Source organism: Lygodium microphyllum, chromosome 30, assembly GCF_053477565.2.
Source record: "Lygodium microphyllum isolate KBCC chromosome 30, Lygodium_microphyllum_v1.1.10, whole genome shotgun sequence".
Classification (NCBI taxonomy): Eukaryota; Viridiplantae; Streptophyta; class Polypodiopsida; order Schizaeales; family Lygodiaceae; genus Lygodium; species Lygodium microphyllum.
In genome coordinates, this window is record NC_141164.1 from 33,024,836 (window position 1) to 33,096,924 (window position 72,089).

Consider the following 72,089-nt stretch of genomic DNA (forward strand, 5'->3'; position numbering starts at 1 on the left):
TAGTATTTAACACTAGGAACATGCAAAGAATACAAAGTTCTAGATTTCAGCCCTTTGGCCAGAACAAGGGATCCCTTGCAAATCTTCCACACGTGATCACCAAAGATCACTCTATAGCCACAATAATAAAGTTGTCCTATATTGATAAGACTTTTTTTCAAGTTTGAAACATGCCATGCATATTAAAAAGCAATAGAAGAACCATTTAATGATGGCAGGTGTATATCCCCAATGCTAACAATATTGATGTATAGTTGTTTCCAAGCTGAACGCTTCCTCTCTTTCTAGTATCATAAGTAGAAAACCACTCCTTATGTGGATTAACATGAAACGATGCTCAAGAATCCATAAGCCAATTTTTAGATATATCATCATCCATAGCAACCATGAATGTATCACCAAAGAAGGTTATAAACAACACATCACCATCATGGCTACCACATGCATTAATCTCCTCAATATTTGCCTTGCTTTTCTCTTTGCTACCATCCTCATTTAATTTCTTGCCTTTTTGCTTGTTCTTCCATTTGAAGTTGTCCTTTTCTATGTGTCTCTTTTTTATAGGGAAGCAGCATTCTACATCCTTTTTGCTACATGACTTGTCTCTGCCACAAGAGTTCCTCCTGGCCTTTGACCTTCCTCTCACCATAAGTGCACTAGAGCTCTTTGATCCTACGTTGTTCTTTTTGTTCACCTCCTTATGAGAAAACTGCTCTCAAATTAGTACTCATAAGACCCACTTACGAGTGTAGAGTTACTAATGGTAGTCCTGAAAGTATCCCATCTCTCAAGCAAGGAGACTAACAAAAATAGGCCTTCATTGAATCATGAGATATAATCTTTTGAGATGTCAATTGGATGAAAATAGCGTTTTAACTCATTGAGATGATTAGATATTGAAGCCCCTTCCTCCATTTTTGAGATCAATAAGTTTTTAAACTAATAAACCTTTGAGGCTATACTTTCTTTTTCATACAAGTTACCAGCTTTTTCTATACACCATATGCACATGTTGTATCTTTTATATTAAAATACACAAACTTTGAGAGTATCAACATAATAGTCACTCCATTTATATCTACATCCAATTTCTCCCATATATCTACATCCATATCTTCAAACTCAATCCCACTCCATTTAATTAGCTTTAGCTACTTCTTTTGGACCAATATATTGTATATTCACCTTTTCAAATATGAAAGGTTTGCTCCATCAAGATTTTAATATTGAAGAATAAATTCTCTAGACATGATAAAGAAGCCTTACTGACAAAAGTATGTATGCACACCAAAAACAACAAGATGTATCTAATTGTGAGCTCAAAATAGACCAACAGATTGCAAATGATGTCTTGCAAAGCCAGGCAACAGGTATCCAGATATGAAACCAACATGAAACTGATGCAAAAACTATAGTCTAGCACTCCTAAAGACATGAAATTTTTACAAGTTTTCCAAGTATTCTGGCTATCTTCTAAGCATAAAACAATTCACAAATCAAGTTTAACCCACATAATCCCTATAAATTATCATAAATCAACATCATAAATCCTTCCAGTCAAAAAATCCATCAAAATTTATGTGCAATTTCAAGCTGAGAGTAATGAGCCTTCGAGTGTGAGCTATTGTCCAAAACATAGTAGTTCTACTCTATGTAAAAGAAAAAAGTAAAAATTGTACAAACTCTACTCTATGATTACTCAGATTTGTAGCTCTTGTCATGCTTGTTGTTTTGAGTTATAAAACACCTCAATTCGATATTACTTAGAAAAGTTATGGCCAAAATATTAAAGTGTTGTCAAGCTGCCATAGCTATCCACAACTTCTGTAGCATGCATTCTATCCACTCAAAATGGATAGAATGGCTTCCAAAGCAAATGCTTGAGAGATATTCTCGCTTTCTTCTTTGCTGCACATACATTTGAGAAAAAGAAAATGATGATTTATACTCTCTTGGAAAGCTTCAATATTGCTCAATCTCTTCGAGCATCCAAAACTGCTTTCTGAGCATCCAAAGGCACTCTATTTTGTATCAAACACAACCATTAATGGCTGCCTAAATGCAACCAAATTGTTCTATTGCAACCCAAATCAAACCTCAATAGCTCAAGCACCTATTTGACTCAAATCTAGATCCCAATGACAAGAACAATACCTCTCAATGTGGGGGCAACAACAAGCATCAATGGTGAAGAAGAATCTCAAATCCTCAACCTTTGAGACAAAGCTTCACTCCTCACACTCTTTGGCCCACCAAGCATGAGCTCCCACGAATGCCGAACATCAAACGCCACTCTAATACTAGTTGAAACAGAAGCAATGGTGGGATGCAAAGTAGAAGCTATGGAGGATAATAGGGTTGAGAGAGAGAAGAACACAATAAAGTTATATGGGTACAAAATGAATGCTACCTTATCTTCATCTATATATGACTATACAATGTATACCTATACAAGGAGTGCCCATCTAGCTATAGGCCATTGGCCTTTACCCCCAACATCTTCAAGTAAAGGATGTTGGAAAATAGTAAAGTGGAGGCTTTAAGTAGTCGAGAAGGTGTTGATGATCAAAACAACAAAGAGAATATTTCCTTAAAGAATCTAGTTGGAGAAAGAGAAAGAAAGAGCAAAGATAGAGATAAAATGCATTATAAACAAAACTTTTCTTAAGAAATTACATCGACAAGACTTTGCTCATGTTTATTCATGATCGGATGGTTTGTATATAGAGGCTTAAACTTTTTGTTGAGCTCATGTAGAAACTCTCTCTAATATCATGAAATGTGAGGGGATCTTAGCTCCAAAGTCAAAAAGGTGATGCTTAATATGGTCAAGGCAATTCAATGGTCTTCATGAGATTATCACATGAATTCAAAGGTAAGATTCTCCACTTATGATATAATGATACTCTAGTGAGAATAGTAATATCATCCTTTCATGTAAGACATGGTTGCAACCTAAGGAGACTTGTATAAGTTGCCAAAATGGACAAATAATCATGTAATAAGCCATGATCAATATGGACCTTGATAAGGCCTAGAATTAACTGGAAGAGCAAACAAGTTGTAGAAGGATAGTCTAAAGTTGCGAATGAAGATTAGAAAAGGTCTTAGAAAAGGTCAATCAAAGGGTTTTTTTTTTTGGCAAAATCATGCAAACTTTTTAAGGGGTTCATTAAATTATTTTACCTCTCATCCTCCATAAGGTGCATTTGTAAGTTTGCATATCTATTATTGTGGATGTAACTATAAATTTGTAAAAACAAAGTGAGAGTTGGCTCACTCTCACACAAATTATAATGTCATTTGAGGTTAAATTAGAAGACCCGTAAAATATATAGAGGTTCTGGGCAACTCTATCAATTTTAGTTGGATCGTATCTACAATGACACAAGTGGAATGTAAAAAGAAGGATAGGTCATGAGAGAAATAGGGCAAAGGTGCTGAAGCCTTTTAAAAATGCTAATGTATATATTGTGCGAAAGTAAAAAGAGAGCTCACTCTTGTTTGTGCATGCTTTGAGTCTCCATCTTCTCCATTTTTTTGTCTACGAGCTTCTTTTCTCATAGCTTAAGAGTGAAGGAGAGAGAGTGTGTGTGACTAAGAGTTTGACAGTGAGTGAATGACTAGCAAGGGTGGAGCTCTATCTTCACTCCTTGCTTCCATCTCTTCTTTCCCTCTTGCTTCCATAGCTTGAGAGGGTAAGAGGTTGGGTGTGAGTATGTGAGAGAGTGAGAACCAATGGGAGAGAAGCTCTTCTCCATTTCTTCTTTTCCTCCTATATCTTATTAGAGGAAGACGAGGAAGTAGCTTGAAGGTTATCACTTGGATCATATGTGAATCACCAACACTCCACTCTTGCTTTTAGACTACAATGTGCGAGATTGGTAAGTATGAGGATCTACCATGAATTCATGGACTTCTTTGCTTTCTTGCTTTATTAGGGAGTGAAAGGAGAAAGCATAGATGGTTTAGAGCTAAAGTATGAACCAACTAATGCATAGATGGTTTAGAGCTTAAGTATGAGCCAACTAACGCATAGATGGTTTACAGCTTAAGTATGTGCCAACTACATGAGAATAGTTTGAGCCATAGGTAGATTTGAACACGTGAAAGAATAATAACATGTCAATGTGCCATTGTCAAGTGTAAGCAAGACATTTTTAATCTCATTCTTGGGACCAAATGGAATCGAATCTACCCAAGGTACTTGTGTTCTTACCATGTGATAGAATAGGAGATTTTTTAATGCTTGAGAGAAAAGGAAGGTGAGGAGCTAATCTCCCACTTGCATGCTTTGCTTACTCTGAAAAACAAACACATCTCAATAGGAGCCCAAATCGGAAGGGAACCGGTTTGGAGAAGGAAGATAGAGAAGATAAGAGTAGGTTAGATTAGGTAAGTAATGTGACCACTTTTTAGATATATGTCTAACAGAACTTTGCCAATCCTAAGATATAATCCATTCATTGTTAAGAAACGTTATGAAAAAACCTAAAAATTTAATTCAATCTTTTGTAAGTTCATGTGTTGCATTCTGATTCAATAGGTAGCTTACATGGGGTTGAGTGCACTTCATGATCCATTCATGTGAGAGCATCACGAAAACAAACATAGGAGATTCAAGAGTGGATAAGGTGATTGTGAGTGTGCTTTGTTGGACTTCAAGATGACCACAACTACTAGAAAAAGGTGTGTGTGAGTACTCTTTGTTGGAGTTCAAGATGACCACAATTGTTACAAGGAGTGACTATCGAATAGCCTGACTACTTGAACAAGAGTGGAAGTGACCAAGATTGCTTGACTAGGATTAAAGATGACCACAATTGCAACCACATTGAGATTAAGACACATACGGTCACTCAAACCCAAATTCACTTGTTCGATTTCACTCTAATATAAAAATGTAAGTTGCTTTTTAAGTGCTTGAGCTCACATTTTGGAGCTTTCTTTTTTTACCTTAACCATTGCATTTAGATATAATGTCAAATGACCTATATATTATAAAAGAAATATGGTTATGAACAATGCTTGATGACCTCTAAGGATCACTTTTCTCCTTTTGTTGGTATTTACATTGTTTGAAACTATATATGTTTATAATAGTAGATGATAAAGTTCAATCTTGTTATATTTTTCTTTCTTAAAGAAACAAATGGTTTTATTTAAAGACAAATGCATTTGCCAAAACCATTTGATGGCAAAATATATTTTCAACGCTGACACTTTTCTATCCATCTTAAAGTTCCTCTATGACTACCATGTTGCAACTTGTGGTGACAGTCCTCGTGCTTATTAATCATTGCTTCCAAATATAGCTATTGGTTGACATCTCTTCGGATCCGTCACAGTGAGAAGCAAATTATTTTGTGAATGAAAAATATACTCGAGTAGCCTAAAGGCAAATATTGTGCCACTATACCTAGTCATATGTAATTAGTATACAACCTAGCTCCTAATACTATCATGGAATTTGAGAAGTTCCTCAAGTTCCCACAAAAAGAGGAATAACACTCGCATACATCATATAAGTAGTTAAAGCAAGCATGTGATTTGAAATTTATGTTGTTTTGCAAAATAACACAAATATATTTGGCTCATAATATTACCTCACAAATACATATTCTTTCTACAAGTAAAGGATAAGTCAATTTATAAGCTATCGTAGAAAAATAAGTTAAAAGCTTGTTGATGCCAACTGTCAAGTGCTCTTGAAACCATACTAGATAGTTGCCTATCATATGGCTCTTTGATTTAAGTGACTATAAAAGAACATAGTTTAGCTGCTACCGAGTAAAAACAATTTCACATTAAGATAACATACAAATATTTACATTCATCTATAATGCTAATGAAATAGTAAACATAGGCAAAAGACTTTGATTCATCTTAAAAGCTTTAAAAAGTACAAAAATACATTTTTTAAAACACCATTTAACGCATATTATGAAGATAATGGTTGCTAAGTCAAATAAAACACTCAACTATGCTCTAGCCTCAAAACTCATACATTACAATATCATGTCACAAAGCAAATAAATTAATTGATTGTTTCCTTATCTAGATATTCTAACGAACATGAGCTTTGCTCTTAATAGCTCCCCCCACCAAAAAAAAAGCATGCACATTAAAACCACTAATCTAAACTCCTTTCATTCTATGACACTAGTAGCCCCTTTCCTTTATACCATTGTTTGGGTATTGCAAACTTTCTTAAACATCTACGTAGTCGATGCATATATCTACCAACTGCATTAAATGCTCTTATCCTTTAGTGGTGTGTCTACAATTATGCTTCAAATGTTTATGATATCCATGTCAAGCCTTAATTTTACTACTTTTTTTGTACAAACAATTCACATCTTTGATATACATATACACAAAGGAAAGATATGGACAAAAGAAAACCTTTTATAGTTTATCCAATAGATCGTTTTTGTACTATTAAGTATGCACAATACTCTAAATTCAACTACCATATTCTTTTTTAAGTAGATTTTAGTTAAACCCAACCAATGGGACTACAAAGCATTTCTAGTAGAGCCTTTGCTAATGGTGCCATCTTAATGGCCTTAAAGATTTAGTTTGTTCTTTCCCATTAATATATTTCTTCTAGAATAGGTTAACACAAAATCCAAGGCCAATCAAGGTTTCAATTACACTAAGATGCAAGTGGCATTGGTTAAAATATTACTTGAGGCACTCACATGCCCCTCTCTCTCTCTCTCAATTGAGATTGCAAATAAACAAAAACATGCAAGTGTACAAGAACTTGGAGATAACTATGAAAATAGCCTAGAAAAAATAATACATGGAAACACCATCATAATTTCCAATAGCAAGGGCTCCCTCTCACCACACAGATCAAAGTAAGAAAATAACAATATATGCAACCTAGCTAAGTTTTAAAGTAGTCACAAGTCCTTTTGTATCCAATTAGAAATACCACAAAGTGGTCTGCTAATGGTTGAAACTCTTAAGTTTCATAGTAAAAGTCCTATATCTAGTTAGAAATTAAAAATACCACAAAGGCACCAAGCTTTGGGGCCAATCCATGCTCTCTCTATGAGTAGGAGCATTCTAGCTCTCCCTATCAAGTGCTTTATTGCTAAATTTGTGGTTGCTTAAGTGCCCCCAAATATAACAAAGATATAGAAATGTGCTGAATTTTAGATTTAATAATCAAAACTCCTTAATATTTTAATTTATTTCAAGTTAATATTGCCCAATATCTACTATGTTTATCCATCTATGTAATATGACAACCAAAAATGGAATCATTGACCACCTACACTAAATAAAGTCTAATGCATTATAGCATGCACTTTGAGAATTTGAATTGATATAATGACTAACCTACACCGCAAAAAATAGGTCCAAAGATATGACGATATACAATTGCTACGAAGCTCAATATTTTACCACAATGTAAGCTAATTGACGTCTTCAAAGATGAATGCTTTCAAAAGTTGCCCTTTCACAATTTGAGGTAATGTGCTCAAATGAGTCATCAACATCAATGCATCCATTTTAACTATTAAGTAAACCATGAACTTAAAATCTTTTCATGCATCTGCAAACACTATCTCATGACCTAGAAATCCCTTTGAATGATACATGCATGAAAATATCAATACAAGGATGCATTGGTGTGCTTTAGCTACAACCACCACCACCTGATTGCAATATCACACACTACTAGACCAGTATGTAAAATAGATTTCACTCTTCACACATTGACAGACTCGTAAGACTTCGGAAACAAATCCACTTTGTATCGTCTTTGTACTAGAAAGGTTTTAGCTATTGTCAACACAAGCTTGGGATCTACCAAATGTTAGTATATACATAATCTTACTATGTACTTTCCGTGAAGCATTGCTAGAAGGCAAAATCATTTTTGTTTGGCCACTCCCAAATACACCTTTCGTGAAAATGCTACACATCAACAATAGCTTACATGTTTTAGTTCATAACATTACTCAACCTCGGTCTGGTACACGAGGCTGTAGATATAGCTACAATGAAGAGTCCTTTCTGTCTAGTCATAGAGCAAGAAACATACCATCAGTTTAGGTGAGCCAAGTCACATTTTTATAAACTCGGCTATGCCAAAAACCATCCCACTTCGACATTTCAGTTTGCCACACTTAATTCCATACAACTACATGCGAATACCATGACCTCATTTTGTGAAGTAAAATTCTATGGAGTCATGGAAAAAAACAAGGACCCTTTACATCTACCTCAGTCCTAGGAAGAAAATCCTTAGATTCGCTTCTAGTCATGCCTACATTCAGGGGGGAGAGTAATAAGCCTCACAAACATTCTTCCCAAATATAAACCCGAAAAGAAAGCCCGCTACACTATTAACGAAATTCACCACTATACAGAACCAAATTTTAGTTCCAAGTATCTCATAAGTCCAACTTTAAACAACTCTTCAAGGATCCCCCCAAAAAAGAAGCCAGGCACTTTGTGAAATGTGAAAAGGCTCTTTGTCATTCATTTGCTGCATTCTTATTTACACATACCAGACCTTCACAATCTGGCTTTCAATGAAGGTACAAGAGAGTACTTGAAAACTTACCTTGACAGAACGGACAATATTTTAGAAGCATGGTTCCTGCCTGTATTGAGCTTCATGATGAAAAACCTGTATATTGTACATCTGTACAAACCAGAATAAAACCTTCCCCATACTTAATACTTGCATCTTGAAGCTCCACAGAACGGACTAGTGGCAAGGGGAACCCCCTCCTTAGGTTTAGATTCAGCAGAGGTACGAGTACATCCTTCGTAAGGGACCGCACAAACACCTGCTCAAAAATTAACACTCTAATACATCTGTGTATGCGAAAATGGTTTCTTTTCTAAATCAAGTGAAAGATGCTTGAATTATAACACTTTGCATTGTAGGGAATGACTATTCAAAGAGACTAGCTAAAAGAGACCACCTCAACAAGTAGCAAATGAATGTTGCCCACATTGCTCCATTCAAGACTAAGGCTTAGATCATCCAGTGCAACCTCGCCAGTGATGTTGTTGCCATCTAAGCCAGTAAAACCATTAACAGAAGCAGCCTGCCAGAAGGAAGTACAAGTTGGACAATCCGCCATGTTTATAGGTGTGATTATAAAGTACACATTTTACAACCTTTACTTTTCTGCTCAAGTCAGATATTCATAACAAGAAATAAGATCCCACTGGGGACCAAACAATCAGCAGCCTCACAACATCCATCACAAGAAGATTCGGCACTCTACTAAATGTCTGCCTGACAAACCTAAAATTCAACATATTTTCTTCTCTTGCTGAGCTTTCGTAGCACACTTTTTATTTAACAGAGCAAGAATAATTGATGAACTGTCTGATAAACAGACGTATCTACTGTCAGTCAGTCTCTACTAAATTGTGAGGAAGGGCCTAGCACTTGTGGTAAGGAATGATAGACGTATTTACTGTCTGTCAGTCTCTGCTAAATTGAGAGGAAGCTGCTCGCTCATTTGTGGTGAGGAATGTCGCATGAGAACAGAGGTTCTGTGTTCTCAAACAATCATTCCATTTTGGGCATGTCATCCTTCAGCCCACAGCTCACTGAATTTAATAAGGAGATACACGCTCCCTACTGAATCCAGATGATCTCACACCAAATCAGAATAGGACTGTTATCAAGCTTCTCGCTAAGACAGAATTCTATGTGTTCTTGTATTTTGTGGAATATTTTCCTTCATCGACGCACTATTGGTAAATAAGGAGTTTGGAGATTTGTTTTCCAGTGCAATTCATGCTGAATGAAACTATTATTTTAACCATCATCAGGAGAAGAAAACTCACAATAGCAATGGAAGCTACTGGCACTATCTTTTCATCATTTAAGACTTCAATGATCATATGAGCAGAAACCTCTCCTTCCAGTCCATCTAGAGTGGCAGTAATGCTTGGAGGAGACGATACTTCAAAATATAGTGACATGTCTTTGTTTGGATATTGTTTATAGAGCTGTGGCATAAGATACTTCCACTTCGATGTATTTAATATTGATTGGTCCGGAACCTTGTTTACCAGCCAATTGAGCAAACCAGCCTGTAGAGAATGCAAAAAGCATAACCATCCAGCTGAAAATATCATCAGAACTGACATAGATAACATGGTGAACAACGTACAGTAAAATATGTGGCGGCAGCAGAATTGAGCACAAACTCGCTGAGAGCAATAGTGACCATTTTCAAGTCACCACTGCAAAGAAGACCAGGTGGCAATTTCACAACTTGCTCAATATATGCCTCTTCGGTTATTAAACTGAAAAAATCACCTTTCAGGCCAATGCTGATTGATGAAGGACTAACTATCGGCTCGCTTATGATAGTAAAATTAAGTGCAGAAATATTATCAACTTGAGCCTGCTTTGGTAGAGCAACTAAAAGAGAGTTAAGCTTCAGAACTCCTCCTTCTATCTGTTCTTGTAACTGCTCCTCAACAGCTACACGAATGAAATCTTGTAGTTCATCCATCCACCTGTAAAAGTAAAAATTGAAGAGTTATAGCATCCCTGGAACTTACCAAAATCTTTGCAGCAGATATGCTAGACTTATAAAGCAGTTAGATGTTTGTAACTACCTGCATTTAGAACTATACGCTCTGTTCCACCCAAAGAACATGGTATCAGTCAAAGAAGCCTAAGAGTTTGCAATAATTCCAGAGACAAAAAAATCCTGGCTACAATGTAGAAGGCAGCCTTTTATAGTCTCCTCATCCTCTCAAGTTTCCCCAGGGATTCCACAAGTGGACAGCTAAAGAGTGGATAGTGTCCAGCATATAGCTGAAATGGAGTCTTAACTGCTGCCCTACCACTTGTAAACTGCTTGCCTTTCAGACATGCCAGTTGATGATCTCCATCACCCACTGTCCTGACTGCTGTCTTGCCAATCTGTTTGGGAAGTCTAGAGCAAGGACAAAGGTCAGTGAGGGTATAACGAGTCTGACAGCCATGCTGCCTATCTACAGATGGACTTGAGGCAAAGGACCATGCTACCACATCCCAAGGGACACTCATCGCCCCACTACCACTACCAAGAGCCTCCTAAAATCTTGTGTCTAACCTTCTCTGCAGTCCCAAAAGTAGTCCCACCTTCTAGGACCTATACTGAGATGTTCCCAACCTCCTAAGTTATAAAATGCGCTTCGTACACACTCTGTCACAACAAGAAAAAGAAAAAGGGAAACCTTGTCTGACTTTAGCCTTTTCCTTACCCAGATAAGAGAAAATATCCTATTAATCAGACTCCTCCGAAAAATTTTCCCAAGGCAAAATCCGAAATACAAAGCAGCCCTGTAAGGGACTTCTATATTAAAAATATTATGTAACAAGAGGAAGACTATTACAATGCCTGAATGAACCACCAGTCGGGAAGTCTCTGCAGTAGGTATGTCTGAAAAATCAATAGCCTGGCTACATCTGAACATCGAAAACTGTCTTTAGCCTTGAAAATCTTCAACACACATAAGTCCAATTTTTATGTCTTGAAAATGCATTGCTCAGGTCATATCATGACTCAAGTTGACATTCCTTCGACCTTGTTAATGGTGTGCAAGCATAGGACCTGCAGAAGACCAGTCAAGTTTGATTCTTCAGAGATCATGCTTGGCATGGAAGAGTCTCATAGATCATTGTTTGCAGCTAGCAGCACCCTTGCTCTTAAAGGGAGGAGAAATCAAACACTGAAAAGTAGTTGATGGAAAGGCTCGGAAACCATCAAGAATATTTTTATCAAAGATCAAGCCCTTTTGCTATCTTCTTTGGACAAGTCTTTTGAGGCAAATATTGATGCAAGCAATATTGTTGCAACACAATGGCACAACAGCCCCATGGCACTCTAGAAAGCTCAATCCTGCTGAAAGAAATTTCGAAGCTAATCAAGGACCAAGGCCAGTGGTGGCAATTTTAACGATAATTTGGACTCCGGTTCAAGATTGTGTCCCCCCCTTTGAAACAAAATCTAGTTGCTTAGTCTGATGAGCTACAATTCACCACAGAACTGGATATGCAAAGGAGAGAGTTAACACCATTCAAAATCAGTATGACACACACGAGTTGGTACTCAAGCTACAGACCCTCGGGCCTCCAGGCATTATTTCATTCAAGGCAATTGGTAATTCTACAAAATGCATGAGAAATGCTCTTCTCCAAAATTGTCATGATGCACTACAAGGATCACAAATGCATCAGGAGTGCAGCAAAGAAGTTTACAAGGATTTTAGGATATCCCCAAATGTGAGCAGTTGCTGGTTCTAGAAAAATGCATGAGAGGGGCTCTTCTCCAAAATTGTCATAATGCACTACAAGGATCATAAAATGCAACAGTAGTGCATCGAAGAAGCTTACAAGGATTTCAGGATATCCCCAAATGTGAGTTGACCAAGGGCTTGCCAGACATCAGAGTGCCCTGGCCTCTTGTTGTGCCTGGGGATGTTCTTCTAGATGGCCCTTGTGCTTGGGCGCTCAACTATTGTCCTTGCACTTCCAGACTATGCTGTGCCAACCCACCAACTCAGCACCCATACAAACTATAGCAATCCAACAATCCTGAACAATCAACCCATCTAGGTACTCCATTATGCCAAACAAGAGTACACCCAAGTCCATAGTATGCAATTTCTCCTATGACCAAAGGAGATTAAAAATGGAAGTAAAATGTATCCCACGTCATGATATGATGCTGCCCACTAGATGCCTACCTTCTCCATCGAGTTCACACCAAAAGCTCACTTATATTAACATAGCTCAATAAGCAGAACTGTTTTTGCAAGAACATAGGTCCAATATGAGTCCAGAGTGAAAAATACAAAACAAACTGTGTGCAAAATAACCATCATTTCAGCTACCTTACTGAATCCTCTCAATCATGTAGCTTACTAAAATCTGCTGTTGTGGCTCCTGCCTCTACTGGGACTGGCCCTGTTGCAGCTCAAAACACCTAAACCGACTTAAAAACTGAAGTGTCCAATGTGACTACCACTTCAGGTGCCAAACTAAATAATCTAAGAGATTTAATAACAGGATAGAACTCATGGCATCTCCCATCATGGCAGGCTCACCTTATACCCTGGATTGAATACAAATGACATAACCGACATAATCTTCAAAAATTCAGCTGCCAAACTCAATAATGTATTTGCATTTACTCTTGCATCCAACTGCTTCTGTTGTCACTGACTAACCCTGATGTGGCCAAAGCCCCTGATATGACAACTCACTTGGATCTTTGACTTTAGGCTTGAGCACCAAGTGTCTCGATGTTCATTCACATTGCACGCCTATTCAGAGAGTTAGCCACAAACCCACTGTACTAGCTATAAGTACTTCGGCTACATAAGGACATAAATATGGGAGATCCATAAAATGTAAGCTAATATATGTAACTAGAAAACAGTACATTGCCCTGTTTGAAGAAACAGCTACAGAAAACAGGTCAAAAAAAGGTTGACACATCATACCATTGATAAAACCAGGAACTACCACCATGCAATTGCACATTCAGATCTTGAATGTAAGTCCCACATTGAAGAATGGTGAATTGCAATGATCCTCCTTCCTCTTTGATATTTGTTGAGACCCCTGCCTGCATCCCAAGCACCTTTCACAAAAGGAAACATCTATAAGTCCTTGGTATGTACAATTAAAAGAACATATAATCCAGTTGTAGTTTCTTCATACATCAATTAAACATCAAATGCAAACAGAGAAAGCCTCTCCTTCTGAGAATGATGCAGATACACACCCCTACTAAAAGTCACTAGACAGATGGACCAGAAAATAAGAAAGCACTGGTCTGATTATACCCCTTGTAGTATGAGCTTTTTTCTCAAGGATCCATGTTAAGTGAGAATATTGACTCACCGTGTCAAACTACTAATTTCCTCCCAAATGTGTACACAATCATTTCTTGATTTTCAAGAGTGAATTTTGATTCCCTGGTAAGATGGAGAATAAAGTCACCAAAAACTTGGGGGCATGTTCTAATGGAGCTTGGCCTCTTGCTGTGCCGAAAGCACCTCTTAGCCTTGTATTGAAAGGAGTTTTCTGAAAGCCAAAACTCAAAAAAATGCAAGATTGAGTCCGTTGCAAGGTCTTACAATCACACCCCCAATGTTTCATTGACAACAACTACAGTATGGCATTCAATTATTTAAGCTTTTTGCCGAGAGTGGAGATGATCAACACCAAAGTTGTTTTTTCTCTCAAAAAAAAAAATCTATTAATCACACCTAGGAGAAAAACCAGAGCATATGAATAGGACTATTCAAGAGAAGGTCCGTACCATGCTGTCATGCTGCATTACCTTGTGGATTTTGGACAGAGGCTGTTATGACGGTCGTACACTTGATAAATCGATCTCACCGAACAAGTCTTTGGGGAAGAGAGTCCCTTAAGAAGTGTGGTTGGGCAAGCCATCTTTGTATGCGCATTTGAGAGTGTTTGGTTGTGAAGCTTTTGTGCATATACACAAACAAAAATGCAACAAATTGGAGCCAAAGTCCTATAAATGCATTTTCGTAGGATATGGTGACGATGGTGAAATGGAGTATAGATTATGAGATCCTGAGAAAAAGAAAATTGTATGCAACAATGATGTTATCTTTTGGGAAGATCACATGCATAAACAACCCGAAAAGCTTAAGGAAGTCACAAGGGTTGTGTTCCAAGAAGAGATGCCTGTAAGACAACAAAGAGTGCCCATTGTACAGCAATAAATACTTGTTGTAGACCCTATAAATCCAAGGTATAATGCTGAAATTGATCTGCAAGAAGTTACCCATAATATACCATAGTTTCAAACAAGAAAATGTGCCATTAGAACAACCGGAATAGGCAAGACAACATGCTAAGCCATTTGAATAGCAAGCTGTTAATGCAGATTTGCAAGCTGAACAGCCAGCAAACATTGATCATTGGGTCCGTAGGTCGACCAAAAATACAAAACAACCAAATAGAATTGTTCCTAGTGCATATGATGTTGCTAATTACATCATATTGATAGATTGTGGTAAACTGTTATGCTTCAAGGAAGCATTGGACAGAGAGGATACCAAGAAATAGTATAAAGCTATGCTGTTAGAGATGGAATCTCTAAAGAAGAATGGTACTTGAGATTTGGTGTATTTGACCAAGGGGCAAAAAGCCCTACCATGCAAATGGGTGTACAAGATGAAGGTCACTTTTAGTTCCTCACCAAAATACAAAGCACGACTTGTTGCAAAGGGATACAAACAGGAACATGGGAATGATTTCAACAAAATCTTTTCTCCTATAGTCAAGATGACTACTTTGTGAACCATATTGGACTTGGTTGCATGTGAGAATATGGAACTCATACAAATGGATGTTAAGACTGCTTTCTTACATGGTGATCTGCATGAGGACAGATATATGCAACAGCTAGAAGGCTTTGTGCCCAAAGGGCAGGAAAAGATGGTATGTAAACTCAACAAAAGCTTGTATGGACAAAAGCTTGAAACAAGCACTGCATGAATGGTATCATAAGTTTCATAGATTCATGCAATCTCAAGGATTCAAAACTAGTCAAGTTGATCATTGCTTGTATACCAAGAAGGCAGCAATTGGCAACCTTATTATGTTGGTTTTATATGTGGATGACATGCTGATTGGTGGTAGGGATGTTCATGCTTTGGACACATTGAAGCAGAACCTACATAGCAAAATGACATGAAGGATCTTGGTGAAGCAAATCACATGCTTGGCATACGTATACTCGAGGATAGATCGAAAGGTCTTCTTTATCTGTGTCGCAACATGAGTATATATCCAAAATTTTGCAGTGTTAGAAAATGAAAGGGGAAAAAGCATTTGGCATACCATTGCCGCCAAGTGCGAAACTCAATGCAGAGGATAGCCCTACATCTAATGATGAAAAAGCTGAAATGGCCAAGATTCCATATTCTTCAGCTATGGATAGCTTGATGTATACTATGGTTGCTACACGCCCTGGCATAGCATTTGCGGTGGGAGTGATTAGCAAGTACATGGCACATCCTGCTAGAAAGCATTGGGAAGTAGTGAAAGGTATCATGAGATAAGAAGGACACAATGTTAAGGCAAAGAGTGTACACGGATAGAGACAAGCAAAGTCGTTTCTCAACAAAGAGAAAGAGAGAGTGAGTACATAGTAGAGAGTGAGGAAGAGAGTGAGCACGACTCGATGTGGGTACAATCATTTAATGTACTACTTTAGGTTTTTTTTATAATATATATGAAGTACATATACAAACACCGTAAAAGGCACGATGACCCTTTATTCCTAACAACCTCCCACCTAAAGGCAACTGTGACATTAATGTGACATTTAATGTCACATTAAGGTCATAAATATGGAATGTGACATTAAAAGTGACATTTAATGTCACATTAAGGTAAATCTAGGGGAACATGCACGAGAATGACCGTCCGGGCTCTTGGGCGCCCGAACGGGGTTAAGGGGAGCCTAGAGAGTAAGAGAGTCCAAGAATAGTAGGACTCCAGGAAGTTGACGGCTGGCAAAGGAATCCGTATAGAGAGCCAGCACTTATCTAGGCGTGGTTGGGAGGAGAAGAATCACTCGTGCTCAGAAGTTTCATGGTTTTCTCTCTGTCTTTACAAATCCATCTAACATTGGTATCAGAGCCTATGGTTCAACGTCTCAGATCGTCAATCGTTCGTCAAATTGTCAGTAGTCCGTCAGGCCGTCAGTTTTTCGAAAAGTCGCGTGGGTACCAGGCGCCGTGAAAACGCAACGGGCCGTGAAGAAAAACAAAAGTGAGAAACGCCACGTCACGTAAGTGACATTTTTTTTTTTGGGGACAAAACGACTGGCGTAAGGCGAAAAGGAGAAAGAGATTCGTCTCTGGTCCGTCGACTGGCGTAAGGCGAAAAAGAAAAGGGGATTCGTCTCTGGTCCGACCTGTCGGATGAACCAGCATGAGACAAAAGATTCTGTTTCTGGTCAACAAAGGTGAGGCGTTAGTTGCATCAGTCGTGAGACATCAGCAGTGAGGCAAAACGTGATCTGATAGTGATCAACGGAGGCAAAATATAAAATGTGACACGACTGTTGTCACGATTGCTGTGCATGAGGCAACTGCTGTGAGACGGACGGAAAAATATCATACACGACTGAAGTCAGGAAATTGAATTTCCAGCATGATTACTTTACTGTTCTAATCCGGGAAGATACAATCTGTTTCTTACTCTTCGAGTTTCTTTCCAAATCAACAGCCACTGCCTGCCATTAAAAATCAGGGAACTACTTTACTTTGTATGCAAATTTCTTATTTTTGCTTTCCAATTCCAGTGTATTAATGGCAGAAAAAGGGAAAGAAAGGGTAATGGAAAGTTCTAGTTCCGGGGATCAACCTATGGTAGATCCCCATGAACCAGACATACAAGAAGAACAATGGGAAGAATTTTTTGCTACGCGAGAGCAATTCGATGATCTTACTGCTCGTGTGCAAACTCAGGGGGTTCAAATGGAATTTTTAACCCAAACACTTACTGAAATAAAATCTCAATTAACTTTATTATTGGAAAGAGATAAAAATAAGATAGAAACCTCGGATGTCCCATCTTCATCGAAAGATTTAGATGTGACTATGCGAGATCCTAAGGAACCCCAACCTTACTATAAATTGAGGGATAATCCAGTTCTAAAGGATATGAAACCACCTCAATTTTACGGGGAGGAAAAAGATAGGAATAAAGACATAATCTTTAATTTCCTCCAAAAATGGGAAGATTTACATAAATTAAAAAATACCCCACCACATCTACAAGCACTGGAGGCTAGTTTAACTTTGGGGCCCAAAGCATATAAGTAGTGGCGAACTTTAAAGGAGGCGAATAAAATACCTGAAACTTGGGCTCAATTTGAATCCGTCTTTTTGAAAGAATTTCTTCCTGAAAATGAAATGGAAATAAATTGGGAAGATTGGGATTATGTCAGACAAAAGGGAAGACCCCTGCTGACATATTTGGAGGAATATCGTGAGATAATCCTCAAACTAGAAGGAATAGATGAATTCCAAAAAACAAGAGGATTCATTAGGGGACTCGATAAAGCCTGTAAAAAGGAAGTAAAACGGAGTTTACCCAAGACGCTGGAAGAGGCAATTAAATTTGCATTAATTTATGAAGATAGTATGCGTCCAGGTACACTCACTAGTCTCACTGATACGGAGCCCAAGTCTAAGGAATTGGAAACCTCAAAATTTGTGGGCAAATTTAAAAGGAAAATGCCATTTTTAAAGGGTAAAAAACAACCTTTTGAAAAGAAACCATATATGAGGCCAAAGTTAGGTCCTGATGACTTTGATAAAGCCAAAAAAGAAAAGTTGTGTTTTAATTGCCTATCCCCTAACCATGCTGCTTGGAATTGCCCTCAAAAGAAAAAGGGAGAAGACAAAGGAAAGGATAAGGACAAGGGCAAGGAAAAAGAAAAACAAATCCATGTAGTGCAGACCTTAGAATTAAAGGGCCATGAAAAGTACAAATCTTTAGAGGTCTTGCACAGGGATGTACAACATAAGTGTTGTATGTCAACTTCTATGCGGCAGCCTACTTTTGGGCCACATGATTTACTTAGAGTACATCGATTGATAGCTGGAAAAAGGGTTAGAGTCATGATTGATGACTCTGCCACACATAATTTTATAAATTATGCACTTGTCAAAAAATTGAAACTTCCCCAACAAAACAGTGAGCATCAATATGTTGTTCGTATGATGCAAGGCCAAGACAATAAAATATGGGATACAATGGTATCCAATTTGGAAATTGAGATTCATATAAAGATAAGCTTGATTTCCAAATAATGAACATGGAAAGAGCTGATATTGCTCTAGGGAGGGAGTGGCTATGGGGATTGGAACCATCCTTAAAACGTAGCTATCACCATAATACACTGGAATTTGAAAAGGATGGTAAGACTTTTGTCATTCAAGGTGAACATGAAGTATCTGATAATCCTTTGCTGTGTTCTACTGAAGTTCAAAAGCTGATAAAGAAGGAAGTTTGTGAAGTATATATGCTATGGTCTTTTCCTGTACAGAATACTTTTACTTTCTGTAATATAAAGCAGCAATTTTCTTATGTTTGTGAGTTGAATGTTAATAATGAATTGAATAGTTTGTTAGATGATTTTAAAGATGTGTTTCCTTCTGATTTACCAAGTGGTCTTCCACCAGATAGGGGTGATATAAATCACCCAATTGATATAAATAAGGATACACGCCCAATTTCAAAACCACCGTATAGGTTAAGTGAAACACAGCATTAAGAAGTTGAAAGACAAATTAAGGATTACCTGGATAAAGGGTTTATTCAACCCAGTAATTCACCTTGGGCTTCACCAATTTTATTGGTAAAGAAAAAAGATGGTTCTATGCGACTTTGTGTTGATTATAGAGCACTTAATAAAATAACGGTGAAGAATAAATTTCCTATGCCCAGAATGGAAGATCTTTTTGATCAATTGCAAGGGGCAAAATTCTTCACAAAGATAGATTTAAGATCAGGTTATCACCAAATAAGAATTAAGGCACAAGATGTTTCCAAGACGGCATTTCGTACTAGATACAGGCATTATGATTTTTTGGTGATGCCTTTTGGCCTCACTAATGCACCAACTACCTTTATGAAGCTGATGAATAGTGTTTTACGGCCCTATCTAGGACATTTTGTAGTAGTCTTTTTGGATGATATCTTGATCTTTAGTAAATCAAGAGAAGAACATTTGGAACACTTACAATTAGTATTCCAACTGTTAAGAACACATTCCCTTTATGCGAAGAAAACTAAATGTGAATTCTTTGCACACGAGGTCAAATATCTAGGGCATATTATCTCGAAAGAGGGAATCAACATGGATCCAGAAAAAGTAAGGGCAATTATTGAATGGCCACCTCCAAGGAACCTGGAAGAGCTGCAGATCTTGCTAGGTTTATCTGGATTTTATCGTAGATTCATTCGAGATTATGCCAAAATAGCTGTTCCAATGACACACCAACTTAAAGGGAAAGGGAAAAGTTTTAATTGGGGAACAGATCAAAATGAAAGTTTTCAAAAACTTAAGGTAGCTATTGCTACAGCTCCAGTATTATTAATAGTGGATCCCAATAAACCATTTGTGGTTGAAGCTGATGCCAGTGATAAGGCAATAGGCGCGGTCTTATTACAAGAAGGTCGACCAGTTGCTTTTGAAAGCAAGAAATTAGATCGTGCAAAACAGAATTATTCTGTTTATGAGAGGGAGCTGTATGCAATAGTACATGCAATGAAGAAATGGAGGCACTATTTGTATGGTGCCAAACTTTTGATTTTATCAGATCATGAAAGCATTAAGTGGCTTAATGATCAACCAGATTTACACGGGCGTAAAGCCAGATGGGCCGAACTCCTCCAAGAGTTCGACTATGAGATAAGATATAGAAAAGGAAAGTATAATATAGTAGCTGATGCACTCAGCAGAATGCCCATCATTAATGAATTGAGTTTTACTCAGTTCACTTCCAACTTGCTTGAATCTTTAAAAGGAAAATGCCAGGTTGATCCGGCATATTCCAACATATGGGAAGCAATAAAAAATGGGGATCCAACTGAAAGTGCTTCTACTGAGGAAGGAATATCTGAGGATGTTCAACAAGGAAATGGAGCATCAGGGGTTGCTCAAACTGGATTCAAGTGGAAGAATTTTACCATTGATAATGGTTATTTACTCTACAAGGGTAGGGTATGTGTCCCGAAAGATATAGAAATAAGGCGCCAGATACTCTTTGAGTGTCATGATACCCCTAGTGCGGGACATCCAGGAGTTAATAAGACTTATAGTCTTATTAAAAGACAGTTCTATTGGCCTGGAATGAATAAGGACGTCCTTGACTATGTGGTCAAATGTAATAAATGCCAAGTTAATAAAGCTGAAAAATTAAAAATGGGAGGACTTCTCCATCCATTAGAAATTCCTTCGGGAAAATGGGAGAGTATCTCCATGGACTTTATTGTTGCTCTACCTAGAACACAAAGGGGGCACGACTCTGTGTGGGTGATTGTGGATAGGTTAACCAAAATGGCTAGGTTCATTCCAACTTCAACTGATGTTAAAACACCAAAATTGGCTAGATTGTTCGTAGAGAATATATACCGATTGTATGGCCTTCCGGCAAATATAGTTTCTGATCGGGATAGAAAATTTGATAGCCATTTTTGGCGTGCGGTATTTAGGAAATTGGATACTAAACTTAGCATGAGTACGGCGGATCACCCGCAAACAGATGGGCAAACTGAAAGGGTCAACCAAATTCTTGAAGATATGCTTAGGGCATATGTAAGTAAAAGGCAAACTAATTGGGAAGAGTATTTACCGATAGCAGAGTTTGCATATAACAGTGCCAAGCACTCTTCCACTGGATATAGTCCATTTATGTTAATGTATGGGTTTCAGCCCAGAGCTCCTTTTGCAGTAGGACTGCATAAGGAAAAGGTTCAGGCAGCTAAAGATTTTTTGGAGGATATGAATAGTATGTTAAAATTTGCTCAAGAAAATATCAAAAAAGCTCAAAATCGAGCTAGAGCATATGCAGATCCTCACCGAAGAGACATCTCCTTTGAAGAAGGAGAATTGGTCTATCTTAAGGTGCCTGAACAAACTAAAACTATGAAAAAGGGACACTGTCCAAAGCTTTCACCAAGGTATTGTGGTCCTTTCATAATACTTAAAAGGGTGGGAGAATTGGCTTATAAGCTCCAACTACCTGCTGGTAGTAAAATACATCCAGTTTTTCATGTAAGTAAATTAAGGAAAAAGCTGGGTGATTTGGATAATCTAATCTTAAATGATAATATTGAGGAGTTATTCTATGACCAATCTAATCCACATGAACCAGAAAAAATATTAAATGTTCGTAATAGGCGAACGAGGAATACTATTTATCAAGAATGTTTGGTTAAGTGGAAAGATTGTTCAGAGGAAAGCTCAACATGGGAGCGAGTAAGTACTTTAAAGAAAAGGTTTCCCGATTTACAGTTAGACCTTCCAAGTATCGTTTTCGAGGACGAAACCGATTCTTAAGGGGAAGGAAATGTGACATTAATGTGACATTAAATGTGATATTTAATGTCACATTAAGGTCATAAATATGGAATGTGACATTAAAAGTGACATTTAATGTCACATTAAGGTAAATCTAGGGGAACATGCACAAGAATGACCGTCCGAGCTCTTGGGCGCCCGAACAGGGTTAAGGGGAGCCTAGAGAGTAAGAGAGTCCAGGAATAGTAGGACTCCAGGAAGTTGACGACTGGCAAAGAAATCCGTGTAGAGAGTCAGCACTTATCTAGGCGTGGTTGGGAGGAGAAGAATCACTCGTGCTCAGAAGTTTCATGGTTTTCTCTCTGTCTTTACGAATCCATCTAACAGCAACGTGCCTAAATGTACAAGGAAAGAATTAACTAAGTCTATGTATGTACAAAGCTAAAATACACATTTACTATCCAACCCCCATCATATAGCAGCAATGAGCAAACCGCTCTATTGGAAAAACCTTCGTAAGAAGGTCTGCAAGGTAATCATCTGTATGTACCTTGACAAGCTCAACGCTCTTGTTGTCAAGTACCTCCCTCATAAAAATGATACTTCACCTATATATGCTTTGTCTTTGCATGAACGACAGGATTCCGTGCTAGCATGATAGCACTTTGACTATCATAGTGGAGGATAGGAACCTCTGTAATGCCAAGCTCTCACACCAGACGTGAAAGCCATAAAGCCTCCTTACATACCTCAATGGCAACCACATACCCTGTGCCTCTACAGTAAACAATACAACACACTTCTGCAACGTGGATATCCAAGAGACTGCTCCCCCTGTGAACATGAACACATATCCTAAAGTAGACTTCCTATAGTCAACATATTCAGCATAGTCTGTATCCGTGAAGCTAATAACCGATGACTTTTGCTTCCCGAAGCACATACACAAGTTCTTTGTGCCTTTGAAGTATCTCATGATACCCTTCACTGCTTTCCAATGCTTTTTGCCAGGATATACCATGTACTTGCTGACCACTCCCACCGCAAATGCAATGTCAAGACGTGTAGCAACAATAGCATACATCAAGCTACCAACAGGCTGAAGCATAAGGAATCTTGGCCATCTCAACCTTTCCATCATCAAATGTAGAGTTGTCATCTACACTAGGTTTCACATATGGAGGCAATAGTACACCAATGGCTTTCCCTCCTCTCCATATTGAAACGCTTCAAAACCTTAGTAACATACTCCTGCTGTGAAAAATAGAGAAGACCCTGTGATCTGTCCCCAAGTATACGCATGCCAAGGATATGATTAGCCTCACCAAGATCCTTCATATCAAAGCTATTGTGTAGGCTTTGTTTTAAGGAGTCCAAGGCATGAACATCCCTACCTGCAATTAGCATGTTATCCACATACAAAACAAAGAGAATAAGGCTGTCATATGCTGCCTTTTTGGTATATAAGCAACGATCAACCTGAGATCTATGGAATCCCTGAGATTGCATAAATGTATCAAATTTATGATACCATTCTTGCGGTGCTTGTTTCAGCCCATACAAACTCTTATTGAGTTTACATACCATGTGTTTTTTCCCCTTTGCAACAAAACCCTCAGGCTACTACATATAGATCTCCTCATGCAAATCACCATGTAAGAAAGCTATTTTTACATCCATCTATATGAGTTCCATATCTTCAGATGCAACCAAGCTCAAAATGGTTTGCAAAGTAATCATTTGGACTACATGAGAATTTTTTTAATCAAAATCAATTCCATGTTCTTGCTTGTACCCTTTAGCAACCAGTCGTGCCTTGTATCTTGACAAAGAACCAGAAGTGACTTTCACTTCGTAAATCCATTTGCATGGTAGCACTTTCTGCCCTTTAGGCAAATGCACTAAATCCCAAGTATCATTTTTCATGAGAGATTCCATCTTTAACAACATAATCTTATGCCATTTCTTGCTATCTTTTCTATCCATTGCTACCTTGAAGCATGACGGCTCACCACGATCTGTCAAGATGACAATCAGCCAAATAATTGACACTAGGAACAAACCTATCTAGATGTCTTTGCATTCTGGTCGACCTACGGACCAACAATCAAGATTTGCCGGTTGTTCAACCTACAAATCTGCATTAACAGCTTGTTGTTCTGCACATTCAGCATGCTGTACAGCTGGTTCTGGTTGTTCCAAAGGCCATGCATTTTCAGGGACATTTACAGCAAGTATTTACTGCTGGTCTAGCGGGCATCCTTTGCTATCCTATCAATACATCTTCTCAAAATACAACCCTTCTGACTTCCTCAATCTTTTCAGGCTACTTGTGCATGCGATCTTCCCGGAAAATAACATCATTGCAGCATACAATTTTCATTTTTTTAGAATCCTGTAACCTATATCCCATTTCACCCTCATCACCATATCTTAAGAAAATGCATTTACAAGACTTTGGCTCAAGTCTGTTGCGTTCTTCCTTGCAAATGTGCATAAATGCCTTGCAACCAAACCCTCTCAAGAGAGCATATGAAGGTGGCTTACTCGACCACACTTCTTGAGGAAACCCCCCCCCCAAAAAAAGACATGTTTGGTGACCAATTAAGTGTACAGCTGTCATAACAACCTCCGCCCAAAATCCATGAGGTAAAGCACCATGTAACAACATTGTACGGACACTGTCTTGAATGGTCATGTTCATATGCTCTACAACACCATTTTGGGGTAGATTGTGAGGGGCAATGAGCTCCCTTTTAATCCCTTTGTCATCACAAAAGTTCTGAAAGGCTTTGACCACATATTTCCTACCATTATCAAAGCGAAGACACTTTAATGTCTTGCTAGTCTGATTTTCAACAAGTGCTATGAATTTTTTAAATTTATCCAAACCCTCCATCTTTACGACAGATTGGATAAGCCCATACTTTATGTGTGGCATTATCAACAAAAGTAATGAAATACTTATTTCCCCCTAGAGATAACCTTGGCATCTGACATACATCTGAATGTACCAACTCTAAGAGTGAGAACTTTAGAGAGAGATTTTTTATGTGACATTTGAGCATACTTACCATAAATACAATGATCACATTGTTCAAAATCATCATACCTCAAAGACGCAAATAACCCAAACAAAAAAGCGCTTTCATTCCAATTTGACTCATGTGTCCCAACTGGCTATACCACAAAGAAACACTTGGCTGCTCAATTATAGCGACTATATAGTCATGCATACTAGATACATGCAAAGGATACAAAGTATCACTTTTGGAGCCCTTGGCAACAATCCGAGCGCCTCTACAAATTTTCCATATGCTATTCCCAAAGGTGGTGTGACAGCCTTCATCATCGAGCTGCCTTGTGCTTATCAAGCTCTTCTTGAGCTGAGGTACATGCCTCACATTATGCAAAACAAACATGGAGCCATGCTGAAATTCCAATTTCACACTGCCAATACCTGCAATTTATATGCATAGTTATCCCCGAAGTGAAAAACACTACGTGCACCACCATTGTAGTCAAGAAACCATTCATGATGTGGTGTAATATGAAAAGATGCACCTAAATCAAGTATCCAAGTGTGCATGTCATCATCAAAATCTACAATCAATGTATGTGCACTCAAAGAAAAAGCAAGAAGTATATCCCCACCACTGTCATTCTCATGAGTGACTACATTTATCTCCTCTATCTTCACACTGCTTTTCTTTGCAAGTTGGTTATCCTTTTTCTCAGCCTTGTTGCCTTCAGTGTTTTTGCTTTTCCCTTTCTCTTTCCTCAATTGAAAACAATCCCGTTCCTAGTGCCCTTTCTTGCCACAATGATAATACTCCACATTTTTTCCATGAGACTTATTGCGTGCTCTATTTTCAAAACTGCCCTTTTGCTGAAATCTGCCCCTAGTGTGCAATGCATTAGACTTGTTTGCTGAATTATTTTCATGTTGAGTTTTTCCATCAGCAAAGAACTCTCCACATTAGAATATAGCAACTGAGCATTTGAGTTACTCAAGGCTGTCCTAAAAGTATCCCAACTTTCAAGCAAAGTGCATAGCAAGAAAGTAGTCTTGAACTCATTACCAATGTGGAAATCCAAAGTTCAGTTGAACTCGTTCAAATGTACAAACATGCCTGTATCTTCCTTCATGCGAAGGTCCATCAACTTTTTCAGCCAATAAACCTTGTTGGCTGCACTTTTTTTAGCACACAGTTTCTCAAGTCTTTGCCACATTTCATATGCAGAATTCAGCTTCTCAATGTTAAAGAACAAGTTGTCTAACACTAAGCTCTATGGTAGAGCATGCAAGCTCATCCAAATCATCCCACTCTTCTTGTTCCATACCTGTTGGTCTTATTTCCTTCGCTTTGATGGGCTTCACTTGTTTCTTCTACACGAAGACATTGTAGCACTGTTTTTGCCATATTGCAACTCTCAAGCTTCTTGATGTGCAAAGATTGATGCTGTCAATGTCTCCAGCAATGATTTGCAGCACTAAATTAACTCAAATGTTAGCAAATGCAAGCCCAAATGTCACACAAATGACCATGGTACACTGTAAGTACCAACCAGCAGTAAAAATCAAGAAATTGCAGAAATTTCAGATCTGTAAATTGATTTCCAGAATTAAAGAATGTCTGCTATTGCACTTCCACAATCACTTACGGCCACATTTATAGACCAATGCACCAATTGCATGTGAAATCCCCAAAATCCTGTGGCAATTTCTGCTCCAAATGCATTCTCGGGCACAAATTTGACAATTGCAATCAAAAGCCCCAAATTTTCAAAGGCAAATCCGCCCAAATTGCATCAATACATGTACCCAGTGCATATACCAAGCAATTCTGCAAATATCCCAATTTTCTCAGGTCCGGTGTGCACAAATTTCAGTGAAATTGATAAATTTTCAATAAAATGTGAAAAGCCCCAAATTTCCCATGCAAATATGCACCAAATTTGCAATTATTGAGTCAAATTGTCTTGTTCTGCATCAAAATCCCCAAATCCGGGAAAAGCCCCAATTTTTTGGGTCTAAATTTCACACTATGCATAGGCATGCGAACCCTCGTTAGTGGGAGAGGGACGGATTTGAGAAATGTAAAAAAATGACCGAAAAAAAAAGGCTGCAAAGTCATGACGCCGCGGCCCTCTTGGTCACGGCTGACCTGTCCAGCCCGTTGCAGCCTATCGCCTGCTTGCCAGCCCATTTACTTACAGCTGACATGCCAACTGACCAGCCTGCACTTGCTGAACACTGACAACTACTGCTGTCACCTCACACCTGGCATCGCTTGACCAGCCTGCACCTATCCAGCCCACGCCTAACCTACCTTGAGAAGCATGCACTCATTGATACCAATTTGTTAAGGCAAAGAGAGTGCAAGGATCGAAACAAGCAAAGCTATTTCTCAGCACAAAGAGAGAGAGAGAGAGAGAGAGAGAGAGAGAGAGAGAGACGCAAGTCCCAATAGCCTCTGCGATAGACCAGTGACACCAGGTGATGGAGCAGAAGCCATGCTACAAAAACGCAGGTCCCAACTCCTCTTGGGATAGATGAGTGACGCCAAGTAATGGAGGAGAAGCTAGGCTGCAAAAACGCAGGTCTCACTAGCCCCTGTGATTTCATCACCCCCTGTGATAGACGAGTGATGAAATCACTAACGCTAAGTTATGTAGACTGTCACCAGAGGCTAGGATATTGACACCAAGCTAGAGATGACACTAGGCAAGGAGAAGGCCTCCTGATTGAAAAACGCAGATGAAGGTGGAGCCTAACAAAGAAGGGTGTTGATGCCAAGTGGAAGATGCCCCAAACACAAGGCTAATGATGGAAAAGGGCGCCTGAAGCAAAAGAGGAAGGGTGAAGGCAACCATGAGCTACAAACTGCAATGTTCTCTAAAGGGGTACGAGGGGAGGGGAAGGACCTGGTGAGAGAAGGGAAGGGCCTGGTGGTGACCAAAGAAGGTGGTCAAGAATGACTGAAGAGAGAGAGATGGTGGTGTGGTAAAGAATGAATGAGGTGACTGCCTACTTATAGGCATAAGCTGACTAGGGTTTCTCAACACCCCCTCTCAAGCCCAAAAAGGAATGAAGAAAGAGGAGCGAAGAGAGATACGATGAAGAAGAGGAGGATCCTGAAGATCCAAGATTTCCACCTGAAAGGTAACCTGTAGTAAAAAAACAATAGATGGGATGAACTGTAGAACCTGACTCCACCTCGGGAGAGAAGCCATTAGCTATGTAACTCCATGTTGGAAGGAAGTCGAAGGCCTCATCACGAAGTCACGGTTGAACCTCCAAGGCCCCGATCTAGGCAATCTCTGAAAATCATGGGTATCAAGAGGAGAAATGATTGCTTGAGGACAGCCATCCCAAAAGAGTAAATGAAGGGTGACAAACTTCATGATGAGTAGGTTCCCCCCTTGAGAATGGAGGTGCAAGGGCCCCCTAGGAAGACAAACAAGTAGAAGCCCCCTCTGAGGGTGAAGAGAGTATAGCCCCCTTGAAGCCAAAGAAGTAGGAGCCTCCTCGGAGGGCAAAAAAAATACATCCCCCTCTGAATCCCTCTCAGCGAGACATAGGGAATCTAAAAATTCATGGATCGCGGACTCTGAATCATTTAATGACGAAGGAAGTGACATTGGTCATGTCGAAGAAGATATTTGGGAGATCGAACGCCCAAAGATAGCCTCTCGAACCTGAGTAGCGGGAGGTGGGGAAAGGTGAGACTCATGCAGAGCCAAGGGTGAGCAACAGTTACTGTCTCTCAGTGGAGCGTACTGTAGAACCGAAGTAATAGAAGGGGTCAAACAATCTCTCTCTCTCTCTCTCCGTGTGTGTGTGTGTGTGTGTGTGTGGGGAGCGGACTGCCGAGAGAATGATATCCAACAATCACTGTCTCTTGGGGTAGCATTCTTAAAAACCTAGAAAAAGTAGAAGTAATCTTCGTAGCGCATTGCGAGGATCATGAGGAGGCCATGGTACCAGTTGATCCTCGTGGCTTGAAAGGGCTTAGTGCACATCGGATGCATCTTATTGCCTTGAGCATAAAAATTTGAAAGCCGGTCCAAAATAATAAACTTTGTGGGCCAAGTGCCCGTACTCTCTTCTTTGCCCAAAGAAGACCGGCTTGATAACTACTTGCTTGGATCATGTAAGGTGGAGTGTATCCTCGATACCTTCAATCTTTGGGAGTTTATTACCCACCCTATTCCATGTCCAATGAAGGATCCCACAGTAGGATCATCGAGGGATCATGCAGCCCTGTGGGATCGGCTCAACTCTAAAGCTTGAACTTGCCTCTTTATGAGCTTATACAATTTTGTGCTAGTGTAAGTGCACGAGATGCGGAAAGCAACAAAGGTATGTACAAAGCTTGTTTCTTTGTACCATCAGAAGACATTTGCCCACCATATTACTCTCAAGAAGAAATTACAAATGCTTGTTGTTGATAACTCTCCTTCCTAAAGAATCATATCAAGAAGTTGGAGGATAAGGAACGAGCTTGCATCCCTTGGCAGGATGATATCTTCATATGATATGGCCATGATTCTCTTGACTCAGCTACCATCTCCATAGTTTGATGTCTTCTACACTAGCCTTCTTACATCAAGGACCTTGCCCCACTTGTTTTGGAGCACAACGAGCACGCCAAAGAGGTTGCCAGTGGATCCACCTCCACCAAAGCTTTTGTTGCAGGTTCAGGAGAGGAGAAGAAGAAGAATGGGAAGTCCAAGGCTAAACAACAAAAGAGTTCTTCAAGCTCTGACTCCAACTCGAAAAAGCCCAAATGCCCATATTATGAAAAGGAAACGCATCCAGAGGAGAAATGTTGGAAGAAGTATCCTCATCTTCGTCCAAGAGTGAAGGATGGAGCTAAAACATCCGAGCCTTCTATCTCTACTCCAACGGTTACCCATGAGTCAATGTCCCTTTATATTGTTGAGTTGGAGAAGCCTTCTTTAGTGGTTGCCTGGTCTTCTGAAAGGCCTTGACTGGTTAATTGGAACTTCTAGTCATATGACTCCACGAGGTGATTTGTTGCAGGATTTATGCCCTTCTAAGGGTTTTGTCACTATTGGTGACATTGTATCGGTACCTATTAGTGATATTTGCACTTCACCTTTGTTTCTCAACCGCGTGTCGAACTCCCTTTCACAGGCTCTATGTTCTGGACTTGGGCTTTCCACTCTTCTCTGTTTATGGCCTTACTCAACTTGGTACCCAGGTTGTCTTCACCAAGCAGACCAGCGGCAAGTTGGCGCGCAAGTGGGCTCTACAAGCTCCATTCCCCTTCTCTTATGGAGGGTCCTCCAAGGCAATTTTCTATTGCTACCCCCGTTCCCACTTATGCACCATCCATTCCACAAGTTCCTTCCCATCCCTCACCCTCTCTTCCAATAGTTCCCTCATACTCCCCATCCCTTTCAAAGGGGGACGATCTCGATGATGCAACTGTGGATTTCCTAGCCCCTAGTGTTTCAAAGGGAGTTTCCCAGGATCGTGAGGAACTTTTCCATTAGCAATCTACCTCAAGAAACCTCATTGACATTAGCATTCCTCTTGCCACCCCAGCATCTGTTTCCTCTTTGGCCTTCTGCCACATCCAGGATCTGAGAGTGGGTGTTAATAGTCATGATAGTCATGCCTTGTCATCTCCTGCCTATGAGGCTCAGTCTAAGTCAAATGAGAGCTTTAGAAACTTTGACATGTCTGTCACTTGTTTTGATGAAGGAGATAGCTCATTCTAAAACAACCATTTCATTGCCTTTTTGTGCATTTTCTCCTCCAGTCAAGCCTTTGTGTACATTTCTTAGGCAATTTCTACATTTACCAATTTGCCTTCACCTATCAAACATTGTCCATATTTGTCACGATTTTTCCGTATACGTTTGATATTTTTCCCAACATTAAGTGCTGGGGCTGGCACATTTTTAGGGCCCAAAGTCAAGTCAGCCAAACAGGGGCAATTGACTATTTATAGCCTCTCCACTTACTTGGAAATCTTCCATTCTTCCCCTGCAGGTTTGCACGTGCACACTCCGACTTCGATCTTCTCCTTTGTCTCCAAACCAAGTGATGAATGATCATAATGATGAATGTGGAGGAGAAGCCTGAATAAATAGGCAAAAATAATGCCATAAATCATGTCAGGTTGACCAACATTTAATGTGTTCGACCAACAATAAATGCTAACATGATCGTCATTAAATGCCAATAAAAAATGCCTAAATAATCAAGATAATATCCTAGTGCCCTAGCTCACTGAATCACATACATAGACTCAACCATGAACCGACATATTTGCTAACAAGAGGACCTTCTAAGACAGCCAAGGGCAAGAAAAGACCAATCAACAGCAAGTGTCAAATTGACCAGCATTGAATGCTGGTCGGTCAGCAATAAATACTAACATGACCATCATAAAATGCCAAGAAAAATGCCTAAATAATCAGGATAATATCCTGGTGCCCTAGCTCACTAAATCACATTCATAGACTCAACCATGAACTGACATATCTGCTAACAAGAGGACCTTCTGAGGCAGTCACGGGCAGAAGAAGACCAATCAATAGCAGGTGATAGCATCTACAGGCTGTTGAGATAGGGCAGCAACAGTAAATGACTGATTTTCTTCAGTTCTTCGCAAAGAAAATCTGAATTTTCTCTCTCCTCAGCATTCTCTCTCATCTACCAGCCTTGCTTCGAAGATTACAGCATTGAGATCACTAGAGTCTGAGAAATTTCAGATTTCTCTACTGTAAACCCTAATCTACAAGGCAGAAATTAAGATTTAGCAACAACTTTGAGAAGCATGCCAAAAATTGGAAGCTCCAAGAGTTGGATTCAACAGGGTTGAAGCTGTTTTCAATCAAATTCAAGTGGAGGGACCAGCAAATCAATAAATGTGGGGCATTTTTCATCTCCATCAAAGTGGATGAAGGCCAATTGACTACCCGAGTCAAGGGGCAAATTAAATATTGATAGTCATTTTGGACAACAAGGGGAATTGGAATACCAAAAGCGATTGGGAAAATCCCTTCGTGCATCAATTTCTTCTTCAATTAAGTTAAAGAAATACTGAAAGGGATGCCAATTAAGGGGACAACAAGGTGTCCATTGTCCAAGATTGTAAGTTAATTTGCATTTCTCAGTTTTATAATAAATGTTGTTGTAACTAGGTTGTAATCAAGGAATTACTACCCATCTCCACAGAAGGAAGGCTGGTTTTTCACACTTAAACTGGGATGTCAAAATGTACCTAAAAAGAACAGGTATTGTCAACATTGTCAAAAGGCTGGCCATTATGACAAGGAGTGTCGATCTAAGGCAAGAGGCACACAACCCAAATCCAAGAATCAAACTCCCACACCCCAATCAAGTAACCCCCAATAAGGGAAGTAGGGTGGTGGCAACCCTCAGTAGAAGCAGTGGAGAGGCCAAACCCACACTGCCACCGGTCCATCATCACAGTCAGCAAACTACTCAAATCCAGAGGGTTTGTCTAATTGGCCTGCAAAGGCCCACATCATCTCCTTAGAGGCATCGGATGCAAGTCTCGTTCACATCTGCGAGTTGCCTCCTGATGAGGTGCCTAAGAAGCTCACTCATCACAAAAAAGCACGTCAGCATCTGTTTGGCTTGTAGACAATGGAGCTAACCATCACATGACTCCTAGAGTAGACATTTTTATTTCCTAAGCCCTTGTAACCAGGAGTGTCCATGTAGGAAATAACTCCTCCGTCACGATTCAGGCCCATGGTCACATTAGTTTTCTTACTAACCTAGGTCCAAATTAGGCTTCTTTGAATAATGTCTATCATAACCCCCGTTTGGGGTGAACTTATTGTCCGTTCAACAGCTTTGCCAATTGGGGCGAGCAATTTTCTTCACAATGACCACAGTTGAGGTCCTAGACTCTCAGACTGGTTTAGTCACTGCTCACGACAAGGCACATCCTAATGGCCTTTACCACATGACCCACTTTCTTACCGAGCTGACTATTGATGATTCGGAGTTTCATCACTTCCAACCTTTGGCCACTACATGAGAGCCTGCAGACTCTGAGCCTCTTTGGCATTTTCACTTAGGATATCTAGGCTATGACTCCCTCTATGAGTTATCGCATCAAGGGATAGTTGAGGGCCTTCCACACCTAAAACTAACTCAAGAGGTCTATAAAGCATGTCAACTAGGTAAGCGGCATTGTATACCTTTTCCTCAGCAATCTATCACTTGAGCTGTGGAATCCCTTAGACTCATTCATGTAGATCTTTGTAGTTCCACATCCATTGCCACCTTAAATGGTGCACTATACTTCTTTTTTATAGTAGATGATTTCTCTAGATACATGTGGATATACTTCCTCAAGCACAAGACCAATGCCTTTACTTATTTTAGTGTTTGGGTGTTGCTGGTTCATAACCAGACTGGTCGTCGTGTGGGTACGAGAAGCGCTACTGGCTACCTCCCACGAGTTTTTTGAGTTTCTACAAGAGCATGGCATTGCATGCTAGCTCACCTCTACCAAGTCCCCTGCACAAAATGGAGTCAGAGAGCGTAGAACCCAGACTGTCCTAAATATGGCACACTATGCTATTTGCAGTAGAGCTCCCTGAGTGCCTTTGGATTGGGAATTAACACTTTAGTGTACATCCTCAACCAATGCCCAACTGTAGCGGTCCCTAGATAAGACTCCGTACAAGGCATTCTTTGTCTCTTGGCCTATTATTTCTCACTTCAAAGTTTTCAGTAGTCGTGCTTATACGCACACTCTCATTGGACTGCTTGTCTTCGTGTATTAAGATATTTAAGATGTACCTATAATTTTGGACTAACTTATGGTCATAGTTTATACTTGTAAAGGTACACTAATTCTAACTCGGTGAGAAACCCTGACACTCAATGTTCTCATGGCAACTACCTCTACATCTTGGGCACAACATCCATCTCTTGGGCCAACCGTAAGCAAGAGACGGTAGCAACTTCCACGACGCAAGTCACCTGTAGTTGTCTACTGCGTCAACTAGAGTGCCATTGCCCTTGCAGGCAATCCTATCATCTCCCCTCGAACGTGGCATGTGACAGTTCACTACCATTTATTTAACCAAAGAGCAAGTTAAGCTAAGCACCATTTGCCTAGAGTTAATGCCGTCTAGCGACAATTTTGCAAATATTTTAACCGATGAAGTCTTTTACTGCGGATCGGCTTGGGCACACCCTCCTTTACTTCTTCAAATTAACGAGGAGAGGGTGCTTCTCTCTTACTTTTTCCAGTTTGAGAGGAGGCGGTTTCCTTCTCTTGATAGTGATAATGATGATGTTTATAGCTTTTTACTTTCAAACATTTATTTATTATGTATTGTCTATTATTGATATTTGTAACTTCATCCGCACTCTCAAGATGACATGGCTGTAAAAGGGAGCTTGGGCAAGTAAACAATTTCCCTGCAAGGCCACTGTCCAAGTAGTACCATTGCATCACATTCTACATGAGCATGAATATTTGCATTACCCCATGCATCAGCATTCTATTCATGTAAACATGCATCTATGTGCATCTCTCTCCAGTTACCCTTGGAGTGGTCAACTCTGGATCCACCACAATTGTGGCATTACACATGGCCGTCTTCGAAGACACTCTTTCCTTATGCTTGCAGACTGGCTTTGATTGTCTTGCTTGCTTATTCATCTTGCCTTTCTCTCCACATATTCTCCATATGATTGGCACACACACACGCATATAGAAGTCCCTAGGCACTTATCCTAGTAGTATGTGGAATTATTTTGCTTGTTACATACATGAAGATAGTGGAGCAATCCGTCATTATTTTCCCGTACTTCGGAGCACAATGACTCAATGTAACAAAAGCTAATTCAAAATCCTCACTTAATGCTAAATCTTTTGAATAAATCACACCAAAAGCTCTTTTAAAAAAACTAACTTAAAAATCACAAAGCCCATTGCGGATTCCATCAACCTTTACAAGACTTGGTAAGCCCCTAGGCAATCAACGTGCACCCTTTGCCAGATGCCCTAATTGCTTTGGGATGGAATGCCTTGGGGTGAAAGAAAATATATATCTCAAGGGCTTATTTCTCATGGCTCAATTTTCGACCTAAGAGGGGGTGTTGAGCTAAAAATGCATTATCCTAACTTAAATATGCTTTATTAATGAAAAAAACCTCTTATTTTAAAAAGAAACGCGATCCTAGAGAGTTAATGTGTCCCACAAGTAAAACCCTAATTTGAATGTCCCAAACTTCCTATAAATATGCATATAGCCCACCACTCTCCCTTAATCTTATTTTTGCAAGTTTCAAGAGCCGTATCTCTGTTGCCCATACCCCATCCGCGGAGGACATCGCAGTCAAAGCTTCCACCAGCCACCTGCTACCATCTGGCATCTTAATTCCAACCGTCCATGTCTCTTTGTTGCTGTCACCACCATAGCTGACAACTATCACTAGGGTCTTTTCTCTCCTCTGAATGCTGCATTTTGGTTTTTTGATTGCCACCCTAACATTCTCTCACCACTGTATGCTGCATTTACAAGAAACAATTGTTGTGCAAATTCTCTCTCCAGAGGTATTTGGATTTTTAGTATCTCTTTCTCTCTCTTGCAATGCTGTCTGCATCAGATCCAACCTTCCTTGGCTGCACTTGCTGGTGTTCGACACTCAAAGGCTGCCTTTGCTGCAATTCGGGATCCCTTCAGAATACGACATACTCTACAACTTATAACCTCTGCCTTGATCCCACAGATACGAGAGTTCAAGGTTCAATATTCACTATATAGCATGTTTGCTACATGAGCACTGTATATTCATTATTCATTCACTTTATTATTCATTGTGTTCACACTCTCTGAGTTGCCCTAACCCTAATCCTAATTGTGTTTTGAGTTTATCAGTCTATACTTTGTTGTACAATTGGTTTCATACTTTTGCATTTAGAGCATTTTTTCACAATAAGCACTACATATGCAAATGCAAAGCTTATAGTACAATTCGACCAATACCCCACTCTCATCAATGAGAACACCTCTTTCAAACCAATTATAGAGTCACGAGACCACCGCCGCTTAGGTCAGTTCCCAATTGAGATTCAAAGGCTCCACATATCACTATTATATGATGATACTACAAAAGGTGAGGAAGGTACTCAACTCATTGATTTCTTTCACACCAACCACACACACACAATACTTGCATAGAGAGGGGTGACAATCCAAGGAGTCAAAGAGATCAAAGCAACACGCCAACCATGGAGACACAGATACTAAACACAGAGTTTACATTAGAGAAAGATGAGGGGATTTGTGAATACCATGACTCGTACCTAGCAGAGCTATGAGACCATACCAAATATTATCCCTATACTATCTCCTCAAGGATGTAAACCACTCTCTACCGACCAATTTCGACTATGTGGAGCTAAATAGATCTCCACATATCCATACTATATCCCCATATATCCTCTCTTGTATACCACTTTAGTCTCTTTTTGCACAATATATCACCATCACTTGTCACAATTTATTATGTCACACTTTGATATTTAGTGATGTTCATCATTGTACATGGCTACGTCTCATAGGCCAACTTTGGCCTTAGTAGACCTCTCTCTCTCTCTATCTCTCATATCAAGATTCACCCACTTTAGACATTGTCCATCCTTCACAAGCTCCTCCACTGAACAAGTTTAAGGCTGTCAAGCAAGAACACTACAAGGCTACTAGCCATTGCTCAAGTACTACAACCATCTGGTTGCAATCAATGAGAACATGGTAAAGACCAGCATGGAGGCCGCTAATTCTGCCCCCGTGAAAGGAATGATCAATGTGCAAGATAACCAAATTATCAAGGCCCAAGTTAGGAATGGACTTTGTGGTGTCAATGTGTGACGGATCCCAAATAAGCAGTAGATAGTCTCTCTATTAATCAGCTAATGAAAACCCAAATCAGTGTGGTACCACCTGTCCGAAAGAAGCTGAGGTAGAGGGCAATAGTAGGGGGCCTGCTGACTGCAAAAATGCAGATGGCAGCAGTCCAAGACGGGCGCTGCCAAGAAAAAACAGACCTAGAAGATGGGGAACAACTTGCTGTAGATGAACAGGAGGCTGGGTGGTGGCTGACAGATGAAAACATAGCCTAGGACAGGCTAACAAATCATCTGCATAAGCTGGCAAGAGTTGGCTCTGATGAATGCAGGCTGTAAACAATGACTGGCAGCTCCAAGAAGGGTACCAACAGGTAGGTGATTGCTGTGAAAAGATCGCCCAGCACCAGGATGACCATAATCAGCAAGGGGTGACACTCCTAGGTCTCCACAACTTGAGTTATCTGCCAAAAGGGGTGTAGACAAAAGTAGGAAATTGGAATGCAAGAGGCAGGTGGCCACCAGCCGAATAATGATCAAGGATGGGATGTATAAACTTAACACTCTTATTTTTAGAGGATTTTGGAACATTTGTCCTACTACCAAAAATAAAACTATTTATTTTTTGTAATTTGCATTAATTGCTTGTTGAAATGAGACTACATTACAGAGTAATGCACCATAATTATGTGTGATTGCAAGCCTCAATATCAGTGGCTCCACATCCACCTACACCTTAAAGGTGTTCCACAACCCCCAATTTTGCCTCACTAGTTGCCCCAAGGGCAACGACACTTGTGTTGACACAAGGGCTGATAGCAGTCCTGCATCAATCTCATTGGTTGTTTGTCGTCTAGGAAGTTGAGTTCCCATCCCTAGGTCGGGTTGCTACAAGATGGTTTACTCCAATTGAGGGTGAGGTTATTTGCCCATGTCTAGTCACTTCTCTCAAATAGGTTGGCAAGGAGGGCGGCTCTATGCTAGATATCTTGTGGTCCTCATAATCTAGTAAGGATTCTCCCATGTGTGCCTAAGCCTCTTCTACCCATCCTCTCACTTTCTCTATAATTTCCATCCGATGCCTATGCCTAGGTCAAGGTACGCTCCTAAGTCTTTGGTGTAGATGTCTTTGGTTCTGCATCAAGCACTTGCCTTCATGATGGCAACATCGTTGTACTATTACTTTTTAAATTGATTTTTCCTTCCACTCTTCTTCTTCTTCTTCTTCTTCTTGCCGATGGAAGATACATCTATGTTACGAGCTCCAAGCATTGCCACTTTGGCTTGCTTCGCTTATGCTTGGGTCATCACATTACATGGTATGGACGTAACGTCATCATCGAGAAACTCTATCCCAAAGAGTCCCAAGGGAACTATGGAATGTTAGAGCCACTTGTTGATACCTTTCTTCTTGGGCAATCGGTGTATAAATGGGTTACACTACACTCAAGGCATCGCAACTCAACTTTGTCTTTGTTCATTTGTTCCTTTTTTGGGCATCGAGAGATGTGTCCAGGGTGACCGCAATGCCAACATGTCCTAAAAGAACTGAAAGGTCCCATACCAAAGCAACCACAACATTGATCCATGGTTGCAAGTTGACTCCCCAATAACCTACCAAGACTACAAAGATAATGGATATCTTCTTCTACTTTCCCAACACCAATAGTCCAAGGTATAAGTGGTGCAATGAGTTGAGTTTACATATCACCAAAAATAAAATTTGTCTTGGAAGCATAAGTGAGTTGAGTTTACATAGCACCAAAAATAAAATTTTGTGTTGAAGCATAAAGATCTTCTAGAGGCTTGGTATCAAAGACGAAGTGATTCTTCCTTGTGTCACCTATTTCCAAGCATATTTAAGTGCTCTACCTTTACTAGGTTACATAGTGCTTTGGCCATTTTGGACAAGATTGTAAAAACATTTATGCGTGTTTGTGCTTTCTTAATCTTGTTGAGAGACAATGTGATAAAGGCTGATACCTGGATGTCAGCTTCACCTGCATCGGACAGGGGTTGAGGAAGCCATGTGTTGCTATACGAGTATCTCCAATCCAGAGTCAAGTCAACTTGGACATTAGAGGCCCGCACGGCCACACTGGTATTGCCAAGGGAGACGACAGGCTCAGGCACAACGAGCCGAATGAGGGTGACATTCGTGATGGCGATGTGCATCTGTCCGCCAAAAGGGAATCCGACGGATTTGGTCACGTTTGGGAGCGAAAGGGGGATGGAGCTCTGCAAAACCTGGTCAAGCACCACGTCCTTGAGGTAGTCGACGCCATTCTGCGAGAGCGTGATCCAGATGTTGGGGCTGTCTTCGCCTGATGCTTCGTGCCAAGAGGTCAGAAACTCTGGAGGGAGGGTTTGTCTGTAAGGTCGGCTGGTGAAGCCGTATGCTGCGGATGAAAGAGAGAAGACAAAAGGGAGGAGCAGCCACAGAACAAGCTGCTGTCGAACATGATGATGATGATGATGATGATGGGAGTCCATTCTCGAGCAAGGGTCGCTTACATCGCTCTCATCAGGCCTGTTCGACGCTGGTTCCTAAGAAGAAACATGTGAGACAGACGCGGGGAGAGAGACAAGCCTATTAGTGGCAATTTACTGCCACAACGATTGTTGTATGTACTGACATGCAAATCCCTTAAGGCAAGATACTATATACACAGGAAAGATGCTATATATATATATATATATATATATATATATATATGTGCATACAAGGATAAAAAGAAATAACTATTAGCCTTATACACATAAATGATAAGAGGCCCTTATCGTACAAGTGTTAGGGTGGTGGCACGTATAAGACTCCCTTACCCACAACTGTTAGGCTCGTGTCACATGTACTACTCATTACTAAACTTTCAAAGTAAAAGTGACCATATTTTTTGGTTCGTTGCCCAAAAAATTTGTGAGAGACAGAGAAAGAGAGAGGGAGCACATGACACGAGCATATTGCCAGAAATTCATTATCACAATAATTGTTGTATACAATGGCATTATAGACATCAGGTGACCCTTGCCAAGCCAGACCCTTAACGTCACCCTACAAGTATTAGCGTATTGTCACACAAAGACTTGACTAGAATTGCAAAGTAAAAGTAACCATATTTTTAGTAAGGATGCTAAAACTATGTGTGGGTGTGCGCGTAATAAAGAGAGCATGTGACATGAGCCTATTGCTAGTAATTTAGCGCCACAACAATTGTTGTATAAACATGCAATTCCTTTAAGGGAAGATTATGTGTGCGCGCGCGCGCGTGTGTGTGTGTGTGTGCACGTGTGTGCGTGTGCATACATACAATGTATGTCTTGTTTAAACCTCATCATTGCTGCAAAAGGGGCTAACTTTACTTATTAGACATTGAAAAATCTAATCTTGACTAGTGTGTGGCATGAGCCTTATTAAAGCAATGTTATGTCTAGCTCTTACTAGAGTTCATTGGAGTCTTGAAAATAAATGAAGAGAGTGTGGCATGTACTTTGCTTCCCTACTAAACATATGTCTATCTTCACTTGCTAGAGTCTAAATTGTCTAATCGAGTGTTTAGGCATGTACTATCCTTTAACCCACCACATGCAATTGACCTATACATTAGTTACATGTACTCACTATTACATGCATCTATATATTTTGGTGGATCTCTTTACTAATAGGAAAAAAACCACCAATTCACCGCATATCATCATCTAGGCTAAGTGAATGGAGTGCCCCTTCTAATGGGAGCATTTTATTCACATGTTCTTCTTTTGTAGGTTTTAGCACACTTTGACATATAGGGACTCTTCTCTATCTTCTAGCACTACCTTTAGTCATTAACCTGATCCAATGCCCTCATTCACACCTTAGGCTATGTGAAGGAACTAATCAATCCTCTTTCGTATTCAACTTTCATTCAATTTGGTGTAGATTTTCTCCCTCCATTCTCTTGTGTCATTGTAGTCTTTCTCTTCCCTTCTCTCTCCATGTTCATGTTTTCCCTTTTGTTATGCGCTCTCATAGATGTAGACTAGTTTGTATGAATATGTATCGTGTGTTAAAAGGTCTAGTATGATAGGCAAAAGGTGCCAAGCATTGGCATGATGAAAAGAATTTGGCATCCATGCCAACATATTACTAATTAAGAGATGAGTTTCGCCTACTGAATGCTTAGAAATGCAACATTGAAGTAGCTTACTCATTAGAATTTGTTACTTGTTAGAATTTGTTATGAATATGCAAAAAAACTAAGAGATGTCTAGAGAGAGGCAAGCTAAGATGTGGCCTTCTAAGAGAGAGCTTGAAGTAAATCTCCTACACTATTTAAAATATGGCTTAATTGTAAGAATATTTTAACAACCTCCTTTCTAGCTCCCTCTTAATTGGGTATGACTAATGGTTCCATTTGATTAATGAAAAATCTCCTACATGGTCTAAAATATGGCTTAAAATGGTTGCATTTGATTAATGAAAAATATAAAGAGAATCTGTCTTCCAAATTTCACATTATATCATAAGAATTTTATGTCCCACCTTCCACAATGGGGTTACGAGTAGGTAAACCAAAAACCAAGAAAAGGATTCAAATGTGATAGAAAGGGACAACCAAAATACCTTGAAACTATGTATAGTTCTTATGACCAAAGAGTATTTCCGTGTATTTGGTTCAACTATTTTTTGGTGCTTCTAACTAGCTTAAGCCTACGAGCTTGTGCTTTTGATAGAGAAATGAATAACAAAAGGGCAGAAGCAAGTAAATTATTCAAGAGAGAACACATTGAACAAAGCACACGAATAGACAGATGGTTTAACAAACCTTTAAAAAGATCAAGTTTTGTAGTTTGTATACAATTTAGCAAATGTCATTTTAGTTTCCTCTCCTTTAAGTCCCTAGAGCTACTTAAGAAGCTAAAAGCTACGAACAAAGTAGATTGCCACACATAACTATCACAAAACTTGGGAAGTATAAAGCAATCAATTATTATGTTTGGTCTTGTTATTGCGAGAAGGGCAAGATTTTATTCCTTATACACGTATATAAAATAGTCTAAACATATTTAAAGAGATAATTAGGTATACATATGATTTATGTTTATAGTTTTGTTTTTTGTATGCAATGGCAAAAATGTTTACATGTTTTGGTTAGTCCTTTTATATACTTTTTCCCTTGATTTCTCATTCTTCTTATGTGTGTGTTTTTCTTGACCTACTTTTCTGTCTAAGATTCCTACATGCAAAAATCATATTTTATTACCTCCTTTTAGATCAATCATGAACATTCACATCTTCCTTCTTTTACACATTGTCTTTGCTCTTGTTTCATACAAAAATTGTGTTTCTCTCTTGATAGTATTTGCCCATTTCATATTTTCCTATGTTTACGTCAAGAAAGATGTTTCGTGGCTTACAATCACTCTTCCTTTACACATGATCTTCATGTTACCCTAAACTTAAGCATCAAATCAATAGGAAAAAGGTGTTAACTCTACATATGAAATCTTGCACGCAACCAAAGTACTAAAATGTTTGCTTTTACAAGTTGTGCAAGGTAAAACAAATCATAAGAAAAGGGGACAATAAGTTATTAGGTGAAAATAATGTGATGCTAAAAAATAACCATATACATAATATATGTTAAACACTTCACACCATAAATTAATAACAATTCAATAAGAATTGAGATAAGCACCAAGAATTTGAGCGAAGAAGAGACAAAATAATGTACATGAGTCAGTACCTCCCTCATGCATGTATTCAGTATATTGCAAATACTTCTGTGCCCAAAATAGGATATTGCATCCACTTTAGGCTTTTTAGTTATCTTTGTAAAAATGTAATAAGTGTGGTTTACATAGTACTATCAAAAAAATTATGTACATGTGCACTCATCGTTGGTGCAAGGGTACTTTGAAAACATGTATTCTCTTTTTGAGCCTATTACGTATAGCTAAAATTTCTTGAGTTATCTTACCAAAGACTACATTGATTTGAGGTGAGAACCCCCTCTAATAGTTGCTAGATTGTGGTTAGCCCATATAGCCTTGATCATTATTGCTCTAATGATATTCTAGAGATGTAATGACTAGCTATCATTTTTTCCTTTATCACCAAAAAGAGCTATCTTCATCTTGAGATTGGTGTTGAGTCGAGTCCCTTCCACCCATTTCTTCACCTTCTTTCATGTTGGTTGTGCCAACACACAATGCCAAAGTGCATGTGGTATTGACTTTCTAGCCTTAAAACACATCTCACACCAAGGACTCACCTTCTTGAATTTGCCTATATTGATCTTTGGTGTTGAGATTTTTTTAGCAGACCTTCCACATTAAGGTGTTGAGCTTATATGAAGGGGGTGCTTGACTACACTCTTCTAACTCTAGTGCACTAGCACTTCCATCCCTCCTAAGGTAAATGGAGCTTCCACTTTGCCTCTAGTTGAAGGAAATTATCATCTTTCATTCCTTCAAAGTCTTTGCAACCCTTGGATATCATGGCCTTCTTCTTCTTGCTTATTTGCAATGTGTTGATTGGGTGGGTCCACCTAAGCATTTTGGATGAAGGCCAATTGTCCTTCCTCTTTGATGGGCATGTTCTTAGCCACTCATGTTCTTCATGGCTCACTCCTATTAACCATAACTAAAAGAAGTGCAATGTATTTTTAGCTCCTTTGTATGACTCCCTTGCCTTTCCTCGTGAATCCTAGGATCTAAATCAAATCCTAAGGCCTAAATCATATTTTGTCTTGAGAAAATAAGAGCCTAGCCATAAGGCTACAAAATGAAGGTTACAAAAATATCAAATTGTCTTGTGCATAAGCGCATTAATGAAAAATGCATTGCATATCAATAGTAACAAAATATTATTTCCACATATAAGAATCGCAATATCTACATCTTTTTGACAACTAATGATTTGCTCACCAAAGACACAAATTTCTTAACTGTCTACCTAACATAATGCAACCAATTATATATTATGATGCACATACAACAAGTCACTACTATGCGGCAACTAATGAAACCTCTATAATATAAATCCAATAATCCTACCCACTTATGTTCAATAAAAATTAAAATAAAAAGAGTATATTAGATAAAATGGAAAAAATTCCATGTTATGGAAAAATTGAAATTGCCAAGGTCAACATTTGTTGTAATAAGTTTGTCTAGTATCATGAGTTTAAGAAGGGATAATAGGGTTGAGAAGTATCATTTTAGTATGCTTATTCTGCTTTGATTTTGAGCTTGGCCATGCAACCAGGCCTTAATTTGATGCATTGAATATGGTTAGCCTACTTGGGTGCTATCAATGGCTAATATTCTTACTTTATGGTGAATATTGATACTAGCAAGGTCATTGGTGACATCATATGATGAGAAGTGTGTTGGACCAGTGAGACTTGGTTACTCCATCTTTCAGTAATAAATCTCAAGAAAATTGGGTGATGTCATAAAACATCATCGAACTTCATCCAGTTAGTCTCGATGAGTAGTGGTTTTGGGTTAACTACTAGATTATATCATGGAAGTCTTCCTGGATGAGAAAAAAGATCAAATAGAGCTTGCAAAAAAACTAATAAATTTAAATAAAAACTAAGCTATATTTAATGCAATTTGAATGTCATTATAGCAAAAGTCAAGTAATAAAATATAATTTAATTAAATATGATATTGATTAGTTAAAATATATCCCAATAGGACTATATATCAAAGAATCTCTTTGGTTCTACATCATTACTCACCCTTGATGTGCTCATGGACTAGAGTTGCATGGTCCATAAGCTTGACTATGCCTTCTCACACAGAGCCTTTGGTATCTTCACTCTTTTATGTTGAACCTATCCATTTTGTTTCCATGCCCAAACAATTGAATCAACATGGTCCCATGCCTTTGGGTTTGCCATATTCCCCATCCAATGCTTATTCCAACAATCATGAGAAACCTCTACATTACTCATATCCTTTCTTTTTGTACATGATGCCCTAGACTAGATGAATTTTTTTTGGTAGTTTGGTGATGTCCTATCCACCTCAGCATTTGACTCAACAATCACAAGCCAAATGGGATATATGTTGTTATCATTTAGATGTAGTAGGAGGAAGTCTCCATGCTACACATCAATACACGGCTTGAATTCTTCCTTTGGTTTCAAAGAATGTGGCCCACAATAATGTTCATTCCATTGCTCAAATCCAAACCATTTTTCATCTTCTTTGGAGTCTCCATTTTCAGACCTGATACTAAAAGCATCTATTCAACATGTCCTTGGCCAAAAGTCTGCATATGATGCCAAATTTTGCTTTGCTCAACTAACAAGACTCTTGATCTCTTTGGATGACATTGTTCTAATAGTTAATAACATGCTTGAAGTACAAAGGGATATCATGGCCATTTCTTGTGCTCTCTTAAAACCTCATATGAGCCTTTATTCTAGATATAACTAGATCATGATCTTTGACAAAACTAACCATTGGTAATAGTTCTAGACATCTATTTGGATGTAGTGAATTACCCTAGTTATCCTTCTTCCATAACTCTATACCCCCATCCTTGGGCATCCAATTAACTATTTTTGGATGCACTTTATATTGCATGACTGGACTAGTTCCATGCATAAAAAACTGAAATTGGAGTGCCTTTGAGTGGCCAACAAAAGCATCAGGTCCATCACAAAGGTATCCATTAAAGACAAAGTTATAATTAGGAATATCTTTGAGTAAAAATGGGGTTGGGACTAATGATGTAGATGTTTGCAATGCATCCATCAAATGTGGGAATGTATATTCTATTTTTGCTCTCAAGGCTTTTGAATATTTATCAAGCATTGCATCTACATCCTCATGTGTATGACCCACTATAAAAAATCCAAGATGCACAGTTTTGAAAACCTCCCTTGCAACAAGAAATGAGAGATATGCAAATACATATCTATTCTTATTCTTTGATGCACAATTATCCATTTGTAGTAACACATTTTCTAGGAGCTTACAAAATGAGTGCTCCCAATTAGAGGAAATACTTTATTGCTATTGTTGATCTTGGTCGATATCAATCACCATATCCTCTCCATTTGACAAGCAACCATTTATATAGGACTTAGTATGACAAGGATATTTGTTGGGTGGTTGCCTTCTCCTTTGCCACCATGATCTATATGATAATCTAGTGCATTTTTGCAATTCAGAGCATTAAACAAGGGATTGTTACCCCTTGTTAGACAATTTGGTGCTAGATCCCCAAGCTCATGTCTATCTCCTCTCTCTAAGTTATACAAACAAAATGCAAGAGATTCGATTGTGAGATTAGGATTAGAAGGCCACAAACCATTCAACACAAAGTGCCCATAGTGACCTTCTCCATGATTATGAGTGATTGCTTTAATAAGTGATACTTGGAGTTGCCATGTTGAGTATAACTCTTTTGGAACTTGAGTCAATGGTGCACAAATCAAATGTTGGATGCGTATGTAGTGAGCACCGAAAGGTCCCCAAGAACAAAGAACTCTACTTAAGCTCAAAAAGCAAGAAAGAAGATTTGCATGACATGAGGCAAAAAGACCAATTGGGTACAATCTTCCCCCATGCCTTGTGTGAACACTTCACAAGGCATGTATTTATAAAATTTATTCATCTCAAAGCTAAAAAATAGCCCAATTTTACAATAAGCATGCTTTATCTTTTGTGTTTGCTTTTGTCCAAATAAAGAATAAAGCGGTTGGGCGCCCCAAAAGTCGGGATGTGCCCAAATACAATGTCCAATAATGAAATATTTAAACCGTGCATCCATGCGCATACAAAATAATAAATATTTGTCAAGCGCTTCAATAAATAAGTATACCTAAATAAATATAATTAGTGCCATGCCTTTAATGATAAGACACGTACCCATAAAAAATGATCATTTCTTCTAGGTAATTTGAATACACGCTATTGCCCAGTGCTTCCCAACGCCACCGCTACCTGCTCTACACATCAATTGAAGCATTCACAATTGTTAGAAAATAATAAAATTAAATCGACAAAAATGAATACCTAGTAGTCTTCAGCTACAAAATAAATAAATATGTTGGAACTCTGTCTCAACCTTAATTGAATGCAAGTGCACTCTAAACTCATAAACATCCATTAATTTAAATATGTATTTTGTGGAATCACCCGCCATGGAATCACCCACGTTCACATTAAATTAACATGATGCCTGAAGGGGACATGCATCCTCGTCAACTTTTTGCACAAGGAATCCACCTTGTGTACGAGCCTCGGAAATTAAATATAGTTTAACAGAATCCACCGCAAAACCTCACGGAATCCACCGTGGTCTCACGGAGTCCACCGTGGAATATGCCTCCTGACATCATACCCTTGGGGTGGGATAGCAATTGTCCTCAATTGCTATTAACTCAATGTGGAGCGAGTAGTGAGGGCTAAGCACTTAGGTCGCGGGCGTGCATCCATTGGGCCTCTTCAACAGGATGATTTTTAAACTTAACCACATATCTAGAGTATCTACGGCCAATTCTAGTGGTCATAAAGTCAGTGTCTAGAATAGTTTTAGGTTCAAGGATTTCAGTTTCTTCTTCTAACAAAGGAGGGTTTTCATAGACATGGCGAACAGGTAATTGGTCTCTAAAAGGTCGTAACAAACTGATATGAAAAGTATTGTGGATTTTCCAGTGTTGGGGTAGTTCTAATTTAAATGCATTGCCATTAATTTTGTGAATGATCTTAAAAGGTCCATAAAATCTAGGGGCTAACTTAACAACAGGGTGTTTCTCAACACTTTGTAATATTCTTTTTTCAATGTGTAACCAAACATAATCATCAACTTTGAAACTCATAGCTTTTCTTTTCTTGTTAGCTTGTTTAGTACATGATTGTTGGGCTTTCGCAATCATGTCTTTGACTTCAGCAAATATAGTATCATCCTTATTGGCAATATTATCAGCATCTTTAACTTTGTTTGACAATTATGTAACAAGTGTAGGTAATCTATTTCAAAAGGTGCTTTCTGTGTAGCTGTATGTGGTGTATTATTATATGCAAATTGAAGTAAATGCAAGTGTGTATCCCATGTTTGGGGTTTGGAAATTGTGTGTGCACACAAAAGATCTAATATTGTATTGTTAGTAGCTTCTATTTGCTCATTAGTTTCAGGATGAAATGCAAATGAAAAATCAATCTTAGTACCTAAATTAGCAAACAAATTAGTCAAAAAATTATTGCAAAATCTAGAATCATGATAAGAAATAATAACTTTTGCCAAACCATGGTTAGTGAAAACAATCTTAAAAAACAATTGTGCAACTTGAGATGCAGTTAATGTTTTCTTGCATGGAATGAAATATGCTTGTTTGCTAAATCGATGTACAATAATGATTAGCTTGGGTATTAGGCAAACCAGTTATAAAATCCATTGAAATATGTTCCCATGGTCGTTCAAGAATTGGTAAAGGCATTAACAAACCATATTGCTTACCATGGTGTCGCTTAACTCTTTGACAAATTAAACACTCAGATACAAAGTTAGAAATATCAAATTCCATCTGTGGCCAATAAAAATCTTCAACCAATGTATGCAAAGTAGAAATAGTACCTCTATGGCCTTGATATGGGAGATAATGAATTTCGTGCAACACAAATGATCTAAATGGAACAATTACACACAAACTTTTATCATAAAACATAAGTCCATCAGAATAAGAGAATGAATCTATTGGAATCTAGCTATTTGCAACTAATTTAATTCAATCAGCTTGGAAACTGGCGTCTTGGAGATATAATAGAGATATTATGGATAATTGGTCATCTACTTAAGACATCGGCAACAACATTCTCTTTTCTAGGTTGATATTGGATAAGTGGATGAAAACTTTGAATAAAAGCAGCCCATTTAATATGACGGACAAAGATTTGTGGCTGACTAAGGAGATGTTTGATACTTTGCCGGTCAGCTTTGATCATGAATTTAGATCCCATTAAATAGTGTTTCCATTTATGTAAAGCTTGTACCACAGCTAGAAATTCCTTATCATAGGCAGAATACTTGAGTTCAGATGGTTTTAGTTTGCAGCTAAAATAGGCTATGGGATGTGAATCTTGCATAAGGAAAACTCCTATCCCAGATCCGCTAGCATCAGTGACTATTAGGAAGAATTGTCTATTAAAGTCAGGTAATTGTAATACAGGTCCATGTGTTAAAGCATGTTTTAGTAAATCAAAAGACTTTTACTGATTGTCAGACCAATGATATACAATATCTTTCTTTAACAAATTTGTCAAAGGTAATGCAAGCAATGAAAAATTTCTCACAAATTTTCTGTAAAAGCTAGCAAGACCTAAGAAAATGAAAGAATGGTTTGTTAAAGATATACCCCTTTATACTTAGGATGTAGATTTGAAATTTAAATTTTCAAGATATTCAATACTATAATCAAGAGACTTAGAATTGACCGAAGTTTAAATATATTGAGTGTAAATAAATTTAATGCATAAAATTAAAATTTTAAGAATACCAAATATTGAGTTTGCACATGTAATCAGAACATAACATGACCATGTGCTCATGTTGCTCACTCAAAAAATATTTGAGATTAATCTTGGCCCTATATGGAACTATAATCTCAAGCAAAGTTTGAGTAATCTTGAACAACCTCTACCTCCTTAAAGAGAGTGTAAAGCTAGAGGTGCTATAAGCCTAAAGACAGAGCTTGAGCACATGCTCAAGTCTACATCAAACCTCTCTTTATGGGGGAGGAACACGATTGCTTCCCCTCTCCCTTCTTTGAGACCGTGGCAAGGTAATTTCTCCTCTCCTCATTGAGATGTCTATGAGATAGAGCTTGAGCACATGCTCAAGCTTGCATCAACACTTTCTATTTGAGATGACTACACTTGGGCTTGAATATCAATTCACTATCTTCGGCTTGAAAAGCAATTCACCCTCTTCCTAGTAGGTACTCTTGTCCTATCATGATTGTACAATGAGCTAGTAGTAGCAATCTATGGTGTACCCACTTCCATGAATAATGACAAGCATACTCTTTCTCTGATCCTATGGAAGCAACCATTTAATGTACTTATTATATGCATTGTGTTTGATTTAGACTTGTTAATGCAAAAAATTCATCTATTGGATAGTTTGTGTTAAGCCTTGGATCCCATCAAGTCTAGTAAAAGGCTTACCTTTTGAATTCATCCATGTAATCAACACTTGTTATGACCACTTTATTATAATTAAAGTAATGAAGCCAAATCTTTGTATCCTGCTTTGTGAACACTTTTCTAATGGAATTATAGACATAATACAATGTTAGGCATGGGTGCATGTATGTTGTATTAGTTCATCTTGCTAGTTGTGTGGGGCTCCCTTAGTGCACATTTGTAATAGTGAGATAGATCCAACTACATTGTTTTAGTCTTGGTCCCAACCAAAATAGAAGTAATAATACTTAGGTGTCCTTATATAAATATAGTCTTAGTTATTTCTTGATGGATGGACTCTTGTATTAGAGCTATCACCATACATAAGTGAAGATGAAATTCCACAATATTTAGAAGGTGACATAATTGACATCATAGGAGTAGTTAAGGATGATTTTGTGGTATAAAAAAGCACACAAATATTTGTATCCTACTATGTGAACCCTTTCCCAATGGAATTATAGACATAATACAATGTTAAGGATGAATACATGGATGCTGCATCGGTTTATCTTGATAGTTGTGTGGGGCTCCCTTAGTGTACATTTATAATGAGATATTGCCATCTATATTGTTGTAGTCTTGGCCCAACTAAAACAAAAGTAAAAACACTTAGGTTTCCATATATAAATATACTCTTTTGGTTATTTCTTGATGGATGGACTCTTGTATTAGAACTACCACCATATATAACTAAATATGAAACTCCCCAAGTTTTGCAAGAGGACATAGTTGACATCATAGCAATAGTTGTTGAGGATGATTTTTTGGCATAAAAGGCATGCGCTCAAGCCTATATAGACCATATATATTCCTGCATTCCCATTGAGATGCCTATGAGAGAGAGCTTGAGCACATACTCAAGCTTGCATTAGCACTTTCTATTTGATACAACTTTTGAAATGTCTTTTAGACATAGCTTGAGAATGTGCTCAAGCTTCTCTCAACCCTCTCTTGCTTGGGGAGGAGATTGGCACAATAGATTCATAGTCTAGTCTTATCTTTGAGGTGCTTTGAGATAGAGCTTAAGCATGTGCTAAGGTGTGTATCAAGCATTCATAGTCTCTTCTCTATCTCTATCTTTGAGGTGCTCTAAGACAGAGCTTGAGCATGTGCTCAAGCATGCATCATGCTCGTATCCAACTCTCTCTTTATAGAGAATGACCTTGGAAATATAGATCCATGATTTCTTTGGTGTCTTTGAGATGCCTTTGAGACAAAGGTTAAGGGTATATGCAAGCTTGTATCAACAATCTCTTTTTGGAAAGACATTTGAGACAAATTTGGGATCTTGAGAATGTGGTCCAATTTGTATCAACCCTCTCTATCTTTTTGGGGAAAGGGGAGGGGGGAGACAACTTGGCAAGACAGAGAGATACAGTGTGAGCAGGTGCTCAAGTCTATATATACCCTCTCTCTCTCTCTCTCTCCATTTATGTGACATTGAGATCTCTTGGGACAGATATTGAGCATGTGCTAAACTTGTCTTAGCTTGCTCTTTCAAATGAGGAAGGTAGCACGATTGTTTCCCCTCTCCTTCATTGAGACCATGGCAAGGTAGTTGTTGCTCCCCCATTGAGATGTCCATGAGACAAAGCTTGAGGACATGCTCAAGCTTGCACTAACACTCTCTATTTAGCATGTGCTTCGGTTTTGATGTCGAGAAGTGCTTAAAAATAGCCAAAAATTACGAATATCAAGGAAAAAATAGACTTCATCGAAGGCGGGGTGGCAATTAGTATGATCAGTACGATTTTAGGCGGCAAGTTCCTAAAGCACTGACGCTAATTTTCATGGAAAATCAAACGGTGGCGGATGACCGAGATGGAGTTTTTCTAGATGCAAAACGACGTCAGGAATCCAACGCAAGTCTTGGATCTCAATTCCGAGGTCTTTTGATTTCCCATTTAATCCCCGCAAGGTTCGGGATTGTGAAGTGTCTACTGCATTTGGAAGCTGAGAAGAGCGTGATGGGGCCCAACTTTGTAGATTTCGATGCCACGGAACCACCCGTCTAGACAGATCTCGAATTCGATGTCATTTGCCCCTCCAAAAGTGAAAAAACCACTTTTGCCGAAAGTGTAAAAGCAAAAGGCATGAACTAGATAATTGGGGTTTTAAGCTTAAGCTCTAATTAAGAGCTTAAAAGAAGCCACGAATTGAAACGTTGTGGGGGGGAGGGGGGCGTCAGTTTTTTGCGCCCCATTTTCCCCCCATTTTTAATGGATTTTCTGATTGATAGAGGCAGAAGGAATCCTCTTGGCCCTGAGATGCTTCTATCCTTCACCCTCCATCGCCATAAACGGATCAAGGAATGATGCATTGAGCAAAGAGATAAAAAAACAAGTCTTTCTCTCTCCTTCCTCTCTCTCCTGCATAGAGGCAATTCATGTGCAAGAAATCAAGAAGAAGAGGGGCTGAAGAATGCTTGTCCGGTTGTGATCGGATTGCTTCAAGATGAAGAGAAAGCTGAGGAAAGAGGTTCAGCATTGAAGAATGGTTGCTGGTCGGTTTGTGGGCTGCCCAGAATAATCATTAAAAAACCCGCAACACGCAAGACACACGGTATGCTCCAATTTTATGAAGAAATTTACTTGTTTTTATTGTTTCATGGTCCAAATGTTGTTCATATGCAATGAATTTTTGTTTGAACCTTGTTTGCATCATGGTTGAGGGTTGCAACTACAAAAATGCAGAATCTGTAATGATTTAGAGTCGTTATTAATTCTTTAAAACTTGCAAAATGTCATTTTTAATGAAAATTAGTGGTTTTTTTCCAATTTTGAGTTGGGAAAAGGAATGGAAATGGGATAAACTTAGAGAAAATATTAAGTTTCAGTAAAAATAACAAGCCAATACAAATAAATCAGAAAATACCCATTTTCCATGAATAATAAATAGAATAGAGAAAAATTTGAGATTTTTGCACTAAAAAAATATGAAAAAATAAGGTTTATGTGCGTGAATGTTTGGTGAGGTTAAAGCATGAGGTCAAGCCTCAATTTGGCCTCGTCCTTTGTATTATAGTATGTGTTTATTGTTTTCTACATACAAAAATGATACAAAACAACCATTTATACCTATGCAACACAGCAACACCTAAACGGTAAGGGGGGGATGAAGTTTGTGTGACGATCTAATTGTTGAAAAGATACAAATTTTGATTTTCCTCTTCGCGTATAGCATTTAGGGATTGTTCCATAATTAAATATAGGCGACTAGTAGCACGAAAGTTCCGATGCTAGTCCCTAAAGCAGCACAACATGTAACACTTAGTTAAAATTCATGAAAGGGTTGTTTTTCGCACCTCACATGGCGTGCTCTTTTAATCATAAAATGGTTGCGCACAATCGTCATACACCTTGCATCAAGAATGCCACGTGGTATCTCCTGGAATGCATTGCAATTGATTGATAAACTTTGACCAACGCTGAGAGGACAGGAAACCTAAACTATAGGTTTAGATGGGTGCTTCCATTGGGGAAAGTTTTGTGAGGTGAATCAAAATCTCTTGGAACGCTGAATTATGAAAGAGTGGAGTTTGTGGGAATGTTATATGTGTTAGCGACACATCTTGGGGCCAATCCCCGAGGTGTAGGAGAGTCGCAGCGGAGCCGCAGCAATCAGCCAAGAGGTGCTTCCCTATGTGTGTATTACGAGGGATTATGCCTAGATGTTATGGGATCTCCCTCTGAGGAGAAGGGAAGGTGAACGTTAGACTACATATTAGATACAAATGCAAAATCGTCACAAGCATTTAGTGCAAAGTGAGTTTTAGACGCTTCTGGCCCGTGAGGCCGTGTGGTGGGGTTGTCTGTTGTATGCATGAGGTCCGGCTAGTGCCATAGCTAGTGCTCACCCATTTTAGGTCCCATCAGTGGTGTGTCTGTTGGGAGTCGCCAACAAGTGGTGGTTCTCGAATCTAGGGTTTTTAGGGACCAAATAGTTGGTTTATGTCCTCTGACAAGGACCATTAAGCCGAAATACAAAAAGTAGAACGTGCTAAGAGGGCTAGATGGCGGTCGGAGATTGTAAGATGCTATTCTCCTCAAAGGAGCAGCCTGTTACGCATAAGTGGTAGTGGTTCTAGTAACCTAGGTGTTACGAGTAACTCTTTGAGTGCAAGTGGAAGTCTTGGTACTTCCCTATTTCCAGTTAATCAACCCACAATAAGTGGGGGTGTAGTGTTGCCTACACAAACTCTTGTTGTCAATCAGGTTGTAGCCATGGCACAATCTATTGCAATTCCAGCAAGTACACCGGATTTACCGGCATTAGGAGCACCGTTGCCCATTTTCCTTGGGTTAGCAGAAGAAGATGGAGAACTCCGTATTAAGGAGTTTCAAATGCTCATGTTCAACTATCGAATCCAAGATGAAGAACACCTTATGATGTTCTTCAACATGACATTAAAAGGAAGAGCGACAGTGTGGTATTACGGTCTAGAAGCTGGAACCATAACTAGCAGTGCCCAATTCTTTACGGCTTTTCGTAGGGAGTTTGCCCCTGAGAAGGGTGGACAATATTGGTTGCATGTTTTGAACGTAACACGCCAAGAGCTAAATGAGAATGTCCAGGCATATGCCAAGAAACTAAAGCAAGTTCTTCGCAAACTTAACGCTTATATTCCCATTCCAGCGGCTGCACAGTTGCAATATTTCCTACATGGATTGGATTTTAATATCCAGGTGCAGTTGAGTAGTGTTGCTCTGGCCGACATTGACACTGCCATTACCCAAGCAGAAGGAGTAGAGTCGCGCTTGCAAGCGGCTTATGCAGCAAGGATAAATTGGAATGGTAATAATTTGGCCTTGACCAATGGGAGTCAAGGGGACCCCATGTTAAATACAAGTGGCAGAGGGAGTATTATGTCGAATTTGCCTATGTTATTAGCTCCTCCTAGCATGACTATGCCTATGGCTAGTCAGGCCGCCTTGCTAAATAGTGGTGGAAACCAAATAATGAATCCTAATGTTGACCCAGTTGGTCAACGACCAATTCCTAATCAAGTGGTTAGGCCCATGGCGCGACAGACTAACGATCGCGGCTATGAGTCTAGTGCTTCTAATGTCCTTAGTGAAGTTAAGGATATGATGAAGCACTACATCGATATGATCTCTGAACAATATCGACAAATAGCTATGGATGTCAATTTTCTTAAGAAGCAATAGAATTTGATAGGGAGCCGACGCCCTGAAGAGGGTGGCCCCTCAAGATTCAGCTGTAAGTGGTGTGGGGGCCAACATTTCCCTAGGAATTGCCCAAATGTCAAATGTGATATTTGTGGGAAGTGTGGCCACTTAGCCATTACCTGTTGGAGTAAGATTAGTTCTCTCCAACAAGGGAGTAAACAACCAAGTCCAGTTAACCATTGCGCACAAGGGAATAATCTCCAGCAAGACGATGGACCAAGGCAAATACTGCAAAGAGGAAAGGTTGTTGTGGAGGAGTTACCTCATGGCAGTGGAGTCAGCCTTATTGAGGTTGTACGTGTCGATGATGCTGAAACTTCTAATCTACGAGCCGTAACAAGAGGCCAAAAGATTAAAGAGGGTGACAGAGGAATCGTAAAACCTGTCGAGGGAAGCCCTAAACAAGATGCTAGGGAGAAGCGAGTCCTGAATTTTGATAAGGAAGGTGGACCCTTAAGACCTATTGGTAGTAAAGTCGATCCCAAGGAGGATAAAGGATTGCCAAGAAAGAAGGCAAAGGCTAAAAAAGAGGCACCAAAGCCGATGGAAAGACCAAAGGAGAGAATGGTTTGGCACGAGAAGAGAACTTTGGCTAATTACCACGACTTTGATCTAGCAAGTTCCCTTTGCGAAGTCAAACCAGATGTGAATCTCCTGCAATTGATTAAACTTTCTCTAGGAGTGCGCAAAGAATTTAAGAAAATCCTGCGTATAGGGTATATAGTAGAATCTTTGGGCATAGCTAGAGTGGGGGAAGATTGGTTTGATCATGTTGAAAAGCATTGCCCTAGGGTTCTAGCATATTATAGTAGCAATTGATTACCTTACAAAGTGGTCAAAAGCATAGGCGATGAGGCAGGACAATGCAAAAGAGATTGCCAGTTTCCTACTTGAGCAAATCATCTGCCGTTTTGGTCCGCCAAAGGAAATAGTATCGGACCGTGGAACTCACTTTTTAAATAAAGTGATTAAAAGCCTAACTGGAGCATGGAAAATTACGCATAACAAGATGACCAACTATAATTCGCAAGCAAATGGATAATTCGAAAGTACCAATAAGCAGCTTGTGGGTATTTTATCCAAGATAGTCTCCAAAAGAAGCGGGAACGGGATACAAAATTATATGTGGCGGTTTGGGCATATAATACGGCGTTTATTGGCCACACCCCATTCAAATTAGTTTACGAGGAGTGTTGTGTATTGCCCTTAGAAATTGAGTTTCCGACCATTAGATTCGCAATCAATCATTCTCTGGGTGATGAAGATGCCCTATTTGAGCGGTTTACGACTATAGCCCACTTGGATGAGCTCAAATTGCAGAGTTTGTTACACCAGGAGATAGCTAAACGTCGAATGAAGCGGTTGCATGATCTGAAAGCAAAGAAATATACTTTTAAAAAGGGGCAGTTAGTTCTATATTACGATGCGCATAGGGAGCTGTTTCCAGGAAAGTTGGAACCTCAATGGGATGGCCCTTACAAGATAGTTCGGATAGGTAAAAATAAGTCCACACTTCTATTAGCTGATCTACAAGGGGTAGAATTTAAGAATAAGGTTAATCTTAATAAGATTAAACCTTATTATTTCTAAGTATGCTCACGCAAAAAAATGTATTGCAGGTTTATGCTCTGCAGGAGAGTTTAAATTGGTTGATGGGGTAGTTAATCCCTTATTTGGAGCACCCATATCTCGAGCAAAGATATCATTAGGGGAGGCTTATCTGGTGGAGCAAGGGATATAAAGTGATTGGGCAAGAAGACGACACCTTTGTGTGGGAAATTAAAGTTTTTTACCATCACTGCTTACAAATCTTGACAAGCATCCTTGTTGAGTTTAATGAAGAAGGTGCGATGGAGCTGTCAGTTCATCCTCTAAATGTGTTGAACTTTGACTATCATACTTATGAATAGGGGAGTTCTTGATGGCTGGCTGTGTAAACCCATTATGGACGTATATATTATACTTTGATGGAGTGTCCAGGGGCCCTAATAGAAAAGGAAGTGTTGGAGTAGTTATCCGAGATTCCCGGCGTAGAGTTACAATGAAATTAGCTGCTTACCTCGGGGTAGGATTCACTAACAACATGGTGGAGTATAAAGCCCTAATTATGGGATTAAATATTGCCAAGAAAGGTGGCATTAGGTGGTTGTTAATAAAAGGGGATTCCCAGCTGATCTTAAATCAACTCAATGGGACATATACAATCCGGAATCTTCTCCTTCGTATGTATCATTGAATTGCTATAACCCTACTTGATGAATTTGAGAGCGTATCTCTTCAGCTCATTCCATGTTATTGGAATAAGCTTGCGGATTCCTTAGCTAATTTTGCTTATGAGGAGGACCTCTTTTTCAACTGTGGTCCTAGTCTGGATATTGCTATTGATACCGAGACAAGATTTCATCGCTTGTGGGGGATGTTATTAGACCATGCATTATATGGCAGGTGATGGTTAATATGGGTAATGCAACGAGTAGCCGAGATCAATCTAGCACTATTATCTTGGATCCATAGGTTGATCCGACGACATGTTATGCGTACGCCTCTTGTTATATATGAGGTATGGGCCATAATTTGATGCATTTAGTTTAGGGCTGAGAGTCCTATTTTTCCCCTTGGAATGGAGTGTATTTGCGTATATCTGCCTTCTTCCAAGGAGGGATCTCTATGAGCTGTTTTGTTTGATTTCGTTAGGCCAAGAGGGCCAGTTGCTTTAAGTAGTTAATGTCTGATTTCTTTAGGCCAAGAGGGCCAGTTGTTTTCATGTTTTAATAATCTATCTCTTTAGGCCAAGAGGGCTATTAGTTTGCAGTGAAATGTGCTATTTCTTTAGGCCAAGAGGGCCCTATCTCTATTTGGTGTAGGTACGTTTAATACTTTGTTGTTTTAGTGATTGCACCATACAGGTTGACGAAGTCACTGGAGGGAGCCTTTGCTGCGAAGAAGCTTCTTGTGGCCATTCCAGGTGGTTTCGTCCCCTTTTGGAGTTTTTTCCTTAAGGAATTAATGATATATGTGCAGGTGAGGGTTTTCTTTCTTGTTGGGGACCAGCAATCAAGGCATGAAGTCCCAGGTTCAGGTTCTGTATATCTGGGGGAGGTCTGATTAGTCATTGCCTCATGCAAGGCATTGTCAGGCATTGAAAGACTTGTTTTAGAAGGCAGTTCTAGTGACCCTGTTCTACTAGCCTGCTAGGCGGCCATTCTAAGAGTTCTTGTTAGTTGTGAGGCAGTTAGAGAAGCCTACTAAAATAATGATGGAAAGAGATAAAACCCTAAAGATTTGAAAGACAATATATGAATGTACGGAGGTGTGTAAAAAGGGGTTCTAACCCCTATAAAAATGAGGAAAGAAGGAAAAATCCTTGAGTTGTTGTTCATCGCCTTGCAAAAGCCTGGTAGGTTCCTGGGGATGAGACAAGATCCGGGGCCAATGCCTTGCCCTTCCTTGGGGTGACATCTTGCCATAAAATAAAGATAATAAAAGAAGATTGGAGGAAAAATAAAGTTGAGCATTAGAAAAGGATTAAGTGTCGCCTCGCAAGGCCTTGGTAGGTTTTTGGATATTGAAACAGGACCTAAGGCCGATGCCCTGTTTTCCTTGGGTCACTACGCTCAGCTTCCTCCTTTTTACACGCTCGAGTATGGAAAAATAAAAGCCTAAAAGAAGAACTGTGCTAAAAGAAAATATTTCTTGATCAGGCTATAGGAGTCCTCGCCTGGTAGGAGCTCCTAGTTGAGTTGTCCTTAGTTAGGAAGGTAGTTCAGACCACCACTTAGGGCGACCTCTTTGATAGTTCTTTTTAGTCTGGTCGTGTTCGAGTAGTCGGTTAGCGACTAGCTTCAGACTTTTTATCAAGATTATGCTGGGCCTACTCCTTGTGGATTTCATGCCTTGGTTTTGTCAGGGGGTAGGATATGAGCTGTGATGTGTCGTGTTGTGTATTTTTTGTATCAGCTTGATGCTCCTTTTTGTTGTTTATGTGCAGATCTCTTCGTGGGATTCGACGAGCTGAGTCGCCCTATCCCATGGTCGCCAATGACAGATGATTTTTGATGCTGAGAAGTGTTTAAAAATAGCCAAAAATTACGAATATCAGGGGAAAAATAAACTTCGTTGAAGGCGGCGGTGGCAATCAGTACGATTTTAAGCTGCAAGTCCCTAAAGCATTGATGCTAATTTTCATGGAAAATCAAATGGTGGTGGATGGCCGAGTTCGAGTTTTCCTAGATGCAAAACGACGTTAGGAATGCAACGCAAGTCTCGGATCTCAATTCCGAGGTTGTTTGATCCCCCATTTAATCCCTACAAGGTTCGCGGTTGTGAAGCGGCTACTGGATCTAGAAGCCGAGAAGAGCGTGACGGGCCCAGCTTTGTAGATTTCAATGCCACGGAGCCACTCGTCCAGATAGATCTCGAATCCGATGTTGTTTGCCCCTCCAAAAGCGAAAAAACCACTTGTAGGAAGTGTGAAAGCAAAAGGCATGAACTAGATAATTGGGGTTTTAAGCTTAAGCTCTAATTAAGAGCTTAAAAGAAGCCACGAATTGAAATATTGTGGGGGGGAGGGGGGGCATAAGTTTTTTGTGCCCCATTTCCCCCCCATTTTTTATGGATTTTCTGATTGGTAGAGGCAAGAGGAATCCTCTTGGCCCTGAGATGCTTTTATCCTTTGCCTTCCATTGCCATAAACAGATCAAGGAATGATGCACTGAGCAAAGAGATAAAAAACAAGTCTTTCTCTCTCCTCCCTCTCTCTCCTGCATAGAGCCAATTCATGTGCAAGAAATCAAGAAGAAGAGGGGTTGAAGAATGCTTGTCTGACTGTGATCGGATTGCTTCAAGATAAAGAGGAGGCTGAGAAAAGAGGTTCAACATTGAAGAATGGTTACTGGTCGGTCTGTGGGCTGCCCATAATAATTATTAAAAAACCCGCAACACGCAAGACACGCGGTATGCTCCAATTTTATGAAGAAATTTGCTTGTTTTTGTTGTTTCATGGTCCAAATGTTCTTCATATGCGATGAATTTTTGTTTGAACCTTGTTTACATCATGGTTGAGGGTTGCAACTACAAAAATGCATAACTCATAATGATTTAGAGTCATTATTAATTCTTTAAAACCAGCAAAATGTCATTTTTAATGGAAATTAGTGGTTTTTTTTCGATTTTGAGTTGGAAAAAGAAATAAAAATGGGATAAACTTAGAGAAAATATTAAGTTTTAGTCAAAATAATAAGCCAACACAAATAAATAGGAAAATATCTATTTTTCATAAATAATAAATAGGGGAAAATAGTGAAAAATAGAGAAAAATTTGAGATTTTCACGTTAAAAAAATTTGAAAAAATAAGATTTTTGTGCGTGAATGTTTGGCGAGGTTAAAGCATGAGGTCAAGCCTCAGTTTGGCTTCGTCCTTTGTGTTATAGTATGTGTTTATTGTTTTCTACATACAAAAATGATACAAAACAACCATTTACACATATGCAACGCAACAACACCTAAACGATAAGGGGGGGATGAAGTTTGTGTGACGATCTAATTGCTAAAAAGATAGAAATTCTGATTTCCCTCTTTGGGCATAGCAAAGGGATCGTTCCATAATTAAATATAGGCGAGTAGTAGCACGGAAGTTCTGGTGCTAGTCCCTAAAGCAGTGCATCACATAACGCTTAGTTAAAATTCATGAAAGGGCTGTTTTTTGCACCTCACATGGCTGGTTTTTTTAATCATAAAATGGTTGCGCACAATCGTCATACACCTTGCATCAAGCATGCCACGTGGTATCTCTTGGAATGCATTGCAATTGATTGATAAACTTTGACCAACGTTGAGAGGATAGGAAACCTAAGCTATAGGTTTATATGGGTGCTTCCGTTGGGGAAAGTTTTGTGAGGCAAATCAAAATCTCATGGAACGCTAAATTATGAAAGAGTGGAGTTTGTGCGAATGTTATATGTGTTAGCGACGCATCTTGGGGCCAATCCCCGAGATGTAGGAGAGTCGCAGTAGAGCCACAGCAATCAGCCGAGAGGTGCTTCCCTATGTGTGTATTATGAGGCATTATGCCTATATGTTATGGGATCTCCCTTTGAGGAGAAGGGAAGGTGAACGTTGGACTATATATTGGATACAAACGCAAAATTGTCATAATCATTTAGTGCAAAGTGAGTTTTAGACGCTCCTGGTCCGTGAGGCCGTGTGGTGGGGTTGTTTGTCATATGCATGAGGTCCAGTTAGTGCCATAGCCAGTGCCGGTCCATTTTAGGTCCCATCATATATCAACCCTATGATATTTTTATATGAGTTTCATGTGGCTTAGGGATAGAGTATGCTCAAGATTGTATCAACGATCTCTTTTTGGCAAGAGTTTTGAGAAAACTCTCAAAAAGAGCTTGAGCATGTGCTCAAGCTTGTCTTAGCCCTTTCTTTCTAGGGGAGGAAGGTGGCATGATTGTTTCCCTTCTCCATTCATTGAGACCATTGCAAGGTAGTTTCTCATCCCCCATTGAGATGTCCATGAGACAAAGCTTGTGTCAACCCTCTCTTTCTTGGGGAGGAGATTAGCATGATAGATTCATAGTCTACTCTCTATCTTTGAGGCTTTGAGATAGAGCTTGAATACATGCTCAAGCATGTATCAAGCATTCATAGTCTCTTCTTTGTCTCTGAGGTGCTCTGAGATAGAGCTTGAGTGAGTGCTCAGGTATGTATCAAGTTTGTATCAAACTCTCTCTTTACAGGGGAGGACCTTGGCAATATAGATCCATGGTTTCTCCATTATCTTTGATATGCCTTTGAACAAAGGTTGAGGGTATACATAGGCTTGTATCAACTATCTCTTTTTTGTAAGAATTTTGAGATGACTTTGGAAAATGGCTTAAAGATGTGGTCCACTTTGTATCAACCCTCTCTTTCTTTTTGGGGAAAGGGGTGGGGGCAGTCAACTTGGCAAGATAGAGGGACACAGTGTGAGTATCTACTCAAGCCTATATAGACCCTCTCCACTTTTATGTGTCTTTGAGTTCTCTTTGTTGGGACAAGGCTTTAGAGGGTTGATAGGCTTGAGTCCATGCTTAAGCTTGTATAAACCCCCCCTCTCTCTCTCTCTCTCTCTCTCTCTCTCTCTCTCTCTCTCTCTCTATGTAGCATTGAGATCTCTTGGGGATAGAGCTTGAGTATGTGCTCAAGCTTGTCTTCTCAACCCTCTCTTCCTAGGCGAGTGTTGGAATATCAGAGTGATAGCATGAGGAGGTGTGCACGAGGGAGAGAGAGATCAAGTACAAGAAGAAGATCTTACTTAATGAGTTTTTTACAAGTACAAATGGTACACTCTCTCTACATTTGAGAGTGAACTCTAGGCTATTTAAATAGCCTCTAGATGGCTAGGTTAGGCTTTTCCCTTGCCCTTCAATCCATTCACATCCATCTACCTTTATCCATCCTTGCATACATAGGGTTCACATGCCTATCTCTCAACACCCCCCCTTAATGCTAGAGTGGCATTGGAATACAATACACGTGAATGCCCCCCCCCAAAACCAAATGGGATGCCTTTTTAAATCAAGCTACAAGAGTGCTTATAGGTAGAGGATTTATAGATTTATAAGATTCAATCATCATGTGTTTTGGAGATAAAGTTGGCCTTCGATTCTTTTGGTACTTCAAGGATGTTTAGGGCATTTATTGGTAATATGCCATGTCTTCTTACATTTGTTGCACTTCATCTTGTTAGGATATTTTTTCTAATAGTTACTTTCAAGATGCCTCTTTTTATTGCAAAATGAGTATTTAGTGGAGATAGTATGAACTAAGAGTTGCTCATGGGCTATTGAGTAGATGCTTGGCTAGTGCTACCTTCCTTCTACAAGATGAGATAAGGGATGAGGACAATGGTCTATGTGTTTATAACTAACACATAGCCTTACAATGATAAAAAAATATGATGATACTTAGGCACTAACTGATTCATGCTTGTCTACAACATTTCAAATTTTTGAAAATAATCAATGTGTAATCAACAAGAAGCAATAGACAAATTTATCAACAATGCTAAGAAGCACTCATTGTCAAGCATATGTGAAACACTTGACATTAACTCGATCGTAATCAGCTTGAGAAGTCACCTTTGGTTGAGGATGCACTAAGTTTAGAGCTTTTAGCTCTGCAACAAACTCTACAAAACCTAATTTAGCGATTAAAGTCATTGTTGATGACTTCAGTGAGTGAAAAAACTAAAAAAACCAACCTTTGAAGCTTTGGCTATGGCTGCGACAGAAAACCATAGTTAGGGTTTTGCTTGTTATGGGCAATAGAGGGAATTTCTTTGAACCCTTTCAGCTATAGATATCTCATTTGTGGGCTACAAATGCCTCATGAAAGCTCTAGGGATTGTGCCCTATGCCACTCGCGCTGCTATTGGGAATATGTCACTATCAAGATTGCGCCAAATTTGGGATAAAGTGAAATGTTGTGTTGTTATGCCTACAATGTCAAAGTTTGCTAGGATGCTGTGCCACAAGCATTGGAGGAGATCTCCAAAAGGAATCTGGAGTAGATATGGCTTCCTTTGCTCACACTAGCTCCTCCAATGGAGGTAGGTCTAAACTAACTATGGTGAAGAGAGGGATAGGTTGAGAAAATGATACGACCATGTGCATTTAGTGGAAGTTGAAGTTGAAGAAATTTTTTTGGATTAGCGATGGCTTTAATACAATGTTGGAATATCAGAGTGACATCACAAGAAGGTGTGGACAAGAGGGAGAGAGAGCTCAAGTACAAGAAGAAGATCTTATGACTTGTTCACAAGTACAATTAGTACACTCTCTCTACATTTGAGAGTGACCCCTAGGCTATTTAAATAGCCTCTAGATGGATAGGGTTAGGGTTTTCCCTTTCCCTCTATTCCATTCACACCCATCTACCCTTATCCACCCTTGCATACATAAGGTTCATATGCCTATCTCTCCCCTATCTCTCAACAGTGAGGAAGGTGGCATGGTTGTTTCCCCTCTCCCTTCATTGAGACCATGGCAAGGTAGTTTCTCCTCTCCCATTGAGATGTCCATGAGATAGAGCTTTAGCACATGCTCAAGCTTGGACTAACACTCTCTATTGAGCACGTGCTCAGGTGTGTATCAATGCTCTTAGATTTTGATATGAGTTTCAAGAGGCTTAGGGATAAAGTGTGCTCAAGCTTGTATCAACTATATCTTTTTAGCAAGAATTTGGGGATAGCTCTGGAAAATAGCTTGATTCAAGCTTGTTTCAACTCTTTCTTTCCATGAGAGGAAGGTAGCATGATTGTTTCCCCTCTCCATTCATTGAGCATATTTACATGTACTGGCCTTCTTAATGTGTAGAATCAATGTTTCTAAAATGCATCAATGCCTTTGCATATATTTTTGCACCCAAGCACCAAAAGGAACTAAAGCCCCAACTAGCATATTCATACAATGCCTTTGCATACATTTTTGCACCCAAGTACCCCATTGAGATGTCTATGAGACAACTTGAGCACATGCTCAAGCTTGTATCAACATTCTCTATTTGATATGACTTCTTAGAATGTCTTTGAGACACAACTTAAGAACGTGCTCAAGCTAGTTTCAAACCTCTCTTTCTTGGGGAGGAGCTTGGCATGATAGATTCATATTCTCTTCTCTATCTTTGAGGTGCTTGGAGATAGAGCTTGAGCATATGCTTATGCATTCATCAAACTCTCACTTTATAGGGGAGAACCTTGGCAATATAGCTACATGGTTTCTCCATTGTCTTTGAGATGCTTTCAAGACAAAGATTGATCATATATGCAAGCTTGTATCCAGTATCTCTTTTTGGCAAGGCTTGAGATAGCTTTGGAAAACATCTTGAGGCATGTGTCCAATTTGTATCACCTCTCTCTTTCTTTTGGGAGAAAGGGGGAGGGGGAGGCACCTTGGCAAGATAGAGGGACAAAGTGTGAGTAGGTTCTCAAGCCTATATAGACCCTCCCCACTTCTATGTGTCTTTGAGTTCTCTTTGGGATAGAGATTTAGAGGGTTAATATAGGCTTAAGCATGTGCTCAGTTTATATCATCCCCTCCCCCCCTCTCTCTATGTCACTTTGAGATGTCTTGGGATAGAGCTTGAGCATGTTCTCAAGCTTGTCTCTACCCTCTCTTTCAAGATGAGGAAGGTGGAATGATTATTTTCCCTCTCCCTTCATTGAGACCATGACAAGGTAGTTTCTCCTCCCCCATTGTGACGTCTATGAGATAGAGTTTGAGCACATGCTCAAGCTTGCCTTAATACTTTCTATTTCATATGAATTTTTGAAATGTCTTTTAGACAAAGCTTGATAATGTGCTCAAGCTTGTCAACCCTCTCTTTCTTGAGGAGGAGCTTGGCATGATAGATTCATAGTCTATTCTCTATCTTTTGAGGTGCTTTGCGATAGAGCTTGAGCATGTGCTCATGCGTCTATATCAAGCATTCTATCTCTTCTCTATCTTTGACATACTATGAGATAGAGCTTGACAACATGCTCAACAAGCTTGTATCAAACTCTTTCTTTATAGGGGATGACCTTGACAATATAGGTCCATGGTTTCTCCATTATCTTTGAGATGCCTTGAGACATGAGATGCCTTGAGACAGAGGTTGAGGATGTATGGAAGCTTATATGAGCTATGGCAAGAATTTTGGGATGAATTTGGAAAAGATCTTGAGCATTTGGTCCACTTTGTATTACCCTTCTCTTTCTTTTTGGGTGAAAGGGAAACATTGTGAGTAGGTGCTCAAGCCTATACAAACCCTCTCTACTTTTATGTGTCTTTAAGTTCTCTTCGGTACAAGGCTTTAGAGAGTTGATATAGACTTGAGCACATGATCAATCTTGTATCAACCCCCTCCTTGCCCCTCCCCCCCTCTCTTTATGTGACATTGGAATCTCTGGGGATAGATTTTGACAAGCTTGTCTCAGCCCTCTCTTTCTAGGTGAGGAAGGCAGCATGATTGTTTCCCCTCTCCCTTCATTGAGATCATGAAAAGGTAGTTTCTCATCCCCCATTGAGATGTCTACGAGTTAAAGCTTGAGCACATTCTCAAGATTGCACCAACACTCTCTAGTGAGCATGTGCTTTAGGCATGTATCAAGCCTTATATTTTGATGTGAGTTTCAAGTGTCTTAGGGATAGAGTGTGCTCAAGCTTGTATCAACCATCCCTTTTTGGCAAGACTTTTGAGATAGCTCTCAGTCCTCTCTTTCTAGGTGAGGATGGTGGTATGCTTGTTTTCCCTCTCCATTCATTGAGACCATGGCAATGTAGTTTCTCATCCCCCATTAAGATGTCTATGAGATAGAGCTTGAGCACATGATCAAGCTTGCATTAACACTCTCCATTTGATATGACATTCCTAAATGTCTTTAGACACAACTTGAGAACATGCTCAAGCTAGTCTCAACCCTCTCTTTCTTGGGGAGAAGCTTGGCATGATAGATTCATAGTCTCTTTTCTATCTTTGAGTGTTGTGAGATAGAGCTTGAGCACATGCTCAGGCATGTATTAAGCTTGTATTAAACTCTTGCTTTATAGGGGAGGATCTTGGCAATATAGCTCCACAATTTCTCCATTATCTTTGAGATGCATTCAAGATAGAGCTTGAGCATATATGCAAGCTTATATCCAATATCTCTTTTTGGTAAGGCTTTTGAGATAACTTTGGAAAATAGCTTGAGCATGTGGTCCAATTTGTATCACCCCTCTTTTTCTTTTGGGGAAATGGGGAGGGGAAAGCAACTTGGCAAGATAGAGGGACAAAGTGTGAGCAGGTGCTCAAGCCTATATAGACCCTCTCCACCTTTATGTGTCTTTGAGTTATCTTTGGGATAGAGCTTTAGAGGGTTCATACAAGCTTGATCACATGCTCAAGCTTGTATCAACCCCTCCCCCTCCCCCCCCTCCCCCCCTCTTTGTGTGACATTGAGATCTCTTGGGATATATCTTGAGTGTGTGTTCAAGCTTGTCTCAACCCTCTCTTTCTAGAAGGAAGGCGGCATGATTATTTTCCCTCTCCCTTCATTGAGACCATGGCAAAGCAATTTCTCCTCCTCCATTGACATGTTTATGAGACGAAGCTTGAGCACATGCTATCTCAACCCTCTCTTTCTTAGGGAGGAGCTTGGAATGATATATGTATAGCCTCATCTTTATCTTTGAGGTGCTTTGAAATTGAGCTTGAGCACATGCTTAGTTGTGTAATAGTCCTCTCATATTTTGATGTGAGTTTCAGGTGTCTTAGAGACAGAGCATGCTCAAGCTTATATCAACCATCTCTTTTTGACAAGACTTTTGAGATAGCTCTAGAAAAGAGATTGAGTGCATGCTCAAGCTTGTTTTAGCCCTCTCTATTTAGGAGAGGAAGGTGGCATGATTTTTTCCTCTCTCCTTTATTTATGGGGAAGGATTGCAAATATGGTAGTCCTCTCTCATTAAGATGTACAGCTTGAGCATGTGCTCAAGCTTGTATTTGCATTGTCATTCTTATATGAATTTCTAACATGTGTTTGAGATTGAGGTCTTGCTCAAGCTTGTACCAATCCTTTATTTTTGGGGAAGGAGCTTTGCAAGATAGATCCCTAGTTTCAACTTTCTTGGCTTTGACGGGAGAGCTTGAGCATGTGATCAAGCCTATAGCAACTTCTTTGCTTAATATGACTTTGAGGTGCCCTTGAGATAGAGGGAGGGAAACTTGGCAAGATCATGGGATAGAGCTTGAGCATGTGCTCAAGTCTATATACCTTGTCCATTTTTATGTGACTTTGAGATCTCTTTGGGACGAAGGAGCTACAATAGTATTGTTTCCCCTCTATCTCCAAGTGTAGCACAATCCTTTCCCCCCTCTCATTGATATGTATATGAGATAGAGCTTGAGCATGCACTCAAGTTATCAATATTATCTTTTTTATGTGAATTTTTGAAATGCATTTTGAGACATAGCTTGAGCTTGTATCAACCCTTCCTTTCTAGGGAAGGAGGTTCACATGATAGATTCTTGGTGTCTCCTTTCCACTCCTTTCTCTTTTAGATGCATTTGAGAGAGAGTTTGAGCGTGTGATCATGCCTATAGCAATCTTCTTTGTTTAAAATGACTTCGATGTGTCTTTGAGACAAAGGGGAGGGAAACTTGGCAAGATAGTTGGATAGAGAGCTTGAGCACATGCTCAAGCTCTCTATCAAACTATCTTGAGCACGTGCTCAAGCCTATATAGAACCTCTCTACTTTTATGTGACTTTGATGTCTTTTTGGAACAAAGTTTGTAAGCATATTCTCAAGCATGTATCAACCCTCTCTTTGCATGGGAGGAGCTTGGTAAAATCGTTTTCCCTCCATCTTTGAGTATAGCATGGTAGTTTCTCCTCTATCATTGAGATGTATATGAGATATAACTTGGGCATGTGTTCAAGATTTTATCAACATTGTCTTTCTTATGTAAATTTCTCACTTGAGACTGAGCTTGAGCATGCACTCAAGCTTGTATCAACCCTTTCTTTAAGGGGATAGGAGCTTTGTAAGATAGATTCCTAGTTTTTAATTTCCTTTTTAGATGTATTTGAGGAGAGAGCTTGAGCCTATGATCAAACATATAACAACCTTCTTTATTTGATATGCCTGCCACCTTCATTCAAACTACCCCAATTGTGATGACTTCTTAGGCCACTCTCTTGTCCATTCTGACTACTCCAGGTTGTGGCATGATTCACATGCACTTAGACTTGTAGTATGGCATGGGTAAGCTCTAGATTGTGATAACTCCTTAGGCCATGGTCCTATCAAAATTTCCCATCTCTTTTCAATGGATTTATCTCCCTTTATTACATATCTAGCGTGATATCCTTATATTGCATCCACATTTATCCCTACCGCCTCTATTCATGCTTATCCAAATCTCACCACCATAAAGCATATTACATGTGGCCTATCTCTCCTTTTCCATATGCCCTTTGTGATTATTTGCCCTCCATAATACTACAACAATTGTTCTATTAGTGCAATCATTGTGATCCCCTCACCCCAGCTTTCTCAACTAACTTTTGGATAGCTCTGCAGTTATCTAGATCATCTGAGCTCCTCCAACTCCAATGGTTGGCACTATTTTGTGATTTGTAGCTCCACTTTAAAATAGTTTTTTACACATAACAAATTTTTTTTCCAAAATTTCCTCTTTCTTTTAGATTGTTTATTACTTTCTTTTAGGAATAATTGATTAATCATTCTTCCTTCTCATCTTTAAAAATGTAACATGCCTAGGTCATGACACGTTTTAGTAGTCCATCAGGAGTCTAATCTAAAAGATGCCGCCTGGCACTCCCACAGAATGTCACAGGGTTTGTCAATTAGCGACTCCCGAGTCTACTCCACAACAATATATATCAACCAATCCTGTTAGGATCGACCTGAATCTTCATGCTTTTCTAATGGTCAAGTCATTCTACAGCCTTCTAGCATTAGGTCTTTAGACGATCTACTTTGCATAGAGCATCTAAACTGAGGTGGATTCATATCACACTTGGTTCAAAGAGAATGGGAAACAAGAGGGATGCATCGCTCGACCTCTCTACCCGTAGGGTAAAGTCCCATTCTGATCCCCTTAAACAATATGAGCCAGGGTTCTACCCTACATTATCTAAGGTCAATATATCATCGTGATTCAAATGTTGAGAAGCCTCCCAGTTTTCTGGGACCACCTTGCCGTGGGATGGACTCGTTGCGGGTTCCGCCCACCCGCTTCCCTTGATAGCTTTAGTTTCCTACTTACCTAAGGATACATTAGTGGTAACACATACAAGTAGCTTTCTTAATTAACCCGTCAGTCACATGTTCCTTTACGTAATTTTATGCACTAACACGAAAACAAATCTTACAAATTCCTTGAAAGTAAACTTTATATTAAAATTTCAATTGAGATACAAATCCCATCCATGGGACGATTGCTGCAATTCGTAAGGACGAGTCTTATTTTCCTCCAAGTTTTCGTCTTGGACTAGTAACAGGGCCTCGAGGTTCCTTCCCGAGTCACGTAGACCATTTGAATAGGACTCGGAGGCAAGGGATTTACAGCCAGAGCCCCGCTGACACCCGAGCATCCTTCTACGAATAGATGTTTCTACAGAGAGACCTCTCACGACGGGTTCGGTCTACATTCCCGATGTGGTTATAAAAAAAAAACCCCTTTGGATAGGGTTGGCGGCTAGCTGGGGGTGCTCAACACGCCTTTCCTAGGTGTTTCAACTTGAATCCAATTTGAAATATTTTCTTCTTATCAATTTCTTTGTTAGATGACTCCTTTTCCAAATAGGTGTTCCTAAGTACAAACACAAGCATAAGTGCATAATATGTACTAGACAATTCTTTGTTCTCTCTGTCAAAGGAAATTCCGATTTGATGCAATAGTATCTAGTCTTGGGTTTATCCTCATCATTGTCTGAGACTTCCAAAGATAACCTAATTTAGTTTTCTCATTCTTTTGAATGAAGGAGTATCCTTGCAATGTTGATTGCAATTTGGGACATTGGCTTTCCTACAATGAACCCCTACGTATTTATTTGAACTAGGATTTGTCATGTAATTCATACAGGTACTTAAGGACTTTGAATTCCTTTCAGCTTCAAGCAAGATGGGCATTGAGAAGAATCCTTCAACTCTTTAGGGTTTGAAATTCTTTCAACTCCATAAGAACCCTACGTATTCTATCACAAGTTCAATCTATGTTTTGTGAGATGTAATAGATTTTCTTATTATTTCAACCAAGCAAATGAATGCGGATGCATAAAATCTATCTGGCTTATTTGCAGTTTAATGCATATTCTTGAAACTTTTCATATATATATATATATTAGCGTTAAATTTCCATGCAATTTATGTGCAATTTAATGGCTTCTAAGTGTAAAAAGAGCTCTTTATGGAGGGAATCTTGGAAAAATCAGCAATCTGATGCTCAAATCACAATTATGATAGTTCTGTTGACTTCAAAAGGGGGGTAAAACCCCAAGACACTTGCTTAGAAATTTTCCATATCACTCCTTCTTCTTCTCCCTGTTTGAAATGTTGTTTATTGCATGTAAACTACGATCGGGATGCGCGCGATTTCTCAAATGCTTCTTTTTTTGTATTAAATCTCCAAAACAAGCTGAAAAAACCACTTGCTTTTTTTTTACATGACATCCTGTTCTAGAAATCTCCATAGCTTTTTAAGATATTTACAATAAGTAATATCTAAAATATGCCAGTTTTGCCCAAAATCTAATATTTTTGGACCATCCATACTATACACATTAATACTAGTGATTAATATGGCTCATAACTCTCGTTCATGTTGTAACTTTCGTGAAGGGTGGTTACAACGCTTGTCAATTTGAGAAAAATGTTGAATTACGACTCTCAAATTTTTTAATATTTTTAATTAAATAAAAATTCTTAGTTATTAATGTTAGTTAGTTTTTACTTTAGTTAGTCTTTAGTTAGTGACCTTACTAACTTATTAATTGACTAACTAACTTTCGAACTCACCAACTAATTTTTAATTGTATGGAAGTATTACAAAAAACTCATACCAAGACTCATTTATATACTAAGACATCGTAGCCTATATCATGTGGACTTTAAGTCTTTCTAATGATGTACCCTCGTTCTTGTAATTAATGATACTCTACCACATGTTCTCCGCATATGCAACTCTTTTCTCAACTTCTCTCTCTACTACTTCAAC

General features: G+C 39.3%; 1 protein-coding gene across 3 annotated transcripts; it reads right to left on the minus strand.

Moving 5' to 3' along the window:
* Window positions 1-7,791: 7,791 nt before the first annotated feature.
* On the minus strand, window positions 7,792-39,598 carry LOC148009699 (lipid-binding serum glycoprotein family protein). Of its 3 annotated transcripts, none has more exons than XR_015689691.1 (7): window positions 38,945-39,598; window positions 13,495-13,634; window positions 10,164-10,515; window positions 9,835-10,083; window positions 8,955-9,080; window positions 8,588-8,816; window positions 7,792-8,038 (listed from the first exon to the last, which is right to left on the minus strand). XR_015689691.1 is itself a non-coding variant. In XM_087672768.1 (6 exons), the coding sequence occupies exons 1-6, from the start codon at window positions 39,452-39,454 to the stop codon at window positions 8,640-8,642; spliced, it is 1,554 nt and encodes a 517-aa protein (XP_087528894.1). In that variant the 5' UTR covers window positions 39,455-39,598; the 3' UTR covers window positions 8,473-8,639. The 3 variants fall into 3 exon arrangements, 1 of the variants encoding a protein (XP_087528894.1); XR_015689690.1 differs by having other exon boundaries at window positions 7,793-8,034; XM_087672768.1 differs by lacking the exon at window positions 7,792-8,038 and having other exon boundaries at window positions 8,473-8,816.
* Between the last annotated feature and the right edge of the window lie 32,491 nt (window positions 39,599-72,089).

Coding starts and splice junctions, on each gene's coding strand:
- LOC148009699 (XM_087672768.1), bottom strand. CDS start 39,454: ATGGACTCCCATCATCATCATCATCATCATCATGTTCGACAGCAGCTT. Junction 10,516..13,494: donor AGTTCCTGGTTTTATCAATG/GTATGATGTGTC, acceptor TTACTTTTACAG/GTGGATGGATGAACTACAAG. Junction 9,081..9,834: donor CAGTAGCTTCCATTGCTATT/GTGAGTTTTCTT, acceptor TCCTTCTGGCAG/GCTGCTTCTGTTAATGGTTT.